Here is a 70,726-nt window from a genome sequence, read left to right on the forward strand (position 1 = left end):
ACTTTGCTGATCCAAACTAAACAAAGCATATGTAAAATGGACAGGGAGCCATGAGCCCTCCTTTATGGGTGGTGCAGAGACTGTGTCCTGGGGTCCTTCTACCCAGGGGCCTGCCCATGAGGCCTTCGGAGGCTGGGGCTTGGACAGGGATCAGAACAGAGGGAGGGGCACAGGCCAGTGTCCTGGGGCCTGCGTTTGTGGACTTCCCAGTGCCTCGTAGATGTGCTAACCACAGGTGCCAGGAGGTCCAGCCTTTCACAATGTGTTCAGCTCTGGGCCCTGCTCTGAGTGGCTGTTGACAAACAGAACTCTGAGGAAGGGTCCTGCGGGGCAGGGAAGGATCTTGACATATGAGGGACAGCCAAAGGAACTGCTGGGGTGGGGGCAGCGTAGCTCAGGGGAGACTCTAGAGCCTAGGGTCATGACTTTTGCTAATCCAATGGGCTCTCTGAAGTTCCTGGCCAGATACGTTTTATCAGTCAGAGTTTTTGATGGCAGGCAACAGAAATTGGCTCTGGTGGTCTCTATCAGTTAGGATATAGTTAGCTGCTGTATTAGGAAAATCCCCAAATTTCAATCGTCTTACATAGCATAGATTTACTTATTGTACATATAAAGCCTCAAACGGCTGTTCCTGAGAGGTATGGGTATGTGTGTCGGGGGCAGGGGCGGGGGGCGGCGGGGAGGGGAACTCTGCTTCATACAGCAGTATAGATGTCCAGGCCTAAGGTAGCTCCACCATTCCACACGTGGCTTCCGAGGAGGTCAGCGGTCAATAAGCAGCCTGCAGACAGAGAAAGAGAGTAGAGGATTACACAGGAGGATTTTGTGGGCCTGAAGTTGTGTCTGTACCTTCCCTTCACTTTCCATTAGCCAGGAATCAGTAATGTTGCCCCACTCAACAGGAAGGCTATAGACGGACTTACAGAACTGACAGGATGGAGGGCCCCAGCCTTGAGAAGGAGGTTTTTCAAGATGCTCCAGGGAGCAAAGAAGCAGGGAGCAATAGATTTGCTGACTACTTCACAGCCAGGCAGGCTGGCCACTGTCACCCCTACCACGGCTGCCAAGAATTGCCTCCAGTCCTCCCTTGGCTCCTGGGATCACTGCATAGAAGCAAAAGGGATAGAAAAGAAAATCCACTCCTCAATTTGGAGGTGTTTTGCCCTCAGGGGATCTCACTCCATTATTTTCTGGGTCCTTGATCCACCCCAGTAAATTTTGAAACAATAAGTACGTAAAAAGTTGCTCAGCATTTTTGGTTCTCAGGGAAATGAAGATTAAAACCGTGATGTATGACTACACATTCACCAAAAAGGATTAAAGTTAAAAACATTGACAAAACCTAGTGCTGCCAAAGACACAGGCAACTGGAACTCATACACTTTGCTGGTGGGCATATATAACGGGGGTTGCTGTTGTTTACTCACTCAGTCGTGTACAACTCTTTGCAACCCCATGGACTGTATAGCCCACCAGGCTCCTTTGTCCAAAGGATTTCCCAGGCAAGAATATTGGAGTGGATTGCCATTTCCTTCTCCAAGGGAATCTTCCCAACCCAGGAACTGAACCCTTGTCCCCTCCATTGGCAGAATTCTTTACTGCTGAGACAACAGAGAAGCCCCACAAAGGAGTAACTAGGAAAAACTGTTTAGCAATTAAACATACACCTATGCTATGATCGAGTAAGCCCACTCCTGGGTATTTGCTGATCAGAAATGAAGTCATGTGCATGCGTGTGTGCGCGCCAAGTCACTTCAGTCATGTCTGACTCTTGGTGACGCTATGGATGGTAGCCTGCCACGCTCCTCTGTCCACAGGGATTCTCCAGGCAAGAATACTGGAGCGCTTAGTGAAAGTGAAAAAGGCATGCAATTTGTACAGTAAGGGATTTTAAGAGAGATGACATTCATATAAATTTTACTACAGTGTTTTGTGGCCATTCCCTCCTCCAGGGAATCTTCGCGACCCAGGGATTGAACCTGAGTCTGTGTCTCCTGCAGTGGCAGTTGGGTTCTTTACCACTAGCGCCACCTGCGAGGCCCTGAAATGAAGACATATGTTTAAACAAAGATTTGTACAGCAGCTGTATTCATGACAGACTACAACAGGAAACAGTGCAAAAGTCCATCATCAGAATAATGGATAAACAAACTGTTCTATCCGAACAACAGAATACTTCTCATCAATGCAGATGAACTACTGATACATATATAGCCATGGATAAATCTCAAATATACAATGAGCAAAAGTAACCAGACCAAAAAATATACATACTATATGGCCCCATGGATGTGGAGTTCAACAGTAAGCTGACTCAATCTGCGGTGACAGCTCAGGATCCAGTGGTTGCCTCTTACCTGCAGGTATGTTCGTTCTAAGATCCCCAGTGGATGCCTGAGACCATAGACAATACTGAGCCACACATATACTATTTTTTCCCATGCATATATAACTGTGATACTTTAATTTATAAACTAGGCACATGAAGAGATTGATAAAAGTAATAATAAAATACAATTAAGGTGAGCATTTCCATAGTGTAGTAGTTATTGTTTGTCTCACAAGCAAAATGTCCCCAGTTTGAAACTGGATGGAAACATGTTTAAGGCTTCCTCAGTGGTTCAGACGGTAAAGAATCCACCTGCCGTGCACGAGACCTGGGTTTGATCCCTGGGTCAGGAAGATCCCCTGGAGAAGGAAATGGCTACAATACACTATAGTAAAATTTTTGTGAACGTCCTCTCTCTCTCTCTCAAAATTCCTTATTGTACAAATTTCATGCCTTTTCCACCTGCACCAAGACTTGCCATGTACTGTGGCCATTAAGTCTTTTTTTTTCTTTTTTTATAATTATTTTAAAAGGATATTGTTATTATTAATACATTATTTTATTTTATTGACCATGCTGCAATGCATGTGGGATCTTAGTTCCCAGATGAGGGATCAAAGCTGTGCCCCTTGCAGTGGGAGCTCAGAGCCTTAACCACTGGACCACCAGGGAAATCTCAGCCATAACTCTTGCAGTTTGAGGGGTGATGGCAAATCTAGCTCAAATTTCTTTTTCCTTCTTCACAATTTCACTGATAGAAGATTCATTCTTACCTTAGATCTTAGCAACCTCAGCATACAATTTTTTTTTCTTTCCTGATTGAGACCTTTACCTTTTCCCTTTCAGGAGGCACTTTATGGCTTCTCTTTGGTGTTATCTTAATTGTCAGCATCACTATACTTTGGCCACTTGTTCCAAAGAGCTGACTCATTGGAAAAGACCCTGATGCTGGGTAAGATTGAGGGCAGGAGAAGGGGACGACAGAGGATGAGATGGTTGGGTGGCATCACCAACTCGATGGACATGAGTTTGGGTAAACTCTGGGAGTTGGTGATGGACAGGGAGGCCTGGTTTGCTGCGGTTCATGGGGTCGCAGAGTCAGACATGACTGAGTGACTGAACTGAACTCTTGGGCTTTGAGGCCATTAAGTAAAATAGGGGTTACCTATACACAAGCATTGCGACACTATGGCAATTGATCTGATAACAGACATGGTTACTAAGTGACTAGCAGGTGGGATACACAGGATGGTGTGAGAATTCATTATGCTACTCAAAATGGCATGCACTTTAAAATTTTTGAGTTATTTTTGGAATTTTTGGACATTAAATAATTGACCATAGGTTAACTGAAATGGTGGAAAGTGAAACCATGGGTAAAGCGTGACTACTGTAATGAGGAAACCTTCTAGGGTGATGAAAATTTTCTCTCTCCATCTGGGTGGTGGTCACACGGTATACACGTGTAAAGTCACTGATCAGTCGACTGTGAATTTTACTATGTATAATGTATATTTTAATGAAGTACACAAAACTCTTAATATGATAAAAGTTTGGCCTTTTGGGGGGTTACGATGGTCCCGCTCAGGTTAACAGGGGGATTTTCTGAGCTCTGCCCCCTGGCTCTGGGTGTGCAGCGGGATGTGCTTCTTGTGAATGCTGCGAGTGGGACGTGGACCCAAGTTTGGGACACCCATCACCTGGCCTCATGGCACTTTCTCTCTCCACTGCACAGCGACCAGAGGTTTCTGCAGAGATTCAGCCTCTCCTGGCCCTTGCTGGCAAACAATATGCCTTGCTGCTGGTTAAACTTCCATTTCTTTGATGAGCGGTGAGGCTCAACTTCTGAAGGATGGTTACTGGCCATTTTCGTTTTTTTGTTCAGAGCCTCATGTTTTCTAGGGCCCTCTTCCACAAACCACTTGTCAGCTAACCAGAAAAGAAAAATATATTTCTGACAAGCAAGCATTTCTAAAGGATCTCTTTTTTGCAGCAAAATTCTGTTTTTTCTTCTGTGTTTCTCCCAGGAGGTTTTTAGAGGGTATTTTTTTGGTAATGACAAAAATAACAATTATAAATGAAACTAAATGATCATTAATGCAGGTAAAATAGGTTCAAATCCCCCAAACTGGACAGCCTGTAGCATTCTAGAGCTCTCCCAAAAATTTTTATGCTTTCCAGAGGCTAAGTAAGGGTCCCTGTATAATATGCTCAACCCCTTCTTCCAGATCTACCCTACACACACACACACACACACACACACACACCCTTGCACACATGCATGCATGTATACTCACTCACAACCACCCCCCCCCCAAAGTTTGAGAGTTTAGCAGACTAAAGATGGGTGAGTGAGGAGGAGGTGAGGAGACAGAGGTGCTGACAGCCCCCATCATTCAAGCCACTCTTGATCTTATCAGCTCTCTGCCCTCTTCTCTTCTCCACACTCCTTCCTCAGGATGTAAAAAGTCGTCCTGTGTGTCACGCCAGGTGATTTCCCATCGTCTTTTAAGGCCCTGCCCAGAAAATCTCAAACTCCTCTCTAATGTGTTTCCTAACATATTTTTTTCATATGGTTTCCATTCTGAGAACAGCTCAAAGCCAGGTACTGAGATGTTCATGTTTCTTTAAATGTTATGTCCCCGTCATCATAATAGAACTGCAGCGTCTCTCTGCTTCTGAACAAATTCCAGGCTTGTTCTCCCAAGTCCTGAGCTGGGGAACAGCACTGCGCTGTTCTGACAGTACAAATAAGGGCTCTGAGTGGGTCGTGGAGCCAAGAAGGGTGAGCCGGGTTAAGACCATGGAGAAACTTCAATGCCAAGGGAAAGGATTTGGATTTGATTATCCTGTTCAGGGATCCATCAGACGCTTTAGAGCTAGGCTGTGACTGGAACAGAACTGAGCTTCTGGAATTTCATCATTTTTAAGTTGCTGGCAAGGAAGGAGAATGCTTAGAGAGGGCAAGGCAAGGAGGACAGGGTTTGCCTTAAGCCAGAGGACAGAGCTGGGAGACTTCTCTGAGCAGTAGCCACAACTTCTGGTAATGGGGAAGGAGAGAGAGAGAGAGGAATTGATGACAGCCTGAGTGTCTAAGGGAGACGCCAGCTCCTCCCTCCTGGTCTGGGAGAGTCTGTAATTTGCTAGGAACCATACTTAACATGAGATGGGACCAGCCCAGGACATGCACAGATCTGAAGAAACTATTAAGAGTGGCATTAACTAGACACCCAGGGTGTCCGACAACAGCATCATCATTTGGTGAGTGTCTCAGTTCAATTCCCATGGAGAAGGGAGAGAGATTTCAGCTTTCCATCCTACTAGGCTTTCTGTATTCCCCAACGTGATACTTCTAGGCAAATGCATTTACACAGCTCTCTGCATCAAACAGCAAGGGCCAATATTTATTGCATTCTGTGCCAAGTACTGTCTTAAGGGCTTTTCATTTGGATAATTTATATATGTGCATGTATCATCATATATATAATTTTATATATGCCTCACAGACCATCTTTCACAGATGAGAAACTGAGGCAGTCAAGTTAAGTAACTTGCCCAAGGTCACACAGCTAGAGAATGGCAGAGCGAGAATCACACCCAACGGTGCTAATGGGTTTATTTTCTGAAAAGAACAAAATTAGGACACAGCAGAATAGGCTTCTGGGCCCAGCTCAGCAGCTGACTAGTGCAAGGTGGGGCACGTCATCTTTTAAGTGTATGCCCTCATGACGGTGGACCATGATGAATGTTCAAGACCTTAAGGTTGATAGTTTCATCGATATATACATATATCAAACCTTATAAATGGTACACTTTACTACGCGCCAGTCATTGTATGTCAATTACACCTCAATAAAGCTGCTTTAAAAAACTGATAACTGTATGATGAAATTAAAATATTTGTAATTTCTACAGGAACTCTTGTGACCCCACTGCAATGTTCGAGTATGATGCATAAAATCTGTGATTCACTTCTGAATCTAAGTGCTGCTTTGCTCAGAAGAGCAAAGTGTCTCCAAATTAAAACTTGGAGCCACAATGACTTGAGATGTTTTGTCATCTGGCATACCTGAAAATAGAACACAAAGTATGCAGTGAGGCTGTTTATAACAATATAGCAATTTTGTTGAAGTAAAGGAACACAATAAATATGATGGAATAAATATACAACAGTTTCTTAAAGTACACCACTTAAAGCCCTGTGGGGGCTTTAACTCTGAAAATCCAACTCTGCCCACTGGTCCACACCCCACTCCATCTCTGTTCCAGAAACACTGATTATTTCAAACGGTCAAATTCGTACACACTTTGAAGCCTTCACCTGGGCCGTTGTCTATGCCTGGAACTCTTTACCACTGGCACTGCAGGGCAGTCTCCTTCTCAACCTCTAGGTCTCAACATGAACATGACACCACACACACACACACACACACACACACACACACACACACACGTGCGCGTGTGCGACCTCCATGATCACTCAGTAAGAGAATACTCCTCCTTCATGGCTCTCATCACAACTCGGACGCGGAGGTTTACCTCCCCACCGGCCCGTGTGGGCTCTGAGTCTCTCCTTGGATTTTCTCATCCTCCCCAGTGCTGGGAGGCAGAATGTACTGTCCTGACACATGAAAGCATGGATACATCTCCTCTCCGGGCTCTGCGACCACACGAGATGGGGCGCCCTGGTGGGAACACTGGAAAGTATAAATACAGGGCAGGCTGACCACTCCCTCACTTTCTTAGTTCTTTCTCCCCCACGATGGGAGGCGGCCCTGACCTCGCAGTTGCTCTGTGTGCAGGCTGAGTTCCAGAGGAAGTGGGCTCTCGGAGACCATGCCCTCAAACACAAACGTCACAGGAGCTTGGGTTTTGTTTGTTAAAGCACGATGGTAGCAGATACCTATCTCAATATGAGTTCTTAGAAAAACTCTCTAGGAGTGCTGGCAAAACGGGCCCATGCTGAGGGTCACCCAGAGTGCTTGGGTTCAGGTGCTCAGGCCTGGCCAGTCTGTGAGCTCCTCCAGGGCAGACCCAGCCTGCGTCCAGCGCTGCACTGCTGGTGCGCAGCACAGAGCCAGACACACAGCGCGTGCACATCAACCATCTGTTTTGGTGCAACCAAAAAATTCCATCTTGAGAGCACTGGCTCTCTGCCAGGAACACATTAAGTACTTCATATATACTTGTCCCTATGACTCTTTACAATAAACCCATGAAGTTGGTGTTCTTACCCTCATTTTACAGAGGAGGGAATTGAGATTCAGAGGGAGGTAATTTGCCCAAAGGCACACACCCAGTGAGAGGCCGAGCCTCTCCAAGCAAAGTCCCTAGGGATAGTCAAACAATGGCCTGGAGTGACAACTGCTAGTTTCAGTTCAGTTGCTCAGTCGGGTCTGATTCTTTGCGACCCCATGAACCACAGCACACCAGGCCTCCCTGTCCATCACCAACTCCTGGAGTTCACTCAAACTCATGTCCATTGAGTCGGTGAGGCCATCCAGCCATCTCATCCTCTGTTGTCACCTTCTCCTCCTGCCCCCAATCCCTCCCAGCATCAGGGTCTTTTCCAATGAGTCAATTCTTCGCATGAGGTGGCCAAAGTACTGGAGTTTCAGCTTCAGCATCAGTCCTTCCAATGAACACCCAGGACTGATCTCCTTTAGGACGGACTGGTTGGATCTCCTTGCAGTCCAAGGGACTCTCAAGAGTCTTCTACAACACCACAGTTCAAAAGCATCAATTCTTCGGCACTCAGCTTTCTTCACAGTCCAACTCTCCCATCCATACATGACCACTGGAAAAACCATAGCCTTGACTAGACGAACCTTTGTTGGCAAAGTAATATCTCTGCTTTTCAATATACTATCTAGGTTGGTCATAACTTTCCTTCCAAGGAGTAAGCGTCTTTTAATTTCATGGCTGCAATCACCATCTGCAGTTATTTTGGAGCCCCCCAAAATAAACTCTGACACTGTTTAGGGGCCAACAAATTAACATCCTCCCACTGGAGAAACCCTGTGACCCCCTGCCCCTTTCCCCACGCCAAGCACCAGCTTCATGGTTCCTGGCCTGGGTGCCACCTGGGCAGTGGCCCTCTGCTCCTTTCATCACCCTGCTCTCATGGCTTCAGCTCTGTTTCACACTCAGGTTGCTCCTTTTGCTCGCTGATGGCTGTTCTTCCTCCTCCCACTTCCTAAAAGCAGGTATTCCTCACGGCTTCCCCTTGACACTATCTTCCTCCCTCTACACATTCTCTCTCTAGGCCAGCCTTTGTCAACTCCGTAAAGGGGACTCTCAATCTGCATGTCCAACTCAGACCTCTCCCAGCCCCTGGTGACAGCTACTGCTTATTCCTCCCAGAAGGCTGCTCCTGCTCTGAAACCGTCAGTGGCTCCCAGGAGCTATCAGAAGAGGAACAAACTCACAAACTGCTCCCCGAGGCACTCAGGGCTCGACGGCACCCGTCTCCACTTCTCTCCCAAATCAGAAGCCTTCATCCGGGCCAGCACTGTGCTCTCTGCCTTTATTCTACTGTCCCTTCAGCACGAACCCCTCCCTCCCACCTCTGTGCCGGGCAGCTCTCAGTCCCTGGTCTAAGGCTCAGACCCTCCCCCAGAAGTCCTTCCAGACCCCTTCCCCATTCATGGGTGACTTTCCCACTTCAGCTGACTCCATGGAGAACCTGTTCCAGGCAGCTTTGGTGAGAGCTACTTCTCTGCCTGCTTTGACTCTCCTTCCACCCTGGGTCACAAGGGGACTCTGATACTGGAAGTCAGGGAAAATGCCCAATCTATGCCTTTTAGTTTTGCCTCTTCATCTAGAAGTCTCCTCAGCTGCAAAGTGACGGGGGTGGAATTGGATCGGCATTTCCCTCGTTTCCAAGTACCACAATTCTTGCTTTCTTCTTCTGCCACCTGCACTATCACATACTTCAGTTCAGTTCAGTTCAGTCACTTAGTCGTGTCCGGCTCTTCGAGACCCCACGAATCGCAGCACGCCAGGCCCCCCTGTCCATCACCAACTCCCGGAGTTCACCCAGACTCACGTCCATCGAGTCAGTGATGCCATCAATATTACTTACCTTACATATTTATCTACATGTTTAACCTAAATAAAAAAACAAATTAAAAGGAAACTTCACATTGCTTTCTGTGACTCAAAAACCAATGTCATTTTCAATAAAGGTTGCAATGAAGAAAAAGTGAACCCTGAAAACAAACAGAACCAATAGAGTAAGAAATGTCTATGCACAGCCTCAAATCCTCCCATGCATAATTCAAGGAAACAAATGTCCTAGAACTTCAAAGGCATGGTCAAAGGTAAACAAACCTGGATGCTAGCTGAAGTGGTAAAGAGAGACTTTAATCAATAGTAACTATTGCAATAAGGAAAAGAGATCAGCATGAACTGAACTCTGCTTTATTCTGCACAGAAATAGCTGGGTATTTTAAAGTGAAAATGAAGGAGAAGGGAGGGAGGCAAGGCGGGGGGGGGAGGGGGGTAGTGCTCAGCAGAGTCAGAGAAGTGAAAAATTACCAAAGGTCAAGTGTAAATTCAACTAGGCCAATAGCGTCTGCTAGCTGATATTACTGAAGTTAGAATTCAATTGTCCCACGGAGATCGGAAGACAGAGGCCCTGTCCTCAGGGGCTGGCTGGAACAGACAATAAAAATCTTTGGCAGCCTTGAGTTTTCTCAGGCAAGCAGTCTGGGGCAGTGTTGGTGTCATCTTAGGGAGGCAGTTTTGAGCAGTTAGAAACTATGTTAGTACTTGTTCAAGTCTTTACAGGTCAAGGTTGAGGCCAAAGTTGAGAAAAGGGCTCTGAGGAGCCTGGCTAGAGTTTCACAAAGGAAAGAATCTTTGTCAGCTTCTTCAGCTTAGATAGGTCTTCCCTGGTGGCTCAGTCGGTAAAGCGTCTGCCTTCAATGTGGGAGATTCAGGTTCAACCCCTGGATCAGGAAGATCCCCTGGAGAAGGAAATGGCAACCCACTCCAGTATTCCTGCTTGGAGAATTCCATAGACAGTGAAGCCTAGTGGGTTACAGTCCATGGGGTCACAAAGAGTTGGACATGACTGAATGACTAACACTTTTCAGCTTAGAAAAAAGCAAAAAGAACAAAATGCATCATGGTGTGATGAGACTATGTGCCAGGTGCTTCAGGAGGTGAGGCAGATACTGTTAATATTATCCCAATTAAAAGGCTGAGGAATCTAAGGCTCAGTTAAATCACCTGCCTAAGGGCAGGCAGCCTGATGTAGCAACTGGAACCTAGGTCTCACTGGTCCCAGAGTTCACAGTCCCATTCTATGCATCTAGGCTCTGACCACTCACAGAGGCCCTTCCTGCCACTGCCACTGGTTCAGACTACTGAATCCGGGTGAATGTGTGGTGCAGGGCAGTGGTTCTCGGCTCTGGCTGCACACTGGAATCACCTGGAGAACTTGAAAAGGACTGACACTTGGGTTCCACCAAGAGAAGTTTGGATGCGATTAGTCTGGGGTGCAGCCTGGACACAGGGATTTTTAGATGCGCCCAAGTGATCCCCATGAACAGCCAGGTTTGAGATCCACTGTCTTAGAAGCCTTCACAGTCATCATCCCATTTGATCCCTGCAAGAGCCCCGTGGGGGTGGCAGCAAGTGGCAACGACCATGTCCTGCTGACGAAGAAACAAGTTCAGAGAGGCTAAGCTTATCTAGTTAACATCCAGATATACAATCAAGCTTGTTGACTTCCAGCTCTGAGTTCTCTGCTCTCCAGTGGTCTAATTGAGAGGGAAAAAGCAATGTTTCCAAGAACAGAAATGAGCAGCTTAATTTCTCTTGGAAGTTAAAAGTCGTTTCTCACCCCCACTGACTACCTGGAGGAGGGTATGGTGCTCGCCTCAGCCACAGGACCCAAAACGAGGCCAAGGGATCTCAGGCAGGTGAGCAGCGGCCTCCCCTCCCTGATAGCGTTCCACCCGCAGAAGCCAAGGCCTGCAATTCTCTGATAGTGCTGCCTGCCACGCCCAAGTCACTACAGCGAGTAGCCATCCTGGCTCCCAGGCACCCACTGGGAGCTGGGCACAGAGGAAAGAAGTCAGGGTCTTGTTACCGCAGGGAGGGTCCTGCTGCAGTCTCCAGAACCACTCTCCTACCCGACTCCCCATGCCCATTGCGCCCACCAGTCTGGATCAACCACGATGGTTCCGAGGGGAGGGGTCTCTGTCCACCTTTGGGAGACATGGGGGACGTCACTGCTCCTACCTAACGGGCGTCATCTGGGGGACGTCACTGCTTACTCTTGGGAGACTTCAGGGGTTCCCAGTCGTGGGTAGTTGAGAGACCACCATCCACAGCTGGGGCCAGCAAAGCATCACTGTACGCATCTGGAAGGGCCTGGGCTCACTTCAGCCTTGAAGATGCCCCGGGGGGTGCCAGCATCTGCAGGGCCTTGGGAAATGCTGCCCCAGCACCGTAGAGAGCCCCCACCCACTCAAAACCCCTCAAAAATGCAACAATACGAGGCAGGCCTCAGGGCGCATCCCAGCCATGACCAAACAGAGGACGGCCACACCCCCAGGGAGAGGCCGGGTGGGGAACGCGGGGCGCAGCCCTCCCAGTCCAACCCCCTGGGGCAGGGTTCCCGCGAACGCTGCCCTTCAGGCCACCCGATCCTCGAGCCGGCCAGATCCACGGACCCGCGGAAGGGAAAGGGGACGGCCTCGGGTCGGCGGGACGGCCGTCGGAAGGCGCCCTCCACGCCGAAGCCGTCTTCCAAACACCCGAACATGGCCCGGGGCGGCAGTCAGCACTGGAGCTCCGGAGAGTCAGACGGGCGGCCGGAGGAGCAGACGACCGAGGATACCGGGTGAGCCGGAGGGGTGTCGCGCCGGGCCGGGGCGTCGGGAGTCCAGGCCGAGAACCTGCAGCCGCGCCCCAGCCCACCAGGTCCAGGCGCCGCCGGAACCTCCGCGAAGGTTCTGGGCCTTTGTGGCGTCACTGTCTCCTTGCGGAACCTTCCGCCGGCGCCGAATAAAACCCGCCGCGGAGGAGCCGGCGGCTCGAGTGCGGCGGTGCCGGGCGCGGAGGTCGGCCCGGCGCGGGCGGACGGGAGGGCGGGGGCGGCGGCGGCGGCTGCGGCCGTGACCGTGACGCGCGGGCGGGCGGCGGGGGCGCGGGCCAGGGGCCCGGCGGGGGCGTCCGGGGCTCGCTGACCGTCCTGCCCGCCCCACCCCGCAGAGACAAGATGGTGAAGGAGACCCAGTACTATGACATCCTGGGGGTGAAGCCCAGCGCCTCCCCGGAGGAGATCAAGAAGGCCTATCGGAAGCTGGCGCTCAAGTACCACCCAGACAAGAACCCGGATGAGGGCGAGAAGGTGCTGGCCGGGCTCGGGGCGGCGCGGGCCGGGCTCGCGTGGGGCCCGCCGTCAATTATTCAGCCCGCAGCTCGGGGGCTGTGAATTATTGAAGGCGGCGGGGAACCCGAGCCACGCTTGTTGATGAGGCGGTCGCCAGGTGCCGCGCGCATCCCGCCGCGGGGCCGGGCTGGGGCCTGGGGTGGCCCGAGGCCGAAGGGGGCGCGGCGCGGTCAGATGGAGGGCACTTCGCCGAGCCCCAGGCTCGCAGGGCGGAGTATCGGGACTGGTGACCCCTGGCGACTCCCCGCTCGGCCCATTCATTCCTCTGTTCGCTCCACAAGTGTTTAGGGGGCGCCTCCGAATACCGGGGAGGGCCGGGACGGAAACGTGAGGGGCCCGTTCTCCTAGGGTTTGCGGACATTACTCTAGGAAAGGCTGCCAGCACGCAGGGAAACTGAGGCACATGCGATCAGAAGTTGTGTTCCTGCTGGGAACGACTGGATTTGAATTAGTCTTGTTCTGGTTTTCCCTGTTGATGCACAAGCCTTGGAGATGAATTTCTTTAATCTGAACTAGGACCTTGGACATCCCGGTGTCCCTCTGGAGAATGGCTGACTGAGTTTGTCCTGTGTGCCTGTCTCCTGCTTGATCAAGGTTGTCAGACACTGAATAATCACCTTTTCTTTATTAAACAGGGACACGGAGATCTTTAACCTGACACATCATTTTATATGAACATTCCAGGTTTTCTGTGACTGATGACCCGCAGTTGACCCTAAGGACCAATAATAGGCTGAAAAATGCTCTGCACACATAAATGAAAGGCCTAAATGAAACTTTTTCATCCTGTTCATAGAAGAATCAACCTGCTTTTTATGCCCAAGGAGGCTCATTACCCACCAGAGTAGGTGATTAGAAGCATGAGGCATTTATCCTTGGGAAAGCTTATTGGCCTTCTCACTCCTCCTCTGACTTCTTGCTGTTGTCTTATAAAACCTGGGATGTCCTGGATGGTTGTTGGGAGGTGGGGTTTTGTAGTAGGTGATAGCGATGACACTTGGGCCACTTCTGAGGCCGTAGTTCACTCGTCTAGCACTTAGACTTGCCCGAAACAGCGCTAGTATCAAAATACCTGTCTGTGGGAGCGTTTGCAAGCTGGAGAAAGCTGCCTAAGAAGGTTGGCTGGGTGGCAACAGTGATAGAATGTTTATATTTAGCCACATGTGCCGAGTGTGGCTGTCACAAGTTTAAAATGCTTTCCTGTAAGACCATTTGTCTGTTACTTGTGTTCTTTCTCATCTATATTTAGGTGGCTTACTGTAGCTTTGAAAGTCACTGGCTTTTTATGTAGTGTTGGTGATTCATGGATTTGTTCCCTATATTCATTGTAGGCTGTTTGTGAGAACATCCTTTAAGGAGAGCACAGCCAGGCTTCTAATTTCACGTTTCAGGGGCAGCGTGTGGGACAGTCTCTGACCCCGGTTCAGGTCAGATCTCAGAGCGCTGTCCAAGCGTAAGTCATGGCTGTACGCCTGCAGTTGGAGTCAGTCGGCTGCTGGTGTTCTGAAGCTTTTTTTAAAATTAGACTTGACCGGTAATACATTTCTGTAGGTGTTGCCTTGCATATATGTATACCTGTCTGAGCAGAGGTGGTTGATTTGTTTTAAACTAATATTTACAACCAGGTATTGAATTAGTGTCATGTAAATGAGGCTCTTGAAGGGTCTGACAGGTCCCTTTCAGCTTAGGGGGGTGGGGGAGGGGTTCTGTGATGTTTCAGGAATACAGTACTTCTCTGTCCCCACCATCCATGAAGGGGATAAAGCCCTTTAATTTAGTTCTCAGCTAAAACTTCTTCCAGGGGACTGCCTCTGACCATAGTGTGAACCACTTGTCCTCAACCTTCTTTATTATGCTGCCCATATTCCCCAGCAACGAAAGGGGTTGAGGAGACTGGGGACACAGTTTATAGAAACTCTACTATGGGTTGCCTAGAGAGGACTCATGCGTTCGTTCACCAGACATCTCCTTTCTGGGCCTTCTGTGTACTGGGCACAGCGTGTAGGCCTTTGCTTTTGTGTGCAAGTCTAAATAGTTCTTGTCTACTTTATCTGCCATAGGCAGAACCTTTTTTGTTTTTTTCCTGCTAAGTTAGTCACTGTATTAACATCTCTTCCAAAATAGACTAAGCCAGTCCCTTCCTCCTTGCCCCAGGCCACTGAGGAGGCTGCTGGGTGTTGGTCTTTGTTTTGTGCCTTGTTGTCCTGTGTTGCTAAGCACTGGGTGCCTGTGTTTGATGTCAGGTGCCCTGTGTGGAGTCTCTACTTTTCTGCAGCTGGTTTTCTGAAAGAGACACAGGCAGTGTGTCGGTCAGGGAGTCCCTTTCGGGGGCCGTGACTGGGGTTAGAGTCGTCGCTGTTAACCCCAGCCAGCTTTAGAGATGAGTTTGCTCTTTTGGCCAATTTCATCATAACTTTTAGTTTGAATGACAGACATGCAAATTCAAAAATGTTAAGAGGGCAGCACTGTACAGGAAATGTCAGGATATTGAGGAAAACCCACCAAGTACACATGAGCCTAACTGCTGTCGCTGTGCTTCCTTCCAGCCTTTTTCCAGCGTGATTGTATAAGGGCATCCGGGCACAGAGGTCTTTTTCCCTCACCAGTTAATATTTTACCATCAATGCTTTCCCAAGTTGCTGCATAGTCTCTAAAGCCATTTTTCCAGCTGCATAATAATCTTATTAAAAGTCCTATGGCAGGGACTTCCCTGGTGGCCCAGTAGTTAAGAATCTGCCTTCCAATGCAGGGCATGAAGGTTGTTGGATCCTTGGTCAGGGGACTAAGAACCCACATGCCACAAGGCTGTGAATCCCACATGCTGCAACAGAGACCAAAGAAAAAAAAACCAAAACAGTCCTATGACAAATTATTACTGTCTGAAAGGTGAGCTGGACAGAGTACTAATCTCCTGCTGTGAGAACGGGGTCAGGCACGGCCCTGAATTAGACTGGAGTGCTGAGACCCCCGGGGTTGTGGGAGCCCCATGCCCACATGAGATCTGGCTTCTGGTTGAATGCCACAAGGAAAAGGGCATTCCTTTTCCTTTGTAGATTAGTCATCTGTTCTGTTAAGACCAAGTGTCTTTTCAAGTATCCATAATATTTGGTGAGCGTTTCTAGTGGACATGAAGTGTATTTACCTAGTGAGTATTGACCTAGTGACTATACTTACCTAGTATATTTAGCTAGTGACTATACTTACCTAATATATTTAGCTAGTGACTATACTTACCTAGTATATTTAGCTAGTGAATATACTTCAGGAAGTATATTTACCTAGTGCAGACCCCAGGAACTCTCTCGGGGCAGCCTGGCCTGATTGCTTTCTGATCTTCCGTGCCTCGCACCTCATCCCTAAACCTTCTTTTTCTGCTGTGGAAGGGAGTAGTGGTGAGTGCTACCTCTTTCTTTACAGAAATGGTGTGCAAGAATCAATATATCAAAAGACCTAACTACCTTGAGTATGACTCTGATGTCTCTGAGACAGTTTTTTAAATTACCCAGTTGTTAGCTATTACTTTTTAGCTATCATCTATTATTTATTATTACTTATTAGATTTCCATCCGGGATCTGCAGTACAGGAGAAAACCTAGTGTCTCTGTGATTTCCATACTTGTATATTCAGAGCACTTTTTTTCCTGCATGCTTTCTGGAGCCAGCTGCATTATAGGATGTTTATATAGACATCTGTCTCACAGACTAAACCATACCTCTGAAGAACCAAGACTCTGTCTCATTTATTCATTTCTCAATTCCCAGAATCGAGCCATTCATGTAACAAGTATTTCCCAAGTGCCTTCTACATGCTCGGCAGCGTTTTAGGTTTGGGGATATGCTAGTGGACACAGCTGACCTAACTCCCTGTCCTCAGGGAACTGACATTGCAGTGGGGGACACAACCCCAACAGTAAGTGCTCAGGTGTTGGGGAACAGTGAGGAGGCCGGTAAAGCCCAAGCAGAATTTCAGGGAGCTGGAGGCAGTGGTGTCAAGTTGAGCTTGCAGATGGGAATAAGAATTAGGTTTTACTCCAAGTGAAATGGGCCCCTTGAAAGGCTCAAGGCAGAGGGTTGACATGATTAGCTGGCAAGTTCTGGCTGCTGTGTGCAGAAGACTGAAAGCCGGGGTGAGGGTGGAAGGTGGGAATCCACTGGGAAGTCACTGCTGTTATCCAGGCCAAGAGGGTGCCTGTGCCTGGGCAGGCATAGTGATGGTGAGAAGGGATGGATTTTGGATATTTTATAGTGATTTATATTAAAAACTTCTCTGTATCTACAGAGAAGACAAGAATGGTACAACAAACGTGTGTTTCTTTCACCCACTTTCACTGATTATAAATATGTTGCCACATTTGCTTTCCCCATCTCTATTACTATTTGCTAAAGCTTTGGAAAGTAAGTTGCACACATCATAACCTGTCAGCCCTAAATGTTTCTCCTGGGAAAACAATATCTTTTATATAACCATAGTTATGTAAACCATAGCCAGACTCCTCTATCCATGGGATTTTCTAGGCAAGAATACTGGAGTGGGTTGCCATTTACTCCTCCAGGGGATTTTCCCAACCCAGGGATCGAACCGGCATCTCCTGCATCAGCAGACGGATTCTTTACTACTAGCACCAACTAAGAAGCCCCACATAACCATAGTACCGTTATCAAATTAACATTGAGAAATTATCCAATTAACATTGAGAAAAAATTCCTGTTTTTCCGGTTGTTCCAATGTCGTTTGTAGCCATTTTTTTCTCCAGTGTAAGATTCAACACAGGATCCAATTCAGGGTCACACGTTACATTTCGTTTTCCTGTCTTTTAGTTTTGCAATGTGTGCGTGCATGCATGCTAAGTCACTCCAGTCATGTCTGATTCTTAGCGACCCCATGGATTGTAGCCTGCCAGGCTCCTCTGTCCATGGGATTCTCCAGGCAAGAATACTGGAGTGGATTGCCATGCCCTCCTCCAGGGGATCTTCCCAACCCAGGGATTGAAACCGGGTCTCTTAAGTCTCCTGCATTAGCAGGCAAGTTCCTTACCCCTAGTGCCACCTGGAGTTTTGCTACTTCAGTTTGGGTTCTCTGATTCTTTTCTTACAATTGGATTACAAGGTATAGTTTTGACAGACTTGGGTGTTTTGTCTGTCTTAGGGCACTGGAAATAGACTTTTGAAGGTAGCATCAGAAGGATTTGTTGACAGATGAGATGTGAGGGAGAGGAAATGAGGTTTTGGCATTGTCAATAAGTGAGATATGGGGGAGACTGCAAGGGGGGAGACTGCAAGAGGGGAGGGACTTTGAGGGGCGATCAGGACAGTTTTATGCACGCTGTCTGCAGCCCAAATGCGGAGTGTTGCTCACAAAATGTTTGTAGTCAAATTTCATGCTAGTGAACTAGGAAAGCAGCCCTCCTGAGCTGGAAAGCCAGCAGTATGCTGGGAGCTCTGGGCCTTTTCTGGTTGTAGGTTAAGCCCTGGCCTGGTCTCATGGCATCTTAATTCTGCTCCACTTCTTCCTGTCTGGTGCAGCCCAAGGAGGCAGAAAGTCCTTCCTACTGCTCTGTATCCTTTACCCTCTGCAGAGAGGCAGTGGTCCTGCCTCTCATCCTGTAGTAATGCTTGCCCTATGTATCCCACGCTACAAGGGGATTGAATGGAAAAGTCAGGTTCCAAATAACCTTATAGACCCACCAGTTTGGGGGGTTGGATGCAGAATCCCTTTGTTATTGCATTTGTATGGTGAGTTTGCTTCGTAAACAACTCAAAGCTTCTCTCTCTCTCTTTAATCTTTTTTTTTTCTTTTAAAGTTTAAGCTCATATCCCAGGCATATGAAGTGCTTTCAGATCCAAAGAAAAGGGACATTTATGACCAGGGTGGCGAACAGGCCATTAAGGAAGGAGGCTCAGGCAGCCCCAGCTTCTCTTCCCCCATGGACATCTTTGACATGTTCTTTGGTGGCGGAGGACGGATGGCTCGAGAGAGAAGAGGTAAATAAAGACATTAAGCCAGTTTTTGTTTCCAAATTGTATGTGTTACTGGAATCAGGAGGGATCTTGCCTTAAAAGGGTGTAGTTACCGTGTTTGGGAAATCATTAACTTTAAGTAGTTCATCACTTGCCTAGTATCCAGAGGCTCTTAGTACAGCTAGTAGTTAATTGCCTGACGCTCTCCAAACCCCACATATAAAGGAGCAGATGGTGAATTCCCTGGTGGTCCAGTGCTAAGGATTCTGCCCTTTTACTTTCGGGGCCTGGGTTCAATTCCTAGTTGGGGAACTAAGGTCCCCCAAGTGGTGTGCTCCACCCCCCGACCCACCGCCACAAAGGAGCAAATGGTGGTGAGAAGGAAGGAGGAAGGTCAAGATTACCTTGCCCTCCTTTTCTCTTCTGTTGGGGTCAGACTCCCAGTGTCCTAAGAGCCGTGATGGCCGCTCCTGTGGTTAGTGCTGATGACTCTGCCGAGCACGCGCCTCCTCCCTGAGTCTCCTGACCCGGTGGGGCCGGCGGGCTCTGTTTCTGGCTGGTGTTCTGTCATTCAGGGTGCAGCGTCATTTCCTCAGCCTCCTCAGGAGATTCTCTGGTAACAAAATTCACCCCTTGATGTTTGAACATCTTTGTAAAAGAAACTACCTTGCCCATCTCTTCAGAATGCATTAGGACTAGCAGCTTCATCCCCAGAGGTGAATGAGGAACTTAGCTCTTGGTGGAATGGTCCCAGGGCTCTGTTTTTTAATTCTGGGGTTTGTTCTTCCTAATTTTTCTATCTCTTACCTCATGACAGGCTCTAGCTGTCACCTCTGACTATTACCAGTGGTCTCTTATAGCCTCCTTCCCCTGTCCAGCTTACAGTTGGTACTCTGCTTTAGATCTCAAAACCAGATAGATAGCCAAGCTTATTTCAATCCTGAATGAAATCAAAATAAACAATCTCTGCATTGAGGTTTAAGAAGGGTTGTTTGGTGTCAACAAGAGGCCCCTGGATGAGTAAGGCTATACCAATTCTCACATTATAATTGACTTTGGGCTTTGAAAACCTTGGCTGTCAATTCTGTGAATATAGTGTGCTAAAAATCATGAAGTGTTTATTAGGCAAAAATCTTTACCCTGTTGTCTGGGTGCATTGCCTGCTCATATAATTGACACTGTGGATGTGATTAAAACCTTTGGGTACCCTCTTGCCCAGCTCTCTCACTGTCTTGAGATGAACAACTTCACACCCTTAATTAGTCATCTCTCAAGGTTGACAGCCAATAGCCAAGGACAGCATCTCAGTCCTTGATGTGAGGACTCATCTCAGTCCATCTCTCAGACCTCGAGAGCCCTGTGGGCGGCAGAGGGGACCTGATGCTGTGGATCCTGAGAGGCTGGGATGGCACCAGAGCAGACAGATGCCCTCCCTGAAGATGAAAGGCCACTGTCCTGCGTGAACAGACAAGATTTCCACAGATGAAAGAGTTTGCAGTCAGTCACAAGTCACAGAAGGGCTTAAAAAGTAAAGGGCATTATGTTCAAGAAAGAGTTTCAGTAGAAGGTCCAGAGTCTGACTTCGTGTGTCATCTGTAAGGAAAGGTCTCTCTTCCTGGGAACCTGCTTCACCAGTCTCACTGGTTAACATAATGGGCTTCCTCATTGATCTCTCATTCTCAGATTTGTTTTTAGAAAATAAAGATGGAAAGTCTTTGTTGACATCTATAAATGACTGAATAATTAACTCATAGCTGGAAAAGATATTAGTTCTCATATTGGCAGAGGGCCAGAAGGATGGGCCAGGTGTAACTGAAGCTTTGCCTCCCCCAGGGAAGGGGATGAATGAATGACAACAGGCACAGTCTGAGTCTCTGGAGATTTCATACAACTAAAGGTCATATAGGTGGTGTTTAATACAGTGGTACATCTGATACAGTATTGCTAATTGGTTTCTTTCTCCTCCGTAAGGCAAGAATGTGGTACATCAGTTGTCTGTAACTCTTGAAGATTTATATAATGGAGTCACAAAGAAATTGGCTCTCCAGAAAAATGTAATTTGTGAGAAATGTGAAGGTAAGGATTCATTTCTGAATGAGTCTCATAGTTCTGGTTCCTCAGATCTGGAAACAATTCTTATTGTTTTACAATTCAGAGAAAAACAATTGATCTTTTCAGATATGAAGGTCAGAAATTACAAACAGGTGGCCTGAGGGCCAAACCCATTTTATGTGGCCCTGTACATCTTTTCTTTGGCTTGCACATTTATTTAATGTGTTGTCAATTATTTTAAAAATATAAAAATGAAGATAGTTCACCCAGCCCTAGGGGTCAGCACACTTTTGCTGTAAAGGGCCAGATGGTAGATATTTTGGGCTCTGTGAGCCATACCGTGTCTGTCGTAACTATCGAACTCTTAGTGCAGAAGCAGCCATAGACAGGAAATAAACAGATAAATAAACAGATGATGCACCTGTCTTCTAATAAAGATTTATTTACAAAATCATGGAGCTGGCCATAGTTTACTGTCCTTGACTTAAACATAAATGTAATTAGCATGGGTTTTTTAAATCTTAATTTTTCAAGAAAAGTCAGATCCAGTGACTTCGTCACACGCTGTCCCACAGAGAAGTGGCTGGGCTGGGTAGCCGCTCCTATGGGCAGGGATGTGTTCTCCAGCCTCCACGGTCACGTGTAGGCATGGGTGTTTTTCCACCCTGGGGTGGAAGAAAATAGTTGGTGACGTTAAAGTGATGAATTTGCCTTGGCACAGCCAAAACCACAAATATTTGCAATCACATGTTAATATCTGGATATTGTCTGCTTGGCTAGAATCATCCAGACTCTCCCACATGGCTTTTTATGATTGTGAATAGAATTCAAACCACAGTGTCCAGTTTCATGGCTCATCACCCTTCTGTGGTGGCGTCCAGCAGAGCCTCTTTTAAGGGAAGAGTACAGCCTCGTTCCTGTCTCCCTGCAGGCGTTGGTGGGAAGAAGGGGTCTGTGGAGAAGTGCCCGGTGTGCAAGGGGCGAGGGATGCAGATTCACATCCAGCAGATTGGGCCGGGCATGGTGCAGCAGATCCAGACCGTGTGCATCGAGTGCAAGGGCCAGGGCGAGCGCATCAACCCCAAGGACCGCTGCGAAAGCTGCAACGGTGCCAAGGTCATCCGAGAGAAGAAGATTATCGAGGTACACGTGGAGAAAGGTGAGGCAGCGCAGCACGAGCACCCCAGGCTGGCAGAAGTGCCCCTCAGGTGCTGAGTATGGAGCACGCAGGTTAGGTATCAGGGAGAGGAGCCACAGCACAGCTGGAGTTTAGATACCCTTAGTGTGGGCCATCAATTCTTCCGATCCAAAGCAATTTCTTTTTAAGGTTTTCCAATGCTCCAGAAGTCACTTGACCTTGATTTTGGTTAATTGCCCTCGCTTGCAATTCTCAAGCCATCCTTTAGAGTCATTTGGAGTGCTCTTGCTAGTGGCTTTTATCGTGCATTGGCTGTGAGAGCTCATGTACGTCTTCACAGCTGTGAGTCCCTTTCCTCCACACATTTCCCCTCTGTTGCAGCAGATTCTCCCAAATCCAGCACCTTCCCCCTGCTATTCATTTTGCCTAGGGACATCATTTTAAGGGCTTTTCCCCTCTTAGCTATTCCCCTGATTATTTTGTATCTTTCTAATCCAGAGAATATATTTAAGGTGAGAGATGAGACCAAAGTACACAGTTCAGTACCCAAACCAACACCCAGGCTGAGGGACTTGGCTCTGGGCCTGGGTGCGCAGAGACTTGTTAGAGCACTGCTTGTGCATCAGCAAGCGGACGTGTGTTCACAGCGCGCTGTCAGCTGTGGTGTCGGGGCCTGGCAGACAGTGCACGGTTGCACGGTGCTCGAGGTGGCAGCCTCGTTTCCCATTCTCCCTGCTTTACGTTTGGCTGAGGACCCGGGATATGTGGAGTGGAGTGGGCCTCTTTGTCAGTGGTATTCCTAGCCACCACTCCCAGCCCCAGGCCTGCACAAAGTTGGGAGGTTTGATGAGTAAAGAACCCCCCAAAGGGCTCTGTGAGCCTTCTTCAAAAGCTTTGTTGAAAGTATGGTTTTTAAAAGAAATGGCTAATCAGAAAGGGATGATGTTTCATAGGTATGAAGGATGGGCAAAAGATACTATTTCATGGAGAAGGAGATCAGGAGCCCGAGCTGGAGCCTGGTGATGTCATAATTGTGCTTGATCAGAAGGATCATAGTGTCTTTCAGAGACGAGGCCATGACTTGATCATGAAAATGAAAATTCAGCTTTCCGAAGCCCTTTGTGGCTTCAAGAAGACGATAAAAACACTGGATGATCGAGTCCTTGTTATTACATCTAAATCAGGTAATGTTTCAAATGTGTGTTTCGTTGTAGTTCTGTGTGTTTGGCCTGGTGATCCTGGCAACTTAACCTTGGTTTCACATTCAAGTTAGTGTGACTTGATTTTTTGTAAATTTAAAGTCATTAGTAGAGACTCAAGAATTTTGTCAATTTCTTTTATAGTCTGCTTGAAAAAAAATTCAGAGTTGGAATCGATGGGGATCTAAAATTTTACCTGGAACCTGCCAATCTGACTTAAAATTTAAAAAAAATTAACTTTTGTGTAATAAAACACAGCTGATAATAGGTGGTTTTTTTCCCTATCACGTGGTGATCTGTGCTGATTCATCCACATTCCTCGAGCCTCTGTGTTGCGATTACATATGAGACGTTTTAAAATAGAATATTCCTGAAAAAAGGGCATCGCCTGCCAGCTTACCCTTGGTGGCATCTAGAGAACTGCTTATCTGCACACGTGCACAGGAGCTGGAGGGAGCTGCCTCTGAACCAGAAGGATTCTCACGGGCCTGAGAGTTCAGCCTGCCAACACGTGTCTAGATGCCAGGCTCCCAGTTCCCAGGAGGGCTAGTGCTCACTGCAGCTAGGGCCTCAGAGCACCTGCCTGGAAGGGGCCATGGGGAGAGGGGAGAGAGACCAGGCTGGGACGCTCGACTTGTAGCTGCCTGTGAACAGCACTTCAGGTCAGTTGTCCATGTCAAAGAGTGTCCACATGGGTGCAGTGGTGGCTGAGCCACCCAGATGTTCTTGACCCCATCACTGGCCATGAGCAGTGCTGTTCTGGTCCCCTCGCTGGGCACAGGGTTACTGGGGAGTCTGACTTTTCATGTGGGCATCTGAGATTTAAAGCTAGATGGGATGGGTTCAGGGCTGGGCTTGGAGGTAGCCAGCGAGTGAGCCTATCCAGCAGCAGTGGAAATAATCAAGACCCTGCAGTCCAGTGGGGTGAGCCACCTGGTCTCCCCGACCACCTTCCGGGCCTTTCTTCCTCTGTATCCATTTCTCTCTTCCCTTTTCTGGCCTGTTCTCTTTCTCTGCCACTTTCCTCTTCGGCTTTTTCTGTTTCTTCCTTTTCTGGGTATAGATGAAATGGAATTATATACCCCATCTTAATCAGAGGTTTTCTTTTGTCTTTTACATTTGGAAACAATTTCAAATTTAACAAAAAGTTGTGAAAATAAAAGTAGCACGAGGACCACCGATACATGGTTTGCCTGTTGTTAAAATCTTAGCATTTGGTTTTTTGTTCTGTTTGCATACAGATCTACTTAAGGATTGAGGAAAAGCACTGCACTGTAATACAAATATCCATGAAAAACTTAAATACAGCATCTTCCTTTAGATTCCATTTGTAAGCCTCCCAAGGTACCCAGTTCCTCCCCTCACTTGTGTAGGAAAGTTTGAGGATTGTAGTTTGCACAAAGCCCTAGGTTGTGAGTGGGTGTGTGCCCAAGACCCCTGGTATCATGTCCAGTGTCCCCTAACATTACCTCACCCCTTATTCCAGCCCTTCTGGAAATAGGAGCTGGGTGGCATCTTTGGGATGCTGTGTGACTTCTTTGGGAAAGCTCATCCTTGGCCGAGCTCCCTGGAGCTGGGGCCCGTGCCATGGGATGGGAGCCCAGGGCTCCTTGCTGTCTCCCAACTAATCCCAGCCACAAGGACAGGAGAGAGGAGGCGAGCCGCAGAGGGAGAAAGTGGTGAACCCTGAGAAACCCATTTCTTTGCTTAGTTACAAGGAGGGCAGGGTGTCCGGGAAACCTCCTGCTGGAGATTTCGCTTGTTTTTTCGTTTTGCCCATTTATCTTTTTTTTTTTTTTTTTTTTGAGTCCTCTCCTTTTCTCTTCAGCTCTTCTTCTGTTGTTTTGGCTTATTTCTCTTTCCTTCGTTTCCTCTTCCTTCTTTTCCTATTGTACTGCCTTCCTCGTTAGAGCCCCTTAGGCTGTCTTGAAAATGGCTGAGAATGAGGAGATTAGAGAAAAAAGCACCTTAAGAGCTTCAGCAGGTTGTGATCCCCCTGACTGAAGGCGGAGCTGTACCTCCCAGAAGAGTCAAAAGTCATCCTCTTTTCCCTGTCTTACATGTGGTTGTCCATACTTGGTCCCAGGGTTTCCTTGCCCTCAAAGAGTTAAAGCAGAAGCCTGAGGAGCTGTGCTGAGAGCAATAAGAAGTGACACCTGATAGGAACAGAGAGACAGAAAGCTATTTAAAAACAAAATGAAAACCATGACAAGCCCAGTAGCATGGGGCTGTTTGGCTAAGGCTGCCATCAGCAGCTCTAAGGGCCCTGTGTGAGCCACACAGCCCTGTGCTGAATGACCCTCAAGAATAGAGTCCTCCACATGCTTTATTTTGAAAAATTCCCATGAGATACTTCAATAGATCTCCTCTGGAGAGCATTCATCCAGGAGAGTGGGATGCTGAATAAATAAGTGTTTGCCCCCACCCCCCGTTCATATTTTTCCTGGGTATTTATTTCTTTACCCATTTTCATTACTGAGCTGAAAGGCATACTTAAAAAAAAAAAGAAACCCTTTTATCTCTCTTCATATTTGGAAGGAAAAAATATTTTAAAATTTGGGATGAACCAAGTGCTCTGGTGGAGAAGGAAATGGCATCCCACTCTAGTACTCTTGCCTGGAGAATCCCAGGGACAGGGGAGCCTGGTGGGCTGCCGTCTATGGGGTTACACAGAGTCAGACATGACTGAAGCGACTTAGCAGCAGCAGCAAGTGCTCTGTGGATGCTGAACTCCCATGATACCTTCTGAAAAAGTGTAGAAACGTCAGACCCAGCAAGTGCAAGCCGGGCCAGCTCCATCCCACGGGTGTGTGAGGAGACCTCTGTGCCTTTTGAGCTCCCTGCCAAGGAGGCTAGCTCTCCTGCTGGGCTCCTTCGAGGCCGATTCTTGCTCCAAGCTCTGCTCGAGTCTGTGAGGAGGAGAATCTCCTCCCACTCATGGGAAAGTCATTTTGTAATATCTGAAGAGGCAGGCTAACATAATAGCCCTGTTTTCCCAAACTGAGTGTTGATTCCTAGTTCACGTTTTTAAACCTGCTTTATGATGGAGGCTCCAGCCCCTTCTCCTTGGATACACTGCAGGATCCCAGCACATGGATCAGAGAGTGTTCCACTCCCACCCTTCTCTCATCCCCTTTGCCCAGCCAGTTCCTCTGACAGGGACCATTTTGGCTGGGACCAGCTTTCTAGTCAGATGCTCCATGACCCCTGCCTTAGCCTGCTGCTGTGACGGTGCTCGGGCCTGCCCCAGGCTCCAGGCCGTTGTCCGTCTTCATATTTCATAAGTAAACCTTTTGTGTGTGTGTGTGTGACAGGTGAGGTGATAAAGCACGGGGACCTGAAATGTGTACGTAATGAAGGAATGCCGATCTACAAATCACCTCTGGAGAAAGGGATTCTGATCATACAGTTTTTAGTAAGTACGTGTGTGTGTGTGTGTGTGTGTGTGTGTCAGTTTTTAGTAAGTACGTGTGTGTGTGTGTGTGTGTGTGTGTGTGTGTGTGTGTGTGTGTGTGTGTGTGTGTGTGTGTGTTATTCCCATGGGACATAAAATTAAATGCCTTAATTGGGAAGGGAAGAAACAACTTTTTCCCACCTCACTCTTTACAGGTTATTTTTCCTGAAAAACACTGGCTTCCCCAAGACAAGCTTTCCCAGCTGGAAGCTCTGCTCCCACCTCGACAGAAAGTCAGGATTACAGAGGACATGGATCAGGTGGAGCTGAAGGAGTTTAATCCCAACGAGCAGAACTGGCGCCAGCACAGGGAAGCCTATGAAGAGGACGATGACGGGCCGCGGGCTGGAGTGCAGTGCCAGACGGCATGACGCGGCCCCGTACAGCGTGGCCTGGCGGGACTAGCACATCATGAATGTAAAGTTGGCACAATGAAAAATGGCATCGCTTTAACGGCCTCGTGTTTGGGGAGTCCTGTGTATGTGTTCAGCATTCTCAACTGCTGAGTGTCTTTTGGTTTTTCTTTTGTTTTTCTTTGGTTGTAACTTAAGTTATAGCTTAATTTATATTTAAATGTTTTAAGTGTAAATCACTAGTCTGCATATGGAATCTGTTTATTTACATTTTCAGGATGTTTTTGAGATGCCAGTGAACGCACTGACACTTTGTGCTTCTAGTGGCTTTGCCATAATTCAGTTCCACCAATAAAGCACAGCCCAGACAGGAGCACTCAGCCCCCGAGCAAACCTCCAGGCGCGAAGTGGGTGACCTGGCCCATGTCCAGCTCTGCAGTTTCTTCCCCTCCTCACCTGCCTCCCAAGGCAAAGTTACGGAGGGCATGATCTCAGGGCTGCTAATGTTACATTTCCGAATCTAGATTCTAGATGGTTCTCCTCAAGAATAAAAGCACATCTGTGGGCTGGATTTGGCTGCAGTGCCTGGCTCACACTGAGTGGGCTGCAGGGCCAACTTGGTTCCTACTGTCTTACGCCCTTGAGTGTTTGGAGTGGGGTGGGTCTGATCATCTCTTTTGGAAGCTTCCTGAGCCTTCCAGGCCTTGTGGTGAGGACAAACGAGTGTTTTAAATGAAACACTGATGATACTTTTGCCTGCGACCCCTGCACCTTGCCTTTTGTTTTCTGTTGACAGCGTTTGCAGTGCTGTTCCACCAAAGTGCTTACTTGTAAAGAAAATGAAACCATCCACATCCCCAGCAGCCTTAGTGCAGCAACAGAAGCCGTGGGAGATGCTGGTGACTCAGCCCCGTGGCACAGCCAGTCTCCCTGCCTGCCCAGTTATCCTGGATGACTTGAGGCTCTGGAAAGGCAGGGGACATCTCAGTGTTTTCCCTCATTCTCCCAGATTCAGCTCCCTTCCAAAGGATGGATGGTTCATCTCCTTGCACAGCCATATCACAAAGGGCTTCCTGCTCAAGGGATAAAGTTTCAGCGAAAACTTAAAAGTTCTACTCTGGACCGCAGTCTGTATGGGCTACCACTGTAAATGATAACTTGTTCAGAAAGATATTAGTTACTTGTTTACTCCTGGCAGGTAGACTACAATATAAATTTAGATTCCTCAACCTTCAGCTATTACTGCTCCTTTCCTTCGCATAACAGTCACAAAGAAAAACTGCTGCCTTCTCAGCTGCTGGGTTAAAGCAGAGGCCACTTTTCAGATCCACCCTTACTTGGTCATATAGTACCTGCAAGTCTGACTCAGACCAGGGACCTCGCCAGGAGGGCCAAAGGGCAGATCAGACCCATGGCAGGTAGGTTCAGCGGATGGACCCCACTCTAGCAGAACACAGCAGTGGTGGGTGGGCATAATTTACTCAAGAAAGGTACAGAAGGAGCCTGCCTGTCCCACTGACCATTAGTCAGGAAAGAAAATCTACTCTTCCAGCTAAGCCTGTATGAAAATCAGGTTACAAATGGACCACAACTCCAGGGTGTTCTGTTTCTGTGCTGTGACTTCCTGAAGAATTATTGCCAGAAAACTCCTGTAGTTGATGATAAGGCAAAATTGTATTCAGCTCCTTGTCATGGTAAATGGGATCTGGAGGGTGTTGCTTAAAATTTATTCCACCTGTACATTTGTCACTTTAAAATTAAAATTGAGCTGGTATGAGACAGATGGTTTTGTTTTTATTTACTTTTATTTCCAATGACTAGTGCTAAGGTGCAAGTTTGCCTCATATTGGTTGATAAAATGGAATGAAGGTTCTGCTCTCATGGAGCTTATATTTGGGGTGGGGATAAATCCATCAGGCAATGATGACTGCAGTGACGAATGAGAATAACGGGAAAGGGGCGAGGGGAAGGCCTCTTACTGGGAGCGGACACCAGAGAACAACCTGAAAGCAGCAAGGCCTGTGGAAGTCTGAGGAAGGAACATCTGAGGAAGGCAGAGGAAGTGGCCAGGGCTGTGTGGATATGATCTCGGGTGGCCTCAGGCTGCAGCATCTTGAAGTGGGGCTTGGGTTCCCAGAGATTGAGGTCAGGTCACACAGGGAGAGCACCAAATCCTAACCACTGGACCAGAGGTCAATGCAAGGGGCCCTGGCCCTTTGGCTTTACAGAGAAGAATTTCCACAAAGGCAAAAAACAGTAAAGCAAGTAAAAAGCTGGTGGTGGGGGGGAAGTACAGTACGTGTAGATAGATACATGGGCAGACTCAGAGGAGAGTCCCTGAGTCACACTCTCCGGACAGGCTGAATGCCTTTTAAGGGGCATTTTTCTGGGTTTCCTTTGGCCAGTCATTTGGAGTTGCCCGGTTCACAGTCCATATTTGGTGTATCTCAGGATCTTCCTCTGTGTGTGCACACATCTCTTAGCCAAGATGGAGTCTACTGAAGAGGCTATGGGTACAACATCCCTTGACATCCCTCCCCTTTGACCTCCAAGGAGCCTTTCTGTGCATGTGTGGTCAGGGAGGTCGCCTGACTTGGAGAATGAGAAATATGTGGTATGACCAGGGCCCGGTTTCCTCCCTTAATTATCCTGCTCTTCTTGTCTTGGAGTTTCAGTCCACAGGGAATGAATCTCCAATTGCTTTACTCTGGTTGGGGGCCTGTCCACTTCCTGCCTCAGTTACAGGAAGGTGAACAAGGCAGAGGCAGGAGAGAGAAGAGAGGATGGGCTTGATTTAGGGTTGTGGGGAGTCTGGAGGGAAAGCACAGGACCTGACGTGAAGCATATGAAGTTACGATCAGTAAAAAGCAGCAAACTTCGGAGTGTTAGCTACTTACACCTCTCCTGTTACGTGCAGACCACGTCTCAAGTGGGCCACTGAGAAAACTGAGGTGTAGGAGCTCTGGGGTAACTGAAGCAGGGCTGGAGGCCAACCAGAGTAGGTACAGGCTTGAGCCTGTAAACACCACCAGCAGGTTACAGGCTTCTCTAAAATTAACAGGGTGAAAAAGAGTGTGGCACGGGGCATTTTTAATCTACCAAATAGAAGAATGCTCAGACAGGACTAAAGAATGTTCCCACCCAGTCAAATAACCTGTTTCTTTCAGGATCACATTCTAAAATAGATTAGCCTCCTATCACAGCCTCTGCACGGCTCATCCCCTGGAAGGGTGAGCCTAAATTTCTATCCTGGGGAGTTTAGTACATGCCTGGATGTCCTCTTTCCTGAGGCAGTACTCACTGTCACAGAATGATGACAACTCCTCTTACTGCTCTATTAGTAACAGGGCAAATGAGAAAGAAGCTTGTTGAAGAACATGAGTGTTTGTATTAAGAACACTTTATGTTAAACTATGAATGGCATTTCCAATAAAACATGAAAAGATTTATATGTATCTACAAAATTTGTTTTTGATAAACTTTTTAATAAATGCTATATTAACAAGCTAGAAAGGTAAGGAATGTTATAATCAATCTATACGTTCTCTCTGTAGCATTAGCCTGGAAAATGTTGATGTTTAAATGGGACAATCATAGATGTGAATTTCCTGGTCATCTCCAACAGACACAATTTTTGAGCCATTTCCATTGTATTTTACTCCCCAGACCTGTAAATAAAAAGAGAAAAAGTTCTACTAACACCTTTATTCTTTAGGAACAAATACCCTTACCCTACTCTCATTATACTGAATCCAGAAAAACAATAGGATGAGGGTGTTTTCATGCTTTCTCAACAGTAAGAATGGGGCTTTTCCTTTAATCAGGCAGCTTCTATTACTACTGTTTAATTATCATCACACTCACTTCCCAACTCCAGATAATTCATTTCTAAACATAAATCAAGGTATTCACAAACCTTTCAAAGATTCACAATCGAGGAAGTGACCTAATGTTGTGAAGATGGAACCCACGAGGGACCAGCACGGGTTCCCAGGTCTCCAGGAAGGAAAAGGCCCCACAGCTACCCTGAGGTCACTGCCTACAGGGATAATTACAAACTGTGCTCCTCGTCCACCTCCTTGTGCCCACAACCTACCTCAGTAATTCTCACTCTCTTATTAGAGGCCTATGAAACCTGCCTGTCCCCAGGAGCTAGACAACCTGGTATTGCAAGTCATTGATTTCATTTGCTACATGTTGAATTAACACATTCACACCTCCTTCCCAGGCAGAACTGATGTGGTAGGAGTTTCATCAGGTCAAGCCTGTCACTCTATCCCTGAGGTGGGTGTTCTAGCCCTCACTTCAGCGCTGTGAGCGGGCCAGGTGATGGCTTTATATCCATTCCAAATGTCTTCCTCTGAGGACCGCACCACACACTGACACTCACAGAAAGCAACATAGCCAGCCAGGACTTCCTTCCCGAGTACAATGTTTAAATCCAGGAGGGAAATGTCAAGATTAAATCCTCTCAACTTCATTGGCAACAATGTTAAGATTAAGTGTAAAAAAGCATGAACATTTGTTAACTTTAAAATGCATTCCAAAGAGATTCTATGAGACCATCCTAAGAACATACAAAATACATACTTAATAAAAGATGACTTTATACTGCCATGGGTATTTTATTTTTTATACTGCTTCCCCAAGACCTTTGCTATTCAAAAGTGGTTGGAACTAGCAGTGCTAGTCTCACCTGAAACTTGGGACAGAAACTTAGGCGCAGGCCAGACCTACTGAATCTGTATTGTTACCAGATCCCCAGGGTACATTAAAGACTCAGAAGCCCTGCCCTAGAATGCCTTAACATTTCACATTCATCTCACCGGAAGACTCCTGTGAGAAGAGAGCCTCTTTTTCCTAATTTAAAGGCTGAAATAAAATTTACCAATATCTTTAAAGTCAAACAACCCTGTTAAGAATTTCTGGCTTCAAATATATTCAAAGGAAAAAAAAAAAAAAACCACATCACTTCTTTGGGCAGCTCCAGAAGAGAAAGTGACGGCTGTGGGATGGAATGGAAACTCCTGAGGAAGCAGGTCCTTCCCGAGACAGCCATGGCCCAGCTGTACCCAGAAAAAGGCCCAGGCATGCCCTAGGCATTGCTGCAACATGTTTCGAAGAAGTCATTCAAAGGCTGTGCAGCTAGCGCAAGTTTTCCGGTCTACCCATATCATGGGTACGTATCATGCCTTGTGGGTTTCCAGGCTGACAACACATCCCCAGCCTCTGCACCCCAGAGTGTCCACTGGAACACGGGCTGGATGGACATCCAAGCAATCAGAGCAGCTCAGCTCTGAGGGTCATCCAATCTTGACAACCTCAGCAGGGAGGTTAGGAAAATGAGTGAGTTCTGGCATAGCAGTCAGACAATGCTAGCAATCCAAAGACAAAGGAATTTAAATGTTAATTATGCCATACCTGATCCTGGTGATCAAAGAAGGTGTGAACACAAGTCCTTGTTCCAACATCCCAAACTTTAACACTTTTGTCAGATGAACTATTTTAAAAAAGGAAACATCAGTATCAGAAAACTTTTCAGACTGGTGTGAAGTTGGAAAGAATCTGACCAAAAATTCCACACTCCTTGACTCAACCTACCTAGAGGCCCCCTTGGTGCGTGTGTGTGTACAAGCGGCTGACCTGGTCCCCAAAAGGTGGTCAAGAATGTTGACACAACTGGCTGGCATTCCCCACTCACAGAGCAGCTATTTCCCCAAACTTCTGATCTGCTTGGCCCTCATATTAAATATCCTTGTCAGGAGTCTCAGATGAGAGGCTCCCTCTGGATGGGAGGGAGACTGGTTAAAGCTTCAAAATAAAGGCTCTCAGAGTCTTCTATAAGCCTCTGTGCAGTGCTATTAAGCCATGCACCTCCTGTTTTTCAACTGTCTTGGCCATCCTGGGCCTAAACAACATTGGGGTCTCGAAGCATAAATTTTACAGATGTTCATATCTATAGTTACTATTGGAACACAGGTATCCTTATAAGGGATACCTACCTACTGTAGGTAGAGGCCTAGATTTATAAGGAAGAAATAAGAACTGAGTTGCTCAAAAGCATCCATCTTTGTTCCAGCTAAGACCAATTAACTTGACAATTTAAAAAACACTACAGGAAACAAAGGCTACCTGAATGAGAAAAGAGTCACACCATCTTCAAATTTTAAGGCAATTCATACAAGAGGACCGTCTTCATCTTCCTAACATTTTAGGAACTGATAAGAGTCATAAGTACCTGGAAACAAAGTGTGTATCATCAGGACAAAATGCAACATTCAGCACCCAGGATGCGTGGCCACTCAATGTGCCAGCCAAGTTGGCATGTTGTCTGAAATGGGAAAGTTTCAAATAAAATGGAGACATTAACTTTTGGAATATAATCACTGAAACGGAAGGTGTACTGTGTCCATTTAATTGGACCAAATCTGCTATCCTTGAAATGACAGTATTAACATAGACATTCTCTTTTCACTAAAGTAGCATCACATACTGAAGAAACAAAATCTTCAATAGCATTAACCCCAAATATGTCAGAGCCTACAAGAGCCAAAAATAGGATCCTAAACAAGCAGAGTTTAGCAGTTCAAAATAAAGAAGGCTCAGCAAGCCAATTCCTAAGGTGAGGAAACAGAACCAGCAGGCAAAGAGCCATCTCAGAGTAGCTGCAGGTTCTGAGCCCTGCCCACCTAGCGTCCTTTCCATGTGGAGCCAGTGCCTGTGTCTAAGGAAGGTATCAAAAGGTATTCTTTTACAACAGGTGTGACTTGGACAGACCATTTTTAACTTAACCAAGAATAAGACAGGTCTAATGACTATAGTCATTTTCACTTTTTAAAAAAGTGAAATCAAATCACCTATGGCAGGAGAACAATCCTAAGACCTGACTAAGGTCAGCAGTTTCACCCCTGAAGCCAGTGGAGTAGAGCAGACCCCAGTTAAGAGGAGAGGTGGCCTCAGTAGAAAGCTGGGGGACCATGAGAAGGTAAAAGTCCCAGGTGTTCATTCAGTATCAGCACCTTGGCCAAACCACCACCTCAGCTTGGGTTCCTCGTCGGCAATATGACTGGGACCTTAACCTGTGCTACCTCACCAGTAGTTGGGAAGATGATGAAACTGTAACAGTGAAAGCCTTATTAAAGAGAGCTGAACACTTAAGAAACTGCTAGTATTTATACTGGCCCTGCTGTTGACAAGCAAGCACAACTTGAGACAGGCATTTTCTCTTGGACCCTAACAGCTCATTCAGCTGTAACTCCAGAAACTGCAGTTCTAATTCCATGTCTATTTGACAACTTTCTGTTGTCCAAAATCTCCCAAGTTTAAACTCCTGCAAAACTCTCATAGGCCCACAAAGTAACATGCACGTGGATGGTCATGGTGTGGCACCCATCGCTGGGGCACAGAGAAGGGTAAGGGATGCACCCAGTGGATCAGAATGCCACATTCGGAAGCCAGAAGCCAGGCACACTGCAGTACTGAGTCAAAGAATCAGGGACACACATCAAACACCTTATAGGGGAGACCTCAGTGGGGAACAGGGTGGGGACTGAGAAATAAAGGAGAAAAGAAAAAGAGAAAGGGCCCGTGCATAGGCTTACAATGAAAGTGAGCTGTCAACTGAAGATTAACTAACTCACCTTTATACCTGCAGTCAAAAACCACCAACAAAAAAGCTCCCTTATCTAGACCTGCTATAAGCTGGCTTATAAACAGACAACTCCCTAACTAGGGCAGAAGAATGCCTTCTAGAACGTCACACCCTCAGAAAACAAATGTTCTAATTTTTTCATCATTACTTCAAGCTAGCTACAGCCCATGGCTCCATCTGTTCATCTGTACACTACTCACCTGTCTAAAAAAATTTAAAACCAGCGTGCCCCACAAGAGACAGGATGCTGGAAAAGAAGTAGCAAGTAGCTGATTCTAGTTGGTAACCCACGCACGTCTTCCTCTGTAACATCCTAAGCTCAAAGCAGGGACAGGACCTGAACACATGTCTTTCCTAGACATAAAGAGGGAGCAGCTCAGTTGCTAGGGCTCCTCCTAGTGATAAGAGACAAACAGGCATTGACATTAAGAGAGAAGTGTTGAAACCCAACAGGTAACTTACACATCATAGATCTTGATGTAGCCATCATCTGAAGCAGTGACAAGGAGCTGTGAATCCGGGGAAAAAGTCAAGGAGCGAATGGGCATAGCATGGCCTGAAATTCACAAAGACCCTTGTTAAGCTGGAGAATCACTGTCTCCTATCTCCTCATACAGGTTTCCATGAACTATGTCATCTTTAATGGCTGTTAAGTCACTGAGTTGCACTGCTCAGTGCTTCAGTCAGACGCGAGCTACAGACTGGACCCTTCTTTCTAATGCTCTAGAAACATGCACAAAACGCAGGCTCCTCCTCCTGGGAGTCATTACTCCTCAGATCCCTTCCCTGACCAACTGGACCTCAGGATACATTGCTTAGACAAAACTCCTCTGCCCCTACAGATATGGCCAAACATGGAAATATGCATTGTTTCTGATTTGCATGTTGAACAAACAGGATGCTAGTTCCCTACCAAATCCTTCTTGTAGGGTAAAGGATGCACTGAAGAGGCCTCTCTCCAGCCCTTCCCCTGTCCTAGTATCCCATCCCATCCCCCTGCCCAGAGGTCACCAGTGGGCACAGAACTTTCATTTACCTTCAAACTATCGACAAAAAGGGGCTATTTTCCTATCACAAAGTTCTTTAGAGTCAAACATAACAGAAATATGACACTCATGTAGCTAGGATATATTAACACATAAATAAAAAGTAAGCCTGTTCACCAAAATAAGCATTTAAAACACTGGTACAAAAACTAATATGTCTAGGTTATAACTACAGTGACAAATGGAGAAGGCAATGGCACCCCACTCCAGTACTCTTGCCTGGAAAATCCCATGGACAGAGGAGCCTGGTGGGCTGTGGTCCATGGGGTCGCTAGGAGTCGGACACGACTGAGCGACTTCACTTTCACTTTTCACTTTCATGCACTGGAGAAGGAAATGGCAACCCACTCCAGTGTTCTTGCCTGGAGAATCCCAGGGACGGGGGAGCCTGGTGGGCTGCCATCTACGGGGTCCCACAGAGTCGGACGTGACTGAAGCGACTTAGCAGCAGCAGCAGCACAGTGACAAAAGTGAACCTTAGAGGCATTTCAGATTTCCAACTGACAGTGACGTTTTGCAAATCTAAGGCTCATTTGCCATTTAGTAGCATTTTAATGAAAGAGTAAGTCTTCCTTTGTGATCTGATAACCCAGTTTGCACAAAATGATGAACCACACCTTCCAGCGTATGCAGAAGTTTCCCAGTTGCAATATCAAAAATATTGATGATTCCGTCTATGGCTCCACTGGCCAGGTATTTCCCATCAGGACTCTGTAGAGAACATACGAAAATCATTTGAAACTCCATGTTGTTAAGCCATCCCCCCTCAAACACAAGTAATCTGCTGGTTCCAGGTCTAACTGGCTGACTGGCAAACAAAGCCAGCAGCTTCCTAGTGAGACCAATGCAGAATGTTTATCAAGGAATACAACAGGCTAGAAGAGGAAACTGAAAGAATCAGATAGAAACAAAGCAATATTTCCTTACATATGCAATACTAAGAATGAATTTTCCTCTTGTGTCCAAAGAATACTCCTTTTTCCCACTTTCCACACCAAAAATGTTCACTTTTCCCACGTGAGTTCCTGTGGCCAGATACTGAGAATCAGGAGAAAAGGCCAAAGTCCAGGCATCCACTGAACAGAAAAAAAGGAAAAACTATAGTGAGAAAAGATCTGACCTTAATTTTAAAAACTTTAAAGCTTTACCAAAAGATACATGTTTTAAAATTGGAGGAATAGTGTCCTGATTCATAACAGGACATTGTAAAGATATCAACTGTATTAATATGGGCATAGCATGGCCTGAAATTCAGAGACCCTTGTTAAGCTGGAGAATCACTGTCTCCTATCTCCTCACACAGGTTTCCATGAACTATGTCATCTTTAACGGCTGTTAAGTCACTGAGTTGCACTGCTCAGGTGCTTCAGTCAGAAGCCCAACATTAATATGCCCAACATTAATATGTTGTAAAGATATTAATTCTATACCAATTTAATGTAAGGGTTTCTTAACTTTTCACTAAAAATGTAGACAGACAGAACAATACAAAATGTTAGCAAGGGTGTCAGTTCAGTTCAGTCACTCAGTCGTGTCTGACTCTTTGCGACTCCATGTACCGCAGCACGCTAGGCCTCCCTGTCCATCACCAACTCCCGGAGTCCACCCAAACCCATGTCCATCGAGTCGATGATGCCATCCAACCATCTCATCCTCTGTCGTCCCCTTCTCCTGCCCTCAATCTTTCCCAGCATCAGGGTCTTTTCCAACAAGTCAGCTCTTCGCATCAGGCGGCCAAAGTATTAGAGTTTCAGCCTCAACATCAGTCCCTCCAATGAACACTCAGAACTGATTTCCTTTAGGATGGACTGGTTGGATTTCCTTGCAGTCCAAGGGACTCTCAAGAGTCTTCTCCAACACCACAGTTCAAAAGCATCAATTCTTCGGCGCTCAGCTTTCTTTATAGTCCAACTCTCACATCCATACATGACCACTGGAAAAATCACAGCCTTGACTAGATGGACCTTTGTTGGCAAAGTGACGTCTCTGCTTTTGAGTATGCTGTCTAGGTTGGTCATAACTTTTCTTCCAAGGAGTAAGCGTCTTTTAATTTCATTGCTGCAATAGCCACCTGCAGTGATTGTGGAGCCCAGAAAAATAAAGTCAGCCACTGTTTCCTCATCTATCTGCCATGAAGTGATGGGACCGGATGCCACGATCTTAGTTTTCTGATGTTGAGCTTTAAGCCAACTTTTTCACTCTCCTCTTTCACTTTCATCAAGAGGCTCTTTAGTTCTTCTTCACTTTCTGCCATAAGGGTGGTGTCATCTGCATATCTGAGGTTATTGATATTTCTCCTGGAAATCTTGATTTCAGCTCAAGCTACCCCGCATCCAAGGTAAGGAGCAGCGGCTGAGCTTTCTAGAGCAGCCGTGAAGAGAGACCCTGCGTCCAAGGTAAGAGAAACCCAGCTAAGACGGTAGGCACTGAGAGAGAGGATCAGGGGGCAGACAGACTGAAACTACAGTCACGGACAACTAGCCAATCTGATCACATGGACCACAGCCTTGTCTAACTCAGTGAAACTAAACCATGTCGTATGGGGCCACCCAAGATGGATGGGTCATGGTGGAGCGGTCTGACAGAATGTGGTCCACTGGAGAAGGGAATGGCAAACCACTTCAGTATTCTTGCCTTGAGAACCCCATGAACAGTATGAAAAGACAGAAAGATAGGACACTGAAAGATGAACTCCCCAGGTCAGTAGGTGCCCAATATGCTACTGGAGATGAGTGGAGAAATAACTCCAGAAAGAATGAAGGGATGGAGCCAAACAAAACAACAGCCAGTTGTGAATGGGACTGGTGATAGAAGCAAGATTCAATGTTGTAAAGAGCAATATTGCATAGGAACCTGGAATTTTAGGTCCATGAATCAAGGCAAATTGGAAGTGGTCAAACAGGAGATGACAAGAGTGAACATCGACATTCTAGGAATCAGTGAACTAAGATGGGCTGGAATGGGTGAATTGAACTCAGATGACCATTATATCTACTACTCTGGGCAGGAATCCCTCAGAAGAAATGGAGTAGCCATCATGGTCAACAAAAGAGTCTGAAATGCAGTACTTGGATGCAATCTCAAAAATGACAGAATGATCTCTGTTCGTTTCCAAGGCAAACCATTCACTATCACGGTAATTCAAGTCTATGCCCTGACCAGTAACGCCGAAGAAGCTGAAGTTGAACGGTTCTATGAAGACCTACAAGACCTCCTAGAACTAACACCCCAAAAAGATGTCCTTTTCATTATAGGGGACTGGGATGCAAAAGTAGGAAGTCAAGAAACACCTGGAGTAACAGGCAAATTTGGCCTTGGAGTACAGAATGAAGCAGGGCAAAGGCTAATAGAGTTCTTCCAAGAGAACGCACTGGTCATAGCAAACACCCTCTTGCAACAACACAAGAGAAGACTCTACACATGGACATCACCAGATGGTCAACACTGAAATCAGACTGATTATATTCTTTGCAGCCAAAGATGGATAAGCTCTATAGAGTCAGCAAAAACAAGACTGGAAGCTGACTGTTGCTTGCATCATGAACTCCTTATTGCCAAATTCAGACTGAAATTGAAGAAAGTGGAGAAAACCACTAGACCATTCAGGTTATGACCTAAATCAAATCCCTTATGACTATACAGTGGAAGTGAGAAATAGATTTAAGGGACTAGATCTGATAGACAGAGTGCCTGATGAACTATGGATGGAGGTTCATGACATTGTACAGGAGACAGGAATCAAGACCACCCCCAAGAAAAAGAAATGCAAAAAAAAAAAAAAAAAAAGCAAGGGTGTAATGAAACCTAAATCCTCGTACACTGGTGGGAATATAATAAAATGGTATAGCTACTTTGAAGAAGTGAAAACACACACCATAATACCTAGCAATTCCACTTCTAGAGAAATGGAAACACATCTTCATGAACAGAACTGAACCTGGATGCTCACAGCAGCATTATTAAGAATACTCAAAAACTGGAGAGAATCCAAATATCCATCAATTGATGAATGAATGAACAAAATGTGGAATAGCCCTATAACCGAATCCTTACTACTAAGCAATAAAAAGGAACAGGCTACTGATACATACTACAAGATAGATAAACCTCAAAAACATTATGCTAAAGATATGTAAGACAATACAATTTCACTTAATGTGAAATCTTTCAAAATGGCAAAACTATAGAGACAGAAAGCTGATCAGTGGTTGTCTGAGGCTGAGGGTGGGAGCACAGGTTAACTATAAATGGGCATGAGGGAACATGTGGGGGACATGGAAGTGTTCTAAAACTGAATTGGAGTGATGGCTACACAACTGTGGAAATTTACTAAAACTTGTTAAAACTGTATAATGGGTTGATTTCAGAGTGTAATTATAGAGGTGAATGTCTACCTCAATAAGCTGCAAATAAATGAAGAGGTACCAGAAATATTCTTATATAAAACTATAATATGACAAAGTATTTATCACAAATTAGCAAGAGAATAAGGCCTGGGAAGAGGCATTGTTGTTGCTTTTTTAATCAACTGGTTTTTAAGTTACATCACACAACCTGATTTGAAAGGTTCTATTCAGATGCTATTTCTGTATTACAGTGCTTCTGTGTAAAGGTCTCCAGACTCCTGGGCAGCCTGGGTAAGCACATGTGCTTTATACTTCCATCTGGACCACTGAAGATATTTCAGCATTTCTCTTTTCAGTTATGTGGGAAACTCTTCATGGGCAATCTCAAAGAGCTTTAGGAGCCTCTGGGGTCAGAGCCTAGAGAGCAAGGAACAGTCCAGTTGTCCAGCGCTGGTCGAGGTCCCTTTGCCCGTGGCCAGTCTTATACGGGAACGTTCCCTAAGTCCTGCCCTTCCTGTACCTGCCCAGTGCTTGTAAGATCAAAGGGAGAGGAAAGGCTCCTTCCCCAGTCACTCTCCTTACTCCTAGGGCAGGGCTCAAAGAGGTCAAGCCCTTCTCAGCCCACAGAAGAGAGGTCTCCCTGAACTTGACTCATGGCAGATAGGGGCTCCCAGGACAGATGGGTCAGTACCATATACCAGAGTGAGTTTTAAAATAAAAATCTCTTGCAAATCTTAACACACATACTCAAAGTAGTAATTAATTTACCTCTATCACTTAAGAAATACTTGCTTCAAAAAGGAAATTAACTTCAAAAGTACTCAACCAACCAAGAAGATCTAAAAAAGCTTTTATTATAATCAATCTCTCACAAGGCTGCTTTTTAGTATCTATCTAATGACTATACCATTTATTCCAACAGGATTATATTCTCTTATTCCTATTATAATTAGTTTACAGGAATAATGGTTATTAGAAAATCGGATTATGATTCCTTGAAGTTTAGTAAAATCACTTTGAATTACTTTTACATTTCCCTTATTAGCTGTTTGATAATACAAAACTTTTAGTGGTGAATGTCCTTTTCCTCGAAATTGAAGGAATTTTTATTCCTCAATTTAACCTTGCACTCTAAAATTTACTTTAACATTTGCATAATATTTATTTTAATCACTAAGTTCCACCTCATCAGTGAAGAGAGTAACTCTTCTTTACACTGGGACATCCTGAACCACCTGATGTTGAGAGGCCCCTATGCTTGCACTTTCTTCTTCGACATCTTCAACATCAGTTTGCTGCAGCCACAGCCTGGGTGAGGCGTCAGATGAAAGATCTTCCCCGTCATCTTCCCTTTCTTCTACTTCTTCCCTTTCTTCTTCAGGATCTGAGATCTTTCTCTTTCCTCCTACTTTGTTCCTCCTCTCACATTCTCCAGGCATATTTTCAAGGCTGGTATAATGTAAATGTCCATTTGCCTAAATTCATTAGACCTAGACTTACTAGTTTTACCTTTAGGTGAATTCAACTGAGCTGCTCCTTAGTTGTCAGTAGCAATGCTTGATTTTATTATTTACTCAAATAACTGTTGTTTAATGGTCTGGTATAGTTTTATGAAGATTCCTATCCAAAAAAGAAAATAAATCCAATCTTATATTCATCTCAGTATCTTTTTTCTTTCCTAACAGTAATCTTTCAATGATCACTTGCCACAACTGGAACCAACATGTAGCTTAAGATATTATTTGTCAGGAAAGGCAAGCTGGGTACAGACTTCATCCTTTTCCTTAGAACCAATCCAGCACTCATTTCTTCAACTGTGGTGTGCCCGGGGCTACAAAGCCACACAGTGTCCTTAGCGTCATGGGAGGGCTTAGGTGCCCAAGATGAAGAGGCAGCAATAGATCCACCTCTTCCTCCTCGTCTCAGCTTAACAGACTTTGTGCACTAGTTTGGGGACCCAGGTCCTTCGTAAAAGATAACAATAGGGCAAGGACACATGCAAAAACAATTATATGGGGAGTCAGAATGCTTGGGTGAATTTTTTCAAATACATATCCTGGCCCACACACCCCAAAACTGATTCAGTGGATCCAAAATAGGAACTGGACATATGTATTCAATGGACATGAGTCTGAGCAAACTCCGGGAGATAGTGAAGGACACGGAAGCCCGGCATGCTAGTCCATGAGGTCACAAAGAGTCAGACATGACCGAGCAACTGAACAACAACAACATATGTCTTCCTTAAAAAGCTCCAACAGTTAAGACTCAGAGATGTCAAATACTGGCACTGAGGGGAAATGAACTCAGTTTTCAGACAACACAGAGTCCTTAAAACCCTGGGAACATCATTCTTTCCAAAATAAGTACAACCTATAGAATGCTACTGAACATAACTGGTGGGAAGCAAATATGCTGGGGCTCCAATCCAGGGAATTATGTTAAGTAAAGCACTGAGCAGTTCTGTAATCACTCCATGGAGGGGTGTGCCAGAGAGGTACCAGGCTCTCTGTACTCCTTCCAGTCATCACCCATTCTGGCAGAACAGGCTCTGCTCATGAAAGCTATATGCTCATATACAAGTAAATACAGGGCCACAAGGAATCTGAAATGTCATGTTGCTTGTCCCATTGAAATTATTAATTCCCATTACTTCAGATGTTTATTAAGGCTAATGGACAAGATTATGCTGTCCTACAGAACTTTAAAAAAATCTATTTGTTTCTTTAGAAGTTTCATGTATCAAGCATAAACTAGAAATAGGCACTTTAATCATAATTAGTTGAGATTACCATGACACAGATCTAGGAGGACACAGTGCTTTACATTCTAGACCTCTATAAGGTGACGAGTAGATCAATTCAGAATATGGCAAACAGAGAACCTGTGGACCATTCAAACACAGGTCCACAATCCCAAGTCAGCAATTTGAAACTCAAGGGTGATAAAAACTATGAGTTTTTAGAAATAATTTTAGTACCCAAATTCACTTGGCAATAAAACTAGAACTGATACAAGGCTATTTATAGCTTATCTTTATCTCCTAGTATAAATACTCATGTTTAGTTGCTGAGATACTAGTATTTGATTAGAGTGCTGTCCAAGTCCCACTGAAGGTATTACAGAACATGCAGTTCATACACCCATATTACCAATCTCAAATCCAAAAACTTCTAAACACTAAAATACATCTCTCCCTAAAGATATCAAAAAGGGATTGTAAACCTCTAGTATCCTCTCTAAGAGTAAAACTCTTACCAGGTCCTGCATCTATAGACTTTATCTGTTTGCCGTTTTCCAAGTCCCAGAGACGAATATGAGCATCAAGAGAACTGGATGCAGCAATGGGCAGGGTGTGGCTGATGTCCACAGACACCACACCCAGCTGATGGCCCTCCAGACTCCACTGTAGGTCCAGCTTCTCATCACGCCTTCAATGGGGGACAGAGAAATGGATTTCTTCACACACAACACATGGTACCTGGCATCTGAAATTCTGGGCTCCTGTAACTATGCATTATCAGAGGTCTGTGAAATGCAGAATCAAGAGAGGAAATGAAGAGCCACAGAACACCAAATGCGGCCAACTTTTAACCATAGCATTTTTTTCTTTCAACTGTAAGGCCTTAATGGTGAATAACAGGAAAACAAGTGAGAAAAAGAGTCTGCCTTTTTATACCACCATATCGCCATTGCTTTCTTGCGTAGATAATAGTCAATACTTTTCTGATTTTAACTTGGGAGCCCAGAAGAAAAACCCCAACTTCCAAGGCTGTATTGTAGAGGAAAGAGCACTCACCATTTCCAGACCTTCACCAGGTCATCCAGGGATCCTGTGACCACTGTCTCAGAGTTTTCTTTCTTGTTTGACCCCCAGGCAACTGACCAGATGGCATCATCATGGGCTGGAACAGAAAGTCATTCATATAAAGTCTTCATGCAACTTCTAAACTGATTGTGCTAAGATAAAGCAGAAATACTGAGATTTTTACACCAATTCTGAGATTTTTGAGGTAATATCCACCTGTGTCTGCTTTACTGTTTTGCAGATGGCTTTCCCACACAGCTTTTATTAGAACAGTGGAGGCAGATAAGAATACCAGAGGTTCTGAAGAAGTCGCTTGCCCCAAATCACAGGTTTACCAGGTTGGGGAGCAGTACTGGAGTAGTCCAGGGTCCTTTCTACTTTAGTATGCTGTCTGACATGCATTAGATTGGAATGGCTCTCACTTGGCTCAAGTGAAACCCACCCCCCAAAAGAGATCAACTTGTTAAGAGTAATTTCCTAAGAGATCTTTGGAAACCAGTAGGCAGGTCAACTGTAAACAGTACAGGTCCGAAAATGCACAGAGTCGGACACGACTGAGCGACTTCCCTTTCACTTTTCACTTTCATGCATTGGAGAAGGAAACGGCAACCCACTCAGGGATGGTGGGAGCCTGGCGGGCTGCCGTCTATGGGGTCACACAGAGTTGGACACGACTGAAGTGACTTAACAGCAGCAGCAGCAGCTACAGATAAAAATCAGAGGCTTAGAGAAGCCTGGTAGCTCACTCAAAGTCAAAAGCTACGAAGAGACAGAGCTGGTATTCTAACCTAGAAACCTAAACTCCCTACTAACTAAAGTCCACTTTAAATTCTAAGTCTGTAAGCTATATATCTGGCGGGCCATACTGGTGGGTCTGCAGACCGGGTATACGAATACAAATGTAACAAGTGAACAAGAAGGCTTTCTTCACACCTGGCAGCAATTCTTCAGGGACACCTTTCCAAGACATGAATACAAGGACATTCAACTTAAACAGCTGTGAGTTACATATAGCATCTTGGCTTCCATTACAATCCCCACCTGACCCAAGTCTGCCAGCTTGCCATTGGATGGCATTAGGTGCATACAAGGTAGCTGACTGACGAGCTGACTAGCTGCTCCATACCTACGCTCGCTAACTTGAAAGAATGCTTTGGGTTTAAACTTCAGACTACCTAAATGTCACTACTTAAAGTGGAAGAGTTTTATTAGGCATTCCACAAATTTCTCCAGGCTTTACATAACTTATCTAGGCTGTGGTGAAGAAATGAGACACACGTGAATAGTCCCTGCACACCCTCCTTTCCAGGTATGAAGTCCGCTGTCACTGGCCAGCTACCTTTCCAGACTCTAACCTCCCTCCTTCTCCCATCCCCACCACTGCCACAGCCGCACAGCCCCTAGCCCACCCATATACTCAGTGGTCTTGACAAATTCACCTGTTCAATCCTCCTCTATTATTGAGGGTCAAAGGCCCTCTGTGAGACTCGCTACACTTGTTTTAAGTGGAGGAGCCTGAATAAAGGCTCCCAAGAGAACCTCTGTGTTCATGGCCAGGCTCAAGTTTACCTCCCCAGGTGAGCTGGTATTAACAGAGTCCTGAGACTCAGAGTTTCCTTCTTTCACTTTGATAGCCGGGAAGCTCAGTCACACCTTCCTCAAGTGGAAAAAATTTTCCTCAGCCCAGAGTTCTGCAGTCTATCATTTGCCTCTTGCTCTTTAAGTTAGTGGTTGGTTTTTTTTGTTGTTGGTTGTTTGTTCTGAAGCGTATTTGTTTTCAGCTGCCCCTGCCAATTCTTATGTAAAGTGAGTACGGCTGGAACTGCATGTCTGGTCAGTGTGACAAAAACCTTAAGCCAGGGGCAACAGCTTTTCACAGGTGAATTTGCTTGAACTGGCAAGCTGCTTACCTTGCTCTTGTTTGAAGAGAATACTGTACTAAAAAAGAACAGAAGACACATTAAACCAATGGTCAGATTTCAGATGTGTCCCATCCTTTCCCTAAAACACCCCCCAATTCACCACCTTGTGCCCCAGCAGATATAATCACCAGAGTTAGGTACCTCCCTTGCTGCAGCCTGACCTCCTGTGAGCTCATGCAAGGTTTGTAATGTTAGTTCTTAAAGAAACTATAGTCTCTTAAAGAAAACAATTACTTCTTAAAGAAGCTAGAGTCTCTTCTAACTACTTCCACCCACCAAAAAAGAGTCATAAATTATGTGCTTTTTCCTGCTCTGATCACCAGGAAGCTCAGAGTCCAGTTTGCAGCTTAATTTTTGTAGTTGTATAAAACCACACAGCCTGCATAATAACCTGTTAACTCTGTCCCTAATTTTATTACAAAGACATGTTTCTCCCTAATTTTCCTTTCTCGTTTTTGTGTACAAATTCTTTTAAGCTTCCTCAATCCCTTTGTAAACTGTGGTACAGACTGAAATAAAATTACCCTTCTCTCAGTGTTGTGCATTTTACTAATGTCACCTAACCCTCTGGTAATTAGGTGCCCAGGATACCCTCCTTTTCAGAAGCAGAGCAGGAATCAGATGCTAGTTTTCTGACTACAAACCCAGACAATGTATTGGGCTCGAACCCCCAAAGAGACCAACTGGTACTCTCCCTCTCCCTAGGCCTTACCTGGTTGGTCATCTCCTTAACCAAGGATGAAGGGCTAAAGGCCAGACAGCTCTGTGGAAACAACACCAGGGCTTCAGTAAGAGGTGGCCATCAGGATAGAGGGCTATAGAAGCTTCCCCTGGATCAAGACTGTAAGGCAACTCTTGGCCAGAGTTGACCTGACACTTTTCTACAGATTGATCCCAGGGTCCCTGTTCACAAGCCCTACCAGGTGGCACAGTGTTCTTTCTCAACTAATACCTACCACCTCTCATATTTTCTTCTCAAGTTGACTACAGAGAGGATCCAGTCTCCCTCCTTGCTGCTTTTCCAAGAGATAAAACCACAGGATCTTTTAATTTAAAATATTATTTTATTAAAAACTCAACAAGCAAATATGGGGGAGCAAAGTTCTTATGGTCCATGCAGGGATTGCAGCCAAAAACACATATAAGAGCCAGCAGGAGTGTAAATGAGGGTGTGAGCTAGAGGGAGACTACATGTCTCCCCAAAGCTATAATAAGGCTTCTTAACTTTTGTGTGTGTGCTATAGAATCCTCCGTGCCCAGCCCCCCCCCCCCCCCCCCCACACACACACCCCAGGTAGCTCTGTAAAGCCTATAAACCCCTTGTCAGGATGTTTTAAAATACATACAATACATAGGATTAGAAAGGAAACCAAGTATAGTCCATTCTCGTTATTCCAGGGAGTTAAGTTCCATCAAGTCACTGAATACTGAGTTAGTGAACACTGACCCACTGCTTCTCGGGCAGACACTATATTAGGTTCCTGCAAGACTCTGGTAAATTTGGGGAAACTGATCAGTAAGTAACTTTATTTTCTGCATGTTTCTGTTTAAAGACACCTTATTTCACATTGGCGATTCATTAATATTGAACTCATGGCTAACAGCGACGTAATTCATGCCCATTTGAAGTTTATCCACAGATGTGTTTTCTCCATAAGACACATCACAGTCTTCTTGGACTTAGGAACACTAAGAGAGCTTTACTACTGTGCTTGGAGGGCTATTTTAAACAGTGAAGTCACCAATAAAACCACAAAAATACAAAAATTGTAACACTAATAGACTGAAAAAAAAAGACACTTGTTTACAGCATGATAACTGAAACAAGAAAGCAGAGTGCTTCCTTGTTCGACTGCAGCTAAGAATGCGCGTCAGTTGACTCAAAATTTTCACCACCTCGCACACGTCCAAGATCACAAAGTGCTGCAAATGATGCTTTGGGGCTACAAATAAATTTTAGAATGTAGATGAATTTGGAAATACAGAGCATGAGAATAGTAAGGATCAACTGTATACAGAAATAAAATTTTACCAAATACAAAAATTAGTTTTTGTGATAGTATATGTAATTCTTTATTTACACATTATATAACAAGATTTAGCAGCAAATCTAACAACTACCATAATTTCAAAGTTATGATGAACTTATACAATATCCTAAGATACGAAAATATGTGTGATTTCTATTGGTGACAAAGTCACCCTGTTAATACTTGGTTTGCTGACTACATTTATAATTGAAGGAAATGCTAAATTTCAGTTAGAAGTTTGAGAACATAAGGATGCAATTTTTCTTCTCATCCAAGTTCATGGCCCCCTCAATTCTATCCATGGACAGAGGACACCATACATCTAAAGCTTCCATGTCCAGGTTACTTGCTTTAAATTTGCAAAGTCAAAAAGACTACTGTGAAGGTTTTCCAAGGATAACAGAAAAAACAAACAATTTCTAAATAACCTTTGCCTGTGAAGATCTCAGTCAAGGCGGTAGTGCTTAATTCATTTGTGACCCAAGAACAGTGTCTTGGCAAGGGTAGGAAAGACAGGCAGGAGGTCAAGCCAGTTTCGCTGGAGTAAACAGTATTCAAACTCTCTTGGGCACCAACCCTCTGCCCTTCCAAATCCTGCCTCACATCCCTGCAACAGAAACAATTCCCTGCAACAAGGAGAAACAAGAGTAGGAAGGTTTGCAAGATGTCAAATTCCAAGAAGCCAGGCTCCTCAAATAAAGGTATGCTTCTATCAATGAATGTATGTTTGATGATGTACCATGAGTCAGGGTACCATGATGTACCGTTTTACATATTACATGTAGGTTAGCTCATTGAACCCTCTCATCTCATTTAATAGATATTCTTATTATAATCTCTACTTTCCTCATAAGGAAAGTGAGACTTCAAGAGAGGTTAAGGGACCTCCCCCAAGGTTAGTTTGACAGGAGAAGGCGGATACAAGCTTATAGTATAGGTTACAGTATCTTGTGGCTCAGCTGGTAAAGAATCCGCCTGTAATTCGGGAGACCTGGGTTCGATCCCTGGGTTGGGAAGATCCCCTGGAGAAGGGAAAGGCTACCCACTCCAGTATTCTGGCCTGAAGAATTCCATGGACTGTATAGGCCATGGGGTCGCAGAGTCGGACACGACTGAGCGACTTTCACTTTCACACTACCTTTTACATCAGTTTCTTATCCTACAATAATTTCAGCGTTAAGAGGACGCCAAAAGCCTCTTTTGTCACCTTCCTTCTTTAGAGAACTCTCCTCTCATTTCCCAGGCAGAATTCATTGCTTCCTCAATGTTTCCAAAGAACACTACACATGCCCCTATTAAAGTACTCAGGGAGGTCAGTAACCCGCAATACTACATGGTACTTGAAGTAAAGATAACTCAGCCTGTGCCTGTACCTGTCCAGCTCGCTACCGAAAAAGACAGAGTGGCCTACCACTGGAAGACTTCGGTTAAGACAGTTCTGTCTATCGACACTGAGACCAGCCCTAACCTCGAGGCTTCACAAAACATCCACAGGATGCAAGATGAGGCCACCTCCCCTCTCCCCTCAGACCCCACACCCCGCGAGTCAGCCAGAATAAATGGAGTCACGGAAGCCACCATCCTCAGGCCCTGCGGCGTGGGGCATTCCTGAGCAAACCCTCCTAGAGGTAGCCTCGGGCCCACTCTCGCTCACCCGCCCTCCAGGCTGGACCGTTATCGGCACCGACGAGTGCCACCCCCAACGGCTCTGCGGACCGACTCACCGCCTCACCGTCCGGCTGCACTGCCCCACGGCTCCTCTGACGCTAGCTTCCGCGCGACCGCGACGCAGGGTGATGAGCTCACGAAGAGGCGGGACATCGCGCCGGTCCCCAAGGCGCAGGCGCACGCCGCAGCGCCCTCTGCCTCAACGCGCGCGGGGCGGGGAGGAGGATGGGCGGGGAGAAGGGGAAGAGGCCACGCCCCGGTCACCTTGGTTTCCCCCGGGGCGGGGCCACGGAGAACCGGCTTGCCGATGGGTTCCAATTTCTTTATTTGTACTTTGAGATAGACTACACTTGATGACCGCAAGTATTGCTTCAAAATTTTTTCAGTGAAATAGAGCTTTTTTTTTTTCAAGTTTGAATCCTTTTGATAGGATTTATTTTTTTTTTTTAACTTTACAATATTGTACTGGTTTTGCCAAATATCGAAATGAATCCGCCACAGGTATACATGTGTTCCCCATCCTGAACCCTGCTCCCTCCTGCCTCCCCATACCATCCCTCTGGGTCGTCCCAGTGCACCAGCCCCAAGCATCCAGTTTTGTGACTGTAAAGTCACAACCGGTTGTTGTTCAGTCGCTCAGTCGTGTCTGATTCTTTGCGACCCCATGGACTGCAGCACGCCAGGTTTCCCTGTCCTCCCACTATCTCCCAGAGTTTGCTCAGACTCATGTCCATTGAGTTTGTGATGCCAGCCAATCATCTCATCCTGTCGTCCCCTTCTCCTCCTGCCTTCAATCTTTCCCAGCATCAGGGTCTTTCCCAATGAGTTAGCTCTTCCCATCAGGTGGCCAAAGTATTGGAGCTTCAGCTTCAGCATCAGTCCTTCCAATGAATATTCATGGTTGATTTCCTTTAGGATTGACTGGTTTGATCTTGCTGTCCAAGGGACTCTCAAGAATCAGCTGTCAACTGTCAACACCACAGTTCAAAAGTATCAGTTCTTTGGTGCTCAGCCTTCTTTATGGTCCAAATCTCACATCCATACATGACTACTGGAAAAACCATAGCTTTAACTCGATGGGCTTCCCTTGTGGCTCAGCTGGTAAAGAATCTGCCTGCAATGCGGGAGACCTGATCCTGGGTTGGGAAGATCCCCTGGAGAAGGGAAAGGCTACCGACTCCAGTATTCTGGCCTGGAGAATTCCATGGACTGTATAAAACATTGGGTCGCAAAGAGTCGGACAGGACTGAGCAACTTTCACTTTCACTTCACTTGACTAGACGGAACTTTGTCAGTAAAGTAGTGTCTTTGCTTTTTAATAGGCTGTCTAATTTTATCACAGCTTTTCTTCCAAGGAGCAAGAATCTTTTAATTTCATGGCTGCAGTCAGCGCCCGTGGTGATTTTGGACCCAACCGGTTAGGTTACTGTGATGCATATCAGTTTAGAAGCTCATGACCAGCATTTTAAAAGGAGATGGAAGGGTGAAGGCACTGCACCCCATCCTTGAAAAGCTGCCCGGCCCCTCCTGGCTGCTGGTCACTGTCTCAATCTCTCTGGGCAGTAGGGAGTGGAAGTTCTGGGTGGCGGGGGAGCTCCCTGAAGGGTTAAGCTTTCTTTCAGCTTATCATGAGAGAGAGATCACAGTCTCTCCTGATTAAAACTGGTTTAGAAGTCCAAAAAGAGTCTAGAAGAAGGGGATGATGGTAAAGTATGGTCACAGTGAATGTAAACCCTTGAAATATCCATGTACCCTTACCCTACTCCGCCCACCCTCAAAAGTTAATTTCCCAGGATCTAGTTTATTAAAACATCTTGAGTTCTATGATGATTTCAGAAAACTGTTAGACCATACAACTCTTGTCCATACAACTGGATAAAATCTTTGAGGGCCTTATGAGGAGATTTTATGGCCCAGAAATTTGCTAAATACACTCACAAGTCTCCCAGTGCCTGTTCTCTGGTCCTCAGTAATTCCTTCAGTGACAGGTCTGTCAATGGAAACTTCATCCAGCCCCAGTGGATCCCCTACATGTCACAGGTTTAGAAAATTTGGGTCACAATGAGCATGCTTCAGTTGTTAACCTTGAATTGTCAAAACTCTTACATAGCCTCTGTTAAAAGTCACATTATCCCTGTAACCATTCTGGATATACTTGACCAGAGCACATTTGTCCCTGAAGCTAAAGAAGAGTGTACAAATTATACCCTCAGGCCAGGAAGCGTGTCTTCAAACTGGAGGCAATTCCCATCATAAGGACCTAAGTGCTGACTGGACCACAGCATTCAGGGAAATTCCACAGAACCCAACAAACAGAAATTGACACTGCAATGGCCAGGATCCAGGTTACTAGAGTGTGGAAAGGACCTAACATCAGTCCCCAATGCAGTGGCTTTTAACAGTGAAATGAGGAGTGATCTGCTGTCTTCCTGTACAACTCGTTGCCAGTTTTGGCCAATCTTGGTTTTTGTCCCTTTAATTTTATTGGCAGAGTTTCTGGGTTTCTCTGGGTTTTGAAAATAGACTGATTATTATATGGCTTCTCCTTAACCAGGGCAATTGGGTCATCTTTACTTTAGCTTATATAAATAAATATTTTTGAACACTCCTACTTTAAGAATGGTGAAATTTTGTCCAGAAAAGTGCTTACAACTATGTAATTAAGTGAATTTTAATTTGTGTGATTTGGGCTTATGTGTTTTTTTTTTCTTTTTTCTCTGCGTTAACTGTAAATATTCCACCTCTAGATTATTCTGAGAGCACACTGATCACTTTCATGCCTTTTATCTGTTGTCAGAATACTAAGGCTTTCACCTTTTTGTGCCTGCTTCCAAATCCACTACTATTAATTTCCAATTGAAGCAAATAGTTTGGGGATTAATTTAATTTTTGTCAGCCATGATAGTTGTTCTGAATAAAAATTTAATTACCATCTCTCAAAAAGAAATACAATAGATTAAGAAAAATAGGAGATATAGGAGTGTATCATGCATTTAAAGATATGTCATGCTTTATAAAAAACTTGTTTCACATAGACAGGTAATGGATCACAAAGGAAAATGTTTTTCCTGCTGTGAGCTATGACCATGAAGTTTGAAATTCATTGCTCTCTAAAGACTTTCCAACTCTATAATTCTATAGTTGTGATAGAAATGCTATCATTCATTCAGAAAGGATGTATTGTGCACCTCCTTTTACCCATAGAACACTGCTACAGCCTGAGGCACATGACGTAGTTGGCCTTAGTATAAGGACTGTGGGGCTTCCTGGGTGGCTCAGCGGTAAAGAATGCGCCTTCAAGGCAGGAGGTGAGGGTTCAATTCCTGGGTTGGGAAGATGCCCTGGAGAAGGAAACGGCAACCCACAACAAAAACATCTGGACTGTGATGCAAGGATAGCTGGCCTTTTTAAACTGTTTATTTTTAATTGGACCATAATTGTTTGATGATGCTGTGCTGCTTTCTGCCATACAACAACATGGATCAGCCATTTGTTGTTGTTCAGTTGCTAAGTCGTGTCTGACTCTTTATGACTCCATGGACCGCCATGCCAGGCTCTTCTATTCTCCACCATCTCCGGAGTTTGCTCAGATTCATGTCCATTGAGTCAGTGATGCTATCTAACCATCTCATCTTCTGCTGCCCCCTTCTCCTTTTACCTTCAATCTTTCCCAGCATCAGGGTCTTTCCCAGTGAGTCAGTTCTTTACATCAGGTGGCCAAAGTATTCAAGCTTCAGCTTCAGCATCAGACCTTCCAGTGAATATTCAGGGTTGATTTACTCTAAGATCAACTTGTTTGATCTCTTTGCAGTCTAACGGACTCTCGAGAGTCTTCTCCAGCACAATTTGAAAGCATCAGTTCTTTGGTACTCAGCTTTCTCTATGGTCCAACTTTTACATCCATACATGACTACTTGAAAAACCATAGCTTGGACTATACGAACCTTTGTGGCAAAGTGGCTCTGCTTTTTAATACTGTGTCTAGGTTTGTCATAGCTCTCCTTCCAAGGAGCAAGCATCTTTTAATTTCGTGGCTGCAGTCACCATCCACATTGATTTTGAAGCCCGAGAAAATCTGTCACTGCTTCCACTTTTTCCCCGTCTATTTGCCATGAACTGATGAGTCCAGATGCCATGATCTTAGTTTTTTGAATATTGAGTTTCAAGCCAGCTTTTTCACTGTCCTCTTTTACCTTCATCAAGACATTCTTTAGTTCCTTTTCACTTTCTACCATTAGAGTGGTATCATCTGCATATCTGTTGAATATCATCTGCATATCATAAGCTGTTGATATTTCTCCCAGCAATCTTGATTCCAGCTTGTGATTCACTCAGCCCAGCATTTCACCAGGGAAGCCTGGCATGCTGCAGTCCATGGGGTCACAGAGTCAGACACAACTGAGCGACTGAACTGACTGACTGCATAAAAGTTAAATAAGCAGAGTGACAATATACAACCTTATCGTACTCCTTTCCCAATTTGGAACCAATCAGTTATTCCATGTCTGGTTCTAACTATTGCTTCTTGACTCCCATACAGGTTTCTCGGGAGACAGGTAAGATGGTCTGTTACTCCTATCTCTTTAAGAATTTTCCACAGTTTGTTATGATCCATATAGTCAAAGGCTTTAGTGTAGTCAATGAAGCAGAAGTCTTTCTGGAATTCTCTTGTTTTCTCTATGATCCAACAAATGTTGGTAATTTGATCTCTGGTTCCTCTACCCTTTCTAAACCCAGCTTGTACATCTGGAAATTCTTGGTTGTTAAAGCTTAGCTCGAAAGATTTTGAAGATAACCTTGCTAGTATGTGACATGAGCACAATTGTAGAGTAGTTTGAACATTCTTTGGCATTGCTCTTCTTTGAGATTGGAATGAAAGCATTTCCCAGTCCTGTGGCCACCGCTGAGTTTTCAAATTTCGCTGACACAATGAGTGCAGCACTTGAACAGCATAATATTTTAGGACTTTAAATAGTTCAGCTGGAATTTCATCACCTCCGCTAGCTTTGTTTGTAGTGATGCTTCCTAAAGCCTGCTTAACTTCACATTCCAGGATGTCTGGCTCCAGGTGAGTGACCACACCATCATGGTTATTTAGGTTTTTAAGACCTTTCTTGTGTAGTTGTTCTGTGTATACTTGCCAGCTTTTCTTAATCTCTTCAGTTTCTATTGTGGCAAAGAGTCTTGTGTAACTCAATGAAGCTATGAACCATGCCATGCAGGACCACCCAAGAAGGATGGGTCATAGTGAAGAGTTCTGACAAAATATGGTCCACTGGAGAAGGAAATGGCAACCCACTCCAATATTCTTTCCTGAAGAACCCCATGGACAGTATGAAAAGCCAAAAAGATATGAGCACCCTGCTCTCATACCCGGTTGGAAGGTGCCCTATCTGCTACTGGGAAAGATCAGAGAACAATTACAAATAGCTCCAGAAAGAATGAAGTGGCTGGGCCAAAGTGGAAAAAATGCTCAGTTGTGGATGTTTCTGGTGGTGAAAGTAAAGTCTGATGTTGTAAAGAACAATATTGCATAGAACCTGGAATGTTGGGTCCATGAATCTAGGCAAACTGGATGTGGTCATGCAGGAGCTGGCAAGAGTGAACATCAATGTCTTAGCAATCAGTTAACTAAAATGGACGGGAACAGGTGAATTTAATTCAGATGACCATTATATCTACTATTGTGGACAAGAATCCCTTAGGAAAAACGGAGTAACCTTCATAGTCAACAAGAGTCCAAAATGCAGTACTTGGGTGCAGTCCCCAAAATGACAGAATGATCTCGGTGCATTTCCAAGGCTGACCATTCAACATCACAGTAATCCAAGTCTATGCCCAACCACTGAAGCCAAAGAAGCTGAAGTTGACCAGTTCTATGAAGACCTACAACGCCTTCTAGAACTAACATCAGAAAAAGATGTCCTTTTCATCAAAGAGGATTAGAATGCAAAAGTAGGAAATCAAGAGATACCCGGAAAAGCAGGCAAGTTTGGCCTTGGAGTACAAAATGAAGCAGGGCAAAGGCTAACAGAGTTCTGTCAAGAGAACATGCTGGTCATAGCAAAACCCTTTTTCCAACAACCCAAGAGACAACTCTATACATGGACATCGCCAGATGGTCAATACTGAAATCAGATTGATTATTTTCTTTGCAGCCAAAGATGGAGAAACTGTACAGTGAATCAGCCATCAATTCAGTTCAGTCCCTCAGTCGTGTCCGACTCTTTGTGATCCCATGGACTGCAGCACCCCAGGCCTCCCTGTTCATCACCAACTCCCGGAGTTTACTCAAACTCATGTCCATTGAGTCAGTGATGCCATAAGTATACATGTATACATATATCCATTCCTCCTGAACCTTCCTCTCATCCCCCACCCCACCCCTCTAGGTTATCACAGAGCACTGGGTTGAGCTCCCTGTTATACAGCAACTTCCCACTAGCTATCTATTTTACATATGGTAATGTATATGTTTCAACGCTGCCCTTTCAATTCATTCCACCCTCTCCTTCCCCCACTGGGTCCACAAGTCTGTACTCTATGTCTGTATCTCTATTCCTGCCCTGCAAATAGGTTAGCTGGCCTTTGTTGTGTCATAAACATCTTTGGCATCTCATGAAGTCTTAGCATGACGTTTTTAAACGCATCAAAACAAAACACAGATTACAAAGGAAACCAATTATGTCAAAATAATTACCAAAATATTTGTGAAATAGTAGTATATGTGCTTCATTATGAATGCAGCAGGTCTAATAACTTCTAAATTTCAAAGTGGCGATACACATAAACAATATTTCAAATGATCTGCAACAGCTATAATGTGATAGGAGAATATCTGTGATTTGTATTGATAACAAAGCCACAGGTACTACTAATACTTCTGGCGCTTATTACCTACATTTATAATGAATGGAAATATTAAGTCTGCTGCTGCTAAGTCACTTCAGTCATGTCCGACTCTGTGCGACCCCATAGACAGCAGCCCACCAGGCTCCCTCGTCCCTGGGATTCTCCAGGCAAGAACACTGGAGTGGGTTGCCATTTCCTCCTCCAATGCATGAAAGTGAGAAGTGAAAGTGAAGTCACTCAGTCGTGTCTGACCCTCAGCGACCCCACGGACTGCAGCCTTCCAGGCTCCTCCATCCATGGGATTTTCCAGACGAGTACTGGAGTGGGGTGCCATTGCCTTCTCCAATATTAAGTCTAGTTAAAGGTTAAAGAAAATATATAATTATTTTCTACCAAAAATCACAGCTCCTTCAAAGGCCAGAAGCAGAGCAAATCGGGAGAGAACTGCTAATGCGATTGCCTGCCGTTTAAATATCTATAAGTTGTGATCTTGTGGATCAGGAGGGATGGAAAGGATTTTAGAAAAAAATCAAGTGAAAATCCAAGCTAACTGTGAAATAAGTCAGGTGTACAGCCTGCCCTGAAAAGCTCTGCAGAGCATAAGGGGGCCACCCTGAGAGGCAGCAACCCTGCAGAGAAAGAGCTGTTCCCGGAGAGTGGCTTGCTGCCTTTCCAGCCAGCCCCAGACCCAGCCAGAGGCTGAGGCTGAGGTAAGTAGAGTGATACAAGGTCACAGTTCCCACTGTGACTTCCCGCTCGACTCCTCCCCTCTTCCCTTCACTCAGAGTCACAGGTCTGAGCATCTTAAAAGGGAAAGGAGCCTTGCAGGTCTACTCCACACCTCTCTCCCTCTACACAACCCTATCATGGAGTCAACAGGCCTCTGGTTGCACACCTCCAAACACAGGGAGCTCACCACTTCCTTGAGAGGAAGAGCTGCCTCTGCTCCAGTTCCAGGAAGACTTTGTCAACTTCCTAGGAAACACCCGAGTCAGTGGGTGCGGAGTAGGGTGCGGGTGTAAGTCTTGCTTGTCAGCACAGGTAGAGCGGGGGGGGCATCTATGGGCTGTGTCTGTCCTGTGAGGGCTCTCAAGGAACTCCAAGTGGGCTTCCTGTGGTCCTTCCCTGAACCCCATCTGGCAAAGCCTAATGTCAGGAAGCCCATGTCAGGCTGTGTGGAGTTTATCCTAGCCTGCCCCCACTGGCCCCCACAGCTGACCCCTCACTCTCCTCCTCGCTGTCCTCCCTTCTCCTGCCCAACCTGCAGTCTGGTCACATGGTGCCTTTCTCTTACGGCCAGATCCCTCGCTCCACCCCCAAAGACTCTCCCACTCTCGGATCAGCTTGCCTTCCTTCTGTCCTCCTTGCCCCCACCGACAGACCCCCAGGCCCCTCTCGTTTTCAGATTGGGTATATAAGGATTAAACAGCTTGGGCTTTAGGGCCAGAATGCCTGGGTTCAATCTTGGCTGCTCCACTCTGCAACTCTGGGTAAATTATAAATGGTAAATAATATACATAAGAGGTTATGGTAAATGACATCTCTGGGTTAATAAGATAATTCCCTTATCTCTAAATTGGGGATAATCATGGTACCTTCCTTTTAGGTTGATATGAGGATTAAAAGAATTAATACATATAATGGGCTTAGAACAGTGCCTCTCACATAGTAAATAATAAATGTTCGCTATTATTACTCTTACAATTATTTTCTGGGAAGTTGTAAACATACAGCACAGCCACAAATCACCTTTAGGAAACTCAAAAGTCTCAAGGTCTTCTTCCCTCACTGGCTCCCTGGACACCTAAACATATTTGCATCTCTGAAGCTAATAGACAGGGGAACCCTTAGACATCATCCAGAAATGATCTACTGTGTGCATTTCCTCACAAGGAAACTTCTAGAAAATTATGAGGACCCTTCATCTTCTAAAGCAGTGATCTCACATACCCGTCATTAAAAAATGCTTGTTGTGCACCACCATATGGAGAAGGAAATGGCAACCCACTCCAGTATTCTTCCCTGGAGAATCCCATGGACAGAGGGCCCTGGCAGTTCCTCTGAGCAACTCCATATGTGACTATTATTTATAAATAATGTGTACGTACTACTCTGCTAATAGATTTGTGTATCTTATAGAACAAATACAGAAATAGAATTTTAAAAAGATGAAATATGGCCTTGGTGGTCTGGTGGTCCAGCAGTGAAGAATCTGCCTTGCAATCCAGGGGACACTGGTTTGATCCCTGGTCCAGGAAGATCCCATATGCCATGGAGCAACTAAGCCTGTGTGCCACAACTCCTGAAGCCCGTGTGCCCTGGAGCCCATGCTCTGCAGTAAAAGAAGCCACCTCAATGAGAAGCCCACGCATCACAATTAGAGAATGGCCTCTGCTCGCTGCAGCTAGAGAAAGCCCACACATCAGTGAAGACTCAGCACAGCCACAGATAAATACATGAATGAATTCTTTTTTAAAAGATGAAATAAAAATAAATATAATCAGGAGGTCTAATATTTTCATTCCATATCCCAGTGGATGGTCTTGCTCACTTTCTGGTATACATGAATCCCAGATCCTAACATCTCCAAATTTTTGTTTTGGTTTTAAACATTTGGAGAGATGCAGTGATGAACGTATGGCTGGAGCCATGCACTGAGAAACACAACTGTGCAGAATACTTGTGATCATGCTGCAGAGGGATTAATGCTGTTTTACACAAAGAAGGAAACTGACCCTAAGAAAGGGAAAGTGATTTCTCCAGTGTCAGTCAGCAAATTGCAAAGTCGGATTGAGACCCAGGCTGAATTGGGAGATGGCTATATCTTTTTTTATTCCCAAGTCCATAGTTTTAGGAGAGGGAAAGTTAGGGAATAGAAAGTCACAGGAAGGACAGGGGTGGCTGAGAGGGGTGAGGACAGAACTCTTACTGGGCCAGAGGCAGGAGTTTGGATTCATATCCAAACCCACAGGGATCCCACTGCTCCTTCTCCAGCTGGTCTGGGGAGGCTGAGTCAGGAAAATTCCTGGAAAATGGCTTCCTATAGAGCAACCTGGGTCCCTGGGTAGTCCCCACCCAGTCTGGGCAGTCTCCACCCAAAACACAGTCCAGAACTGTGGAGCCACCAGCTTGGGGCTTTACTGCTGTTGGCCAGAGGGTGGCAGTCACTGCCTGCCCTTGGTCACTCGGCCCATGCAGGCAGAAAGTGATGGAGTAGCTGAAATGGGCTGTCCTGGGCTCCTCCAGACACCAGAGGCAGAAACTGCCTACTGCTCAGTCCCTGCTATGGGACCCCAAGCAAGGGCGTCTCAGGCCTCAAATTCCTTACCTTGAAAGTGGAGGTCATAATACCATGTCCTAAACCGCTAATGGTTTTCAAAATGTGGTTCCCAAATCAGTAGCATCAGCATCACCTGGAAAATTTTCAAAATGCAAAATTCTCAGGCCCCATCACAGACCTGAGGCTGGCCCCAGCAGTCAGGGGCCCTCCAGGGTGACAATGATACAGGTGAACATGTGCAAACCATTGATCTCAACCAAACTAGAAGATGGAGGAGGAAGCCGGCTATCAAGGATTATTGTTATGCTCCTTGGAACAGGGTAGTGGTTCTCACAAAGCCTGGAGGGAGGAGGATAGAAACCCCATTTTCTTCAGGGACCTTGGAGACCGAGCTATGGGATTCCCCTTGGTAATCCCTGTAGGTGTAGTCTAGGAAGATCCCCCAAGGGAGTGCGAGCAGATGGTAGAAGCAGGGAAAGAGAGCCTGGGGAGGTGCAGCTGAGGCCCTCACCCTCCGCACACACCTGACCTAAGGGCTGCAGCCTGTGGATCAGCCTAGGGAACTGATTGGCCTTGCACCCAAGCACCGGTTCTATTCTATTCAATTCACCCTCTGCACACACCTGACCTAAGGGCTGCAGCCTGCGGAGAGGCCTGGGGAACTGATTGGCCTTGCACACAAGCACTGACCAGCGTGGTTCTATTCTATTCAATTCACCAGCTGCTGGCCAGGGGTTGACTGTCACCTCCTGCCCAGGGCTATTGTGCCAATGTCCACTAGCTTGGCTTGTATGGGGTTAGGCTGGAAACACAAAAAGGCATCAGATGGAAATGCTGCTGCTCCCAGTGATTCTCATCAGGCTTCTAGACCATCCTCAAAGGAATCAGCCTTTGAATCAGAAAAGCCATAGCCTGTCTGCTTTTCCCTACCTTAGAAGTCTAGGAATGACAAGTCCCCATTTTATAGAAGAGGGCTTCCCAACTGGCTCTAGTGGTGAAGAATCTGCCTGGCAATGCAGGAGATACAAGAGACACAGGTTTGATCCCTGGGTTGGGAAGATTTCCTGGAGAAGGAAATGGAAACCCACTCCAGTATGCTTGCCTGGAAAATCCCATGGAAAGAGGAGCCTAGTGGGCTACAGTTTGTGGGGTCACCAAGAGTCGGACATGACTGAGCACACAGCACACAATTTTATAGAAAAGTTGGCACAGTGAACAAGGTTAATACAGAACACCTAGAAAAGCCACGGAAAAATGGGAATGGGAACCCAGTCTCCCTGAGGCCCCGGGCAGGTGGTATCTCTGACCCTGAGGGCCAGAGTCCCACCTCTTCCAACTACCTGCAGTGCCCACACCACTCAAGAAGGGGCAGGAGCCAGGGGCGAACTCGCTGTAGACTAGGGGGCTGGGTCACACTCCTTGGGGAGTGCAGCTGTGCTGAGGGAGAGACAGGGGCTGGGCAAGCCCAGTAGGATCTAGAATTCTGCTGTAGCTGGGCACTTACCGAATGACACAGGAAGCAGCAAAGTCAGGCTGCAGAAACAGGCTGCTGAAGAAACGGAGAGTGTCAGAGGATGAGCCAGGGAAGCTAGGATGGTGGGCTGTTAAGAGGAGGCTCTGCGTCCAATAATGTGGTGGGAATCGGGTGGGAAGCTGTAAGCCAGTCCCACAGTCTGCAGAGAATGAGACAGGACAGGTTGGTAGGTGAGGGTGATGAGGAAGGTAGAGGGCGGGGGGGTCTACCTGGATGATGAGAGTCTCAGAGGAGCAGGAGGAGGAGGAGCAGGGGTTCCATCCATACGCTGGTGAATGTTTAACAACAGGCTCTTCAGAGAAAGCATCAAAACCTGGTTCATAACATAGGCCAATTACTGTGGTGTAAATATAGCTCCCGTGGGTGATTTCAAGTTACTGACATGATGTCACTGATCAGTGCACAGCATCTGCTCTGGTAAGCTGATATGTGAGGTTTCAGCACACCACTGGTGATTTTTGACCCAGGGTATGCCCGGGATGTCCATATCCCATGGTGTCCACTCCAGAGGCTGCTCTGGGAAAAGCAGCATCCGAGTAAGGGACTGTGAAATTCAGGAATGTTTACTTGCAAAGTTAGGGGCAGTAAGGATTGATAGCAGAGTGTGGAAGGCAGGATTGGAAGGAAATGCTGAGCAGAGGGGTCTGGACTTGGGAGGCAAAGGGGCACACCAAGCCCTGGGAAGAGAACTCACTGCCAGGGGAACTTGGGGATCTCTTCCCCCCAACAGCTTAAGCCCAGAATCTCTTGCCAGGACAAACAGGTGCCAGCACCAAGCTGGAAAGCTTGGGAAAGCACCAGGTATTCTGTATTGAATGCACTTCTGAAGGACAAAGGGAATAAAACAAAACAAAACAAAAAAACAAAAGGAGCTTTAAAACAGCCTTGCCACAAAGCTCCCCACCTCCCACAGCCCTGACTCAGGGAGGGAGCTGAGGTCCAAGCCGCACACCAGACAGGAATTTCAAGTGCATTCCTGGGATGCTCCGTTCAGCTGAAAGTATCAACATTTTCCTTGTCTGCCACTGCACCAGAGTTAAGAGCAGAAGAAAGAAAGCACGTAGAGAACCTGCTGGGCAGTTATATCAAAGATGCCCCAGGAAGCTGTGTGGTGTGGCAGCCAGGACAGGGAACTTCACACTGGGAACTGTTATCATTCTTGCCCTTGTTATTGATAAAATTCCCATTTCCTAGCACTTATTGTATGCCACGCATGAAGCTGGCACTTCACCCAAATTGTCTCCTTTAGCCACTAGAGGATCTAGAAGGGAAGGTCTCTGGCTGGCCTCTGCCAGAGCCCTCTCTGGGCCTTAATTTCCTCATCTGTCTGTCCAGGGAGCCCATCGGCTCTGAGGCACCTTCCAGTCTTGACCTTCAGATCCACCTTGGCTGTTCTGGACCGAGGTGCCCTGCCGGCTGGTTGGCCATGTCGGCTGTGAGCTCCCTGTGTTGCACATGAGGGGTACTTTCTGCACAGCTCTGAGTATCCCTCAGCCTCACCTCTCAGTCCAGCCACACCCCCACGCCCTGCTCAGCACAGGTTTCTGTCAGCTCAGCCCAAGTGGAAGCCGATGGCATCTCCCCTCTCCGCGACTCTCCACCTTCCTGCCTGGGGAGCTGCTCCACATTCGCCAGGAAGGGTGGGGGAATCACGGCTGGTGGGGTGGCCCTAACCAATGTGAGGGGAAGCCACTGCATAAGTGTTCCCCCAGTTCTGAGTCACCTGTTGCATGACCCTTCAAAGGCCCCACGGGGTCAAACGCCAGCCACCGGCTCTGGGGGCCAGCCCAGTAATGCATCCTTGGTTTGGCCTTCCCTTCTCCCCTGTTTCACCCCTCTCTCTCCATCCTGCTCTTGGGATCGCTTTTCTAATAAGCTCCCAGTTTGGCAGTCTTGGCCTCAGGCTCTGCTCTGAGGGGGAATCCAGGCTGAGTTTCCAAGGACCCATGGCTGAGGATAATCCACCATTTGACAAAGTGGGGGTGACTCCGTGTCCTAGTGAAGTTCTCATTCCCCTGCATTCAGATGACTTTTGGAGGAGTAAGAAGGCCCATGGAACCAGGGAATCTCTGAGGAGCCTTGCTCAGCCCTGGGGAAGGGGGTATAAGAGGAAGGTCTGGAGCCAGGGGAGATCAATGAGGAGCCTGTGCTGGGTGGGTAGGAGTGTTGATGAAACGATGAAACCTCATCACATTGGTGGGGAGAGGGGTGGGTCGTTGCTACTGAGGTGTCCTGTGCATGCAGAGCTGAGTTCTTCTCTGAACAAAAGCCTTGATGAAGAGGAACTGACCAGGTCCTCCGTAGACCTCAATTCCAGAACCGGGGAGAATGAGGCTGGGGTAGGGGGTGCCAGGCAGTAGATACCAGCTGTGGGCACTCAGTCATGAGACGGAAGATTCTGCCCTGCCAAGGTTTCCTGGAGGAGAGGCAGTATTCAGGTGCGGGGAGGAGGTTATACTCCGTGGAACAGCTAGCCGTAAGACAATAGTGTTTCGAGGAAGGAATGGAGACGCAGATGTGGAGAATGGACCTGTGGCCCTGGTCGGGGGAGAGAGAGTGGGACAAGTGGAGAAAGAGACCTCATTTTATCTGCACTGTCAGGTGTAAGGTGGCTGGCTGGGGAGAAGTAGCTGTGTAGCCCAGGGAGCCCAGTCTGGCGCTCTGCGATGGCCTGGAGGGCTGGGATGGGGGAGGGGGAGGGGGAGGCTAGGGAGGGACAGGATATATGTCTGGTGGTAGCTGATTCACATTGTTGTATGGCAGAAACCCACACAACACTGTAAAAATTGAAAAACAAAAACAAGATAATAGCATCTTTGACCTGCAGAGACGTGGGGGTTTGGAGTGGGAGTGGTGGTGCCTAAGCCTCCTCCACAGACTTCTGCCAGGCAGTGCTGGTCAGAGGAGTGAATGCAGGCTCTGACCTCAAGGTGGGGCCACAGAGGGGTGTCTGAACTCCCAGCCAGAAGGTTCTTTGTCACAAGCACAACCAGTCCACAGGGCAGGGACTGCCTCCTAGGGGTGAGCCTCTTGTTCTGGGGAAGATGTACAAGGTGTAGTCTAACAGCCTGATGTGGGACTGGCAGAGCAGAGCCCAGGACCACCACAGTGTAGCCTCGGGGCTCTCCCTGCCCTGTAGGTACTGTCTCCTCCTCTGTAGTCACTTTGGATTTGCTCCTGTTACTGAGCTGCTGACGGCAGGGCTGCAAAAGGCTGAAGGGAGCTTAGACTCAGGACAAACTCTCAGCCCAGCGCTGCTCCATCCCCCCAAATCCACTGAATCCACACCAGGATCTCCCCCTGGGCAACCCTGTACTCACAGCCCCCAGACCTTGGGGACTTCTGCTATGCAGAGCTGTAGGGTCCACTTAAAGTCCTCGCCTATTGAGTGTGGGACCCTCAGTCTGGGGTGTGGCCCTGCCTCTTTGGCCTCAGTGGTTGCTTTTCCTACATGCAGACTCCTCTCCCCTCACTGTGGCTTCTCCTCTCACAGTCTCCAAGTCCAGCTGGTCATCAATGCCCTGTTCAAGCCATGCAGGAATCCTTCTCTGAGGCCCCTTCAGGGGCTCTTTTTGTTCAGGTCCAGGAGTGGAGACAAAGCCACTGTGACGGGAAGGTGGAGGGAGGGCAGTGATAGGATTAGATGTGCTCAGGTGACGGACCAGTGGGGTGTCTGGGTGCTGGAGGCTGTGCCCCACAAGGTGACCTCACTCCGTGACGTAGCCTCAGGACATGGAACCAGAAAGATAGAGTGGGGGAAGCAAGGCTAAGGGTTGGGGGCTGTTGAAATCTCCATGACAACCAGGCTGAGGCTACCAGGATGTGGCTAACCCTGTTGTAGTTCAGTCGCTCAGTCACATCTGACTCTCCGACTCTATGGATCGCAGCACGCCAGGCCTCCCTGTCCTTCACCATCTCCTGGAGTCTGCTCAAACTCACGTCCATTGAATCGGTGATGCCATCCAACCGTCTCATCCCCGTCATCCTTTTTCCTCCCGTCTTCAATCTTTCCCAGCACCAGGGTCTTTCCCAACAGTCGACTTTTCACATCAGGTGGCCCAAGTATTGGAGCTCCAGCTTCAGCATCAGTCCTTCCAATGAATGAATATTCAGGGTTGATTTCCTTTAGAAGTGACTTCTTTGATCTCCTTGTAGTTCAAGGGACTCTCAAGAGCCTTCTCCAGCACAATTTGAAAGTATCAGTTCTTTGGTGCTGAGCTTTCTTTATGGTGCAACTCTCACATCTATACATGACTACTAGAAAAACCATAGCTTTGACTATATGGACCTTTGTTGGCAAAGTGATGTCTCTGTTTTGCAATATACTGTCTAGGTTTCCCTGTTGTGGGAAGGGGGCTGAGGCAGAGGTTCATGAGGAGAATGGAGGGCTTTCAGCAAGTCCTGCTGCGATGTGGGCTGGGCAGTTCAGAATGGAGAGGCCACACTGTCCTCTCTACCCTGCGCCTCTCCCCAGGCGCCCAGGGCCTCGCCACTCTAGAACCATGCTTCTTGCCCTCCTGGCGGGAGCTGGGCCTCTGGAAGTCTGTCCCTCCCTGTTTCCTGGCCCTCCTCTCTCTTTGTCCCCAAGCCAGAGGAGTGCCACAGGCAGCCTGATGTCCTGAAACCGACTTCGTTGTCAGGCTGGGTTCTAACCTGGATTTGGCCACTACTGTTAGAAGTGCCTTCAGCTATTTATGTCTCAGTTTTCTCATCTGTAAGAGACGAGAGCTTCTTGGGGTGATTATGAAGATTCAGCTGATGCGATGACTACGCCACACTTGGCACAGGCCTTGGCTCCCAGCAAGCGCTCCATACATAGGAGCCGTTAGGAGTTGAGTCACTAGTTTTTGCGTCATCTTTCATTTTGCTGAAAGGCAAACTGAGGTCTAAAGAGAGGGCAAGTCTGACAGAGACTCTGAGACGGGCCAGCAGCGCAGCTGAGCTCTTGGAGCCTACTCCACCCAAAGCCCTTTTTGGCTTCAGTGAGGGGCCAGCTATGACTTCAGGACTGCTGGCGCCTCCTCCATCCCATCTCCCACCCTCCACATCTGCTCTGTATCTGCTTTTAAGAAGGGCCTGGCCTTCAGGGGTTTTGCCAAGGTGGGGGACCAGGCCCTGGGCTCCAGGGAAGGCCTAGGCTCTGTGCTGGCTCTATGGGAGGATGGGCTGGAGTCACTGGCCTTGCCCTTCAGAGGACGGGAGGCCCCACTGTGCATCAGAGCCCTTCTGATGGGTTTGGGAGGGCAGTTAGGAGACCTGGGCTCTAGCCTCAGCTCTGCCCCCAACTAGCCATGTGCTTGGAGCACATCGTGGCTCTTCCTGAGACCCCATTTTCTTAATCACACAAATACAGGCACTCGGTGGTGGCCAAGATCTTCAATAGCCCAGTGGCCTGGCAGGGGATGGTTCTGTCCTCACAGAAAGTGATGGTTCCTGGGGCCAGGCCTCTGGGGGTGGGGGTTCCTGCTCTGTAGTGGCTGCCTCAGCAGACCCCCTGTCACTTAATTTGGCAGCTCAGTGTCCAGGGGCAAGTGGTCTTTGAGAGGCATAACGTATCTGTGTCAGAAATGAGTTATGTGATTCGCCATGGGGCCACAATCATGCCTCCAGCTCTATGCCCTCCCCCAAGAGGCTTGCTTTGTCATCTGGTCCCTGTATTTGCATGCGCCATTGCCCGGCCACCCCTTGGTCAGCTGGTGGCCACAGGGGACTCATTGGAGGCCCATTATCGGCCATTGGTTGTAAGGGATGATGGAGGGCAGGCCCATCTGCACACACATTAGGCCTTTGTCTTGGAGGTGGTGGCGAAGATGAATGAGGCCTGTCGCTAGGCTTCTGCTGCCTGGGGGAAATCAGGGGTCTGAGACAGACCCTGGGCTGGATACTGAGGGAAGTGGCCTGCACTCACCTCTGCAGACAGAACCAGATGAAAGAGGCTTGAACAGAGATAGCTGGGAGGAGGCAGTAGTGACGAGGCACACCAGAAAAGCCACACAAGCTGACTGGAGGCATTTCCGCTGGGCCTGTGCCAGTGCTTCTCCCATTACAGCTGACGCTTGATAGAACTGGGTTCCATTTGCATTGGGTTAAGTCCAGGCTGACGAAATCCTCAGACCAGCTGATTCACAGTCTTCAGTATATGGTGGGGAAACTGAGGCCTGAGAAAGCCAGGGGCTTGCCCAAGGGGGCTTCAGGAATCAGCAGCAGAACCAGGACATGAACTATTGTGATGAACTTCCATAGATACCCCCGCTTCATTTGGTGCAGAGCCAGCTCAACACACCCCCAATGACCCTGAAGTTCAGGTTCCCAAGGGCTGCAGAGGGCAGAATGTGGCTTTTGCTCATTTCTGGGCCTTTAAGAGTTGAGCCTGAGGCTGGGGTGGCCTCTAGATGTGGGAGGCTGCCTCGTTTCAGAGGTTGAGGCAGGGCCAGCAGCCCAGCAGAGATGGGAACAGAGGACCTGAAGCCAAGACAGCTGCTTCCAGCCTGCCTCCGTCAGCTTGTTATAGCTCACCTACCTCCCATGGAGCTGGGGCACAGTCCTAGCTCCTTGACCTGGTGCCCGAGGCCTTCTGCCCCCTTCATGTGCCCATCTCAGGAAGGCAGCTGGTCTCAGTGCCACTGGCCCTGGGGAATCTTCCTCTAGACTCTCAAAGTGCACTGTTCCAAGGGCTGACATACTGCCTGGTTTTAAGCAGTATGTCAGTAAAGATCATCATTTCCATGCCTCTCCTTTGACTGAATTACATACACTCAGTGCCTGACCTGGTTCCCCAGTCCCAACACCAGCAGAGGAGCTCAATGAATGAAGGAAGGAAGAACATGACTAAAGGCCCAACCCTTCAGGAAAGTGTTTCGGGCATATGTGCCAAGAGCCCTGGAATGGCCCTACCCTCTGTCTCAGCAATCCCACTCCTGGAACAGTTTCTAAGGAAGTAATCCGAAAACAGAAGGGGAAAAACCTACAGAGACACAGATGCTCATTGCAATGCTCTTCATGGTGTTAAAGACATTTTTCTAAATGTCTAATAGAAGGGGACTGCTTGTTAAGTAAAGTAGTGTACATCCACATGATGGAATTCTCCACGCTGGATATTCTGACATTGGGAGGAAAAAGGAAGAGGAGGAGGGTATTTAATTCTGGAACATTTGAATATTATGTGAGTGCATTACGTCTGAAGTGCCACCTTTTAAAAAAATTTTATTTGGCTGCCTCAGGTCTTTGTGGTGGCTCACAGGGTCTTTGATGCATCATGTGGGATCTTTCCTTGTGGTGCGCCAACTCAGTAGATGCAGCACATGGCATCTGGGATCCTAGTTCCCTGACCAGGGATCGAACCCACATCCTCTGCATTGCAAGGTGGATTCTTAACTACTGAACTGCCAGACGAGTCCTTGAAGTGTCACTTTTTGATCTACTGCTTTTCTACCTACACATTGATGATAATTTTCTGGATTCTCAATTTTGTCCTACTGATCTGTTTATGCCTATGCCAATGCCCAAGATTTTAAAATACTAAAGATTTCCAAAGTATTTTATGTCTGGTGAGATGAGTTCCTCCTCTTTGCTTTTTCTTTTTAAAATTGTTTTGGTGATCTTTGTATATTTATTCTTCCACATAAATTTTAGAGACAGCCTTCCAAATATAAAAAAATCCTATTACTATTTTGATTAGATTTGAATTTATAGAGTATCTTAGGGTAGAAAACTATATGATATTGAGTCATCCCATTGCATTATTTTTGAAAATTTAAAAAAAGTAAAGTGAACACCATACTGCAACATGGAAACTGCTTATGCTATAAAAGTAAGAAAATATATATAGTTCCTATTTGAGGGGAAAATTGGAAGGAAATGTAAAAATACAAACAGGGATTATTTTTTTCGATTTTATAATTTTTCTGTAAAATAATTTAATCTTTAAAATATGTGCACATATTTTTAAAAAGAAGGACATTGACAAAGGAGAACATATCTCCAAAATGAAGCCCAGGGTAAGGAAGAAACTCAAATGTGTTTCATCAGAAAAGACTAGGGAGGGTGCTGGGGACAGGAATCTTGGGGAGGAGATGGCACAGTTCGGTCACACCTTCTGGCTGAAACGTCTGCATTGCTACTGTGGCTGAGGCCAGAGCCCACAAAGGCAGAACCAGCTGAGCGAGGAAAGGTGGATGAGCCAGGGCATCTCACAGGCTGTGCCGCTGATGCTCAGTAGCTTGGGCTTTCTGGGAGGGGGCACGCCTAGGAATTGCAGGCAGAATGCACAAACGGTGGAGAGGGTCTGGTGTACAGCCTGGGAATCTGGACGTCTCCACACATGGGCTGAGGAGCCCTTCTGCACCCACCCACACCACTTGATGCCTGGCGGTGGACTTGCCTCTTGGAGGGTCTCTGGTGAGCAGTGCTAAGGGCTGGTGTGGGTTGGGGAGAAGAGGCCCAGCACAAGTCAACTCAGAACAGCTCGACAGCCGAAAGCCACATCTACACAAGGGTCAACAGAGCCCCATCTTGGTGACTGAACCACAGACAGCTGGGCAACGTGAAACAGCCCATCATTTACTGATCTCTTCCATCGTCCTCCAGAAAGTTGGCAATGCCTAGATGAGATTTCCTAAGGCTCTTCATAAGTTATGCATACGGGCTTGATGCCCAGGATGTGAAGCTGTCAGGTCAGGGTTTTCAAAGTGCGCATATGAACAGCAAAACAGGGTTGTCATTTCCAGGTTAGCAATCCTGGCATCTAAAAAGTGGGCAGCACCAGTATCCCCATCCATTGTCTTACTTTAACTTTACACACACCCCATCCAAGGAGGGGTTGGACTCCATAGTTTATAGAGGAGGATGCTGAAGTTCCTTGAGAAGGGAACTGACTTGGCCCTAGCCCCATGGCAAGAGAGCGATACAGCCCACATCAAACCTGGGTCTGCCGCACAAGTGCACCAACAGGCTTCTTGGTGACCCCACAGCATTCTGTGGTTTTCTAGCAGTTAAAACAAATTTCCAAGCAGACATTTTATTCTCCCACCCAACAATCCCACTCCCCATCCCCACACTGAGGGTGATGCCTCCAGGACAGTCATGTCAGCTGTCAGGGGCGATGGATGTGTCAAGGCAGAGAAAGAAGATGGATGGGCCGTGATTAATGAGTTAGTGAGTCTGATACCCCCTTTGTGGGCTGGGCGGATGGCTCTAATGACTGCGGGGCCTAGCCTCCCTGAAGGCCAGCAGCCCAGTCTCTACTATTCTTCATTTATGCCCCGCCCCGCCGAAATGACTTTTCAGGGAACCCCCACCTCCCCTTGTAAGATCCACTCTCCCCACCTCTGAAGCACCCATGCCAAATAGGAAGAGAGGCATCTGAGCTTGTTAGGGACAAGCCAAAGGCGGCATCAATAATGGCCGCATTTCAAGGAGAGGGAAAGGGCAGGAGGTGGGTAAAGGCCTTTCCAGCCAAAGTGTGAGGTCACCTGGGCCCAGAAGAGCCTCCAACTCAGGTGAAGGCAGGAACTCCATCCCAAGGGTCTCACTCGCCTCGTGAAACAGGTGTTGCCCCACTTCTTGGATCATATTTTTGCTTCTCTCTACCGTGGGGAAAATAGGACACAGAGAATGATGAAAGGCCTCGGACAAAGCCCCTAACCACCATTACCACCTGCCCCACCCCCAGGGGAGGGGAACAGATTAGGAGCCTG

The 70,726-nt window shown here is 46.6% G+C and overlaps 2 protein-coding genes and 1 long non-coding RNA gene across 7 annotated transcripts; 1 reads left to right on the forward strand and 2 right to left on the reverse strand.

The window, feature by feature from the left end:
- Positions 1-373: 373 nt before the first annotated feature.
- LOC113879976 lies at positions 374-12,302 on the reverse strand. Its single transcript, XR_003507549.1, has 2 exons — positions 12,019-12,302; positions 374-784 (listed from the first exon to the last, which is right to left on the reverse strand). It is a non-coding gene; the product is annotated as an uncharacterized LOC113879976 (long non-coding RNA).
- Positions 11,559-28,675, forward strand: DNAJA4 (DnaJ heat shock protein family (Hsp40) member A4). Of its 4 annotated transcripts, none has more exons than XM_027521900.1 (8): positions 11,559-12,188; positions 12,560-12,698; positions 18,542-18,722; positions 20,670-20,774; positions 21,682-21,909; positions 22,842-23,072; positions 26,402-26,502; positions 26,697-28,675. In XM_027521900.1, exons 1-8 carry the CDS (start codon positions 11,740-11,742, stop codon positions 26,910-26,912), a joined length of 1,650 nt encoding a protein of 549 aa, XP_027377701.1. In that variant the 5' UTR covers positions 11,559-11,739; the 3' UTR covers positions 26,913-28,675. The 4 variants fall into 4 exon arrangements, with proteins under 4 accessions (XP_027377701.1, XP_027377702.1, XP_027377703.1 ...); XM_027521901.1 differs by lacking the exon at positions 11,559-12,188 and adding an exon at positions 12,328-12,408; XM_027521902.1 differs by lacking the exons at positions 11,559-12,188; positions 12,560-12,698 and adding an exon at positions 13,425-13,588.
- Positions 28,676-30,276: 1,601 nt separating this feature from the next.
- Positions 30,277-49,511, reverse strand: WDR61 (WD repeat domain 61). Of its 2 annotated transcripts, none has more exons than XM_027521904.1 (11): positions 49,422-49,511; positions 46,380-46,430; positions 45,656-45,683; positions 43,737-43,842; positions 43,196-43,368; positions 36,519-36,667; positions 36,209-36,302; positions 35,008-35,101; positions 33,133-33,225; positions 32,316-32,394; positions 30,277-30,562 (listed from the first exon to the last, which is right to left on the reverse strand). In XM_027521904.1, exons 2-11 carry the CDS (start codon positions 46,389-46,391, stop codon positions 30,473-30,475), a joined length of 918 nt encoding a protein of 305 aa, XP_027377705.1. In that variant the 5' UTR covers positions 46,392-46,430; positions 49,422-49,511; the 3' UTR covers positions 30,277-30,472. The 2 variants fall into 2 exon arrangements, with proteins under 2 accessions (XP_027377705.1, XP_027377706.1); XM_027521905.1 differs by having other exon boundaries at positions 30,359-30,562; positions 49,352-49,486.
- Positions 49,512-70,726: the final 21,215 nt, after the last annotated feature.

This window comes from Bos indicus x Bos taurus, chromosome 21 (assembly GCF_003369695.1).
Source record: "Bos indicus x Bos taurus breed Angus x Brahman F1 hybrid chromosome 21, Bos_hybrid_MaternalHap_v2.0, whole genome shotgun sequence".
Lineage (NCBI taxonomy): Eukaryota > Metazoa > Chordata > Mammalia > Artiodactyla > Bovidae > Bos > Bos indicus x Bos taurus.

Coding starts and splice junctions, on each gene's coding strand:
- DNAJA4 (XM_027521900.1), top strand. CDS start 11,740: ATGCCCCGGGGGGTGCCAGCATCTGCAGGGCCTTGGGAAATGCTGCCC. Junction 12,189..12,559: donor CAGACGACCGAGGATACCGG/GTGAGCCGGAGG, acceptor CCCACCCCGCAG/AGACAAGATGGTGAAGGAGA. Junction 23,073..26,401: donor TGTTATTACATCTAAATCAG/GTAATGTTTCAA, acceptor TGTGTGTGACAG/GTGAGGTGATAAAGCACGGG.
- WDR61 (XM_027521904.1), bottom strand. Junction 43,843..45,655: donor TCTCTTCAAACAAGAGCAAG/GTAAGCAGCTTG, acceptor TTTCTGTTCCAG/CCCATGATGATGCCATCTGG. Junction 33,226..35,007: donor TACATCAAGATCTATGATGT/GTAAGTTACCTG, acceptor TTCCCATTTCAG/ACAACATGCCAACTTGGCTG.